The sequence below is a fragment of the Acomys russatus genome, chromosome 26 (assembly GCF_903995435.1).
Source record: "Acomys russatus chromosome 26, mAcoRus1.1, whole genome shotgun sequence".
Classification (NCBI taxonomy): domain Eukaryota; kingdom Metazoa; phylum Chordata; class Mammalia; order Rodentia; family Muridae; genus Acomys; species Acomys russatus.
The window spans coordinates 44,572,150-44,642,219 of record NC_067162.1 but is presented as its reverse complement, the minus strand read 5'-3'; the positions used below and the strand labels follow the sequence as shown (position 1 = coordinate 44,642,219).

At 51.5% G+C, this 70,070-nt stretch overlaps 2 protein-coding genes across 4 annotated transcripts; one reads left to right on the top strand and one right to left on the bottom strand.

The window, feature by feature from the left end:
- The first annotated feature begins 10,921 nt into the window (after positions 1-10,921).
- Positions 10,922-21,294, top strand: Cibar2 (CBY1 interacting BAR domain containing 2). The gene is made up of 8 exons (XM_051168744.1): positions 10,922-11,078; positions 13,652-13,886; positions 15,900-15,968; positions 16,052-16,169; positions 17,296-17,405; positions 18,467-18,580; positions 19,699-19,800; positions 21,021-21,294. Exons 1-8 carry the CDS (start codon positions 11,059-11,061, stop codon positions 21,135-21,137), a joined length of 885 nt encoding a protein of 294 aa, XP_051024701.1. The 5' UTR covers positions 10,922-11,058; the 3' UTR covers positions 21,138-21,294.
- Positions 21,295-25,909: 4,615 nt separating this feature from the next.
- On the bottom strand, positions 25,910-69,173 carry Kiaa0513 (KIAA0513 ortholog). 3 transcript variants are annotated; one of them, XM_051168570.1, is made up of 13 exons: positions 69,000-69,173; positions 40,477-40,815; positions 38,286-38,385; positions 37,367-37,440; positions 36,249-36,319; positions 34,844-35,039; positions 33,954-33,994; positions 33,389-33,467; positions 31,641-31,718; positions 30,596-30,625; positions 27,793-27,873; positions 27,438-27,532; positions 25,910-26,556 (listed from the first exon to the last, which is right to left on the bottom strand). In XM_051168570.1, the coding sequence occupies exons 2-13, from the start codon at positions 40,803-40,805 to the stop codon at positions 26,507-26,509; spliced, it is 1,224 nt and encodes a 407-aa protein (XP_051024527.1). In that variant the 5' UTR covers positions 40,806-40,815; positions 69,000-69,173; the 3' UTR covers positions 25,910-26,506. The 3 variants fall into 3 exon arrangements, with proteins under 3 accessions (XP_051024527.1, XP_051024529.1, XP_051024528.1); XM_051168572.1 differs by having other exon boundaries at positions 40,477-40,937; positions 69,000-69,142; XM_051168571.1 differs by lacking the exon at positions 30,596-30,625.
- Between the last annotated feature and the right edge of the window lie 897 nt (positions 69,174-70,070).

Genomic DNA, 70,070 nt, shown 5'->3' with positions numbered 1-70,070 from the left:
CCTTGTGCACACACGCACAACAACAGCAGCAACACTAAACGGGGGTGCCGAGAATGTCTGGGCTGAAGACCGCTCTTCAGAGGAGCCGAGCTGGGTTCTCAGCACCCTTGCCATGCGCCTCACAACTGCTTGTTGCTGCAGCACCAAAGGATATGACACCCCCTCTGGCCGCTATAGGCACCTGCACTCGCAAGCACATACCCACATGTGCCCGCACATACAAAAACATAATTAAATATAAAAATAAATGTTACAAAATGAAAACTTGGGGCCAGGCCACCATCCCATTTGCTGTTTGTTCTGCCTCCCTCCCTTTTCTCCCCTCCCTCCTGTAGCCTCAGTGTCCCTTTTGTGTGAGAAAGGAAAAGAGCTTGGAAAAAAGGCCAGGACAGTTCTGAAACTCTTCACAGGGCTCCTGGGATCTATGTCTGAGGAAACATATGGGATGGGGTGGGGCCTGGAACCTGCTTAAGTTACTCATCCCTCTGTCAGAAGCCTCTGTAATCAGGGCGGACCTCCCTGAGTGCCTGGTACACAGTAGGTACTCAGTAAATGCTATGTGTGCTGACAAGTCCTCTCACGCCAGCCCCAGCATCTTCCAAAGCTGTCCCTGCAGCTGCAAGGCCAGCTACCCTGGTCAGCAACTGCCCCTTTAAGGAACAGGGCCCTTCACCTTGGGACCATGGAAAGTCCATCAAGTGAGCATTTATTGGTCCCTTCTTTCTCAACCTCCTCAGTTACTACTTAGAAACTGGGCAGGACCTGTGCAGGACCAGGTCAGGAGTACTGACCTGGTCAGTCCAGGGGACAAAGCAGGTATCGTTAAGGCTCTGGAGAGACAACGCCAAGTTCAGCTTCAACCACCTATCAAGGAGATGCATTCAATGATGACGCACATGGCATATCTCAGGGGGTGCTGTTCACACATCTGCACAGGTGTGCTTTTAGTAGCTTTGATCCCAACAATGGCTGTTCAGATGTTGCATCAATATCTTTTTCCCCCTGAGGCTTTGAGGATGGAACCCAGGACATCACATGTGCTAAGCAAGAATCCTACCATCAAACCACACCCTCATGTGTCCTTGTCGGTCACATGGTGGCAAAGGAGCTCCTCACGGCTCCTGGTAGTTTCTATTAAAAATCTGCAGCTGGGATGGGAGAGGTGGCTCAGCAGTTAAGAGCACTTGCTGTGCAACCCTGAGGCCTGGGATTTGGATGCCAGCACTCATGTGACAAGGCAGGTGGCCTACACAAGCCTGTAACCCTAGCTTCAAGTCAGGTGGTGACAGGACTGTTGGGGGCATGCTGGCATCTAGCTTAGCCTAGAAAATGAACACCCTAGCTACATAGGTTCAGGAAGATAGCCACCGCACCCCCCAAAATGAACAGGCAGAGAGGATGACAGAAGAGGTGTTATTAGTCTCTGTGTGTGCGTGGGCACACACGTATACACACACACACACATGCGTGCACACACACACACACACACACCAGGAATACATAAGCACAGACACACATAGGCACGAGCAGGTACACACACACACACACACACACACACACACACACAAGCTGGGACATTCAGATGTGCTGCAATCTTGCTCTGTGATGCAGCACATAGGGAGTGCATCTTGGTGCCTCAGTTTCCCTACTCTAGGAGCAGAATATAGTGCAAGATATCTCACAAGGGAGGTCACACAGTCCTCACCTCCCTGTTCCTGAGACTCTTGGCCCTGAGTGTCTCCCAATTTGGAGGTGCCTAGAGCTATGACCCCATTTCCTGTGTCTGCACCCGCCCCTCCCTTCTGGCTGCCAGAGGGGTCCCTGCCAATCAGGCCCCCGAGACTCGAGAGACCACTCAGAAAGGAAGTCCCCTTCCGCCTCTCCAAGGCTGGACACTGTGGTGTTTCTTTTGGAATTTCTTGGCTCGCATAGGGCAGAATGTTCTAGCCGGCAGCCACAGGCCTTCCTTCTTGGCCAGGGGACTTGACCTGCCACCACCCACCACTGCTGCCTCCCATGCCTCTTGTAAAGAAAACACAGTGTGCCTGGGAACTGAGACCGAAGCTCACCAACACCCCAAGACATCAGGGTGCAGGCCTGATGGCTCGGGGCCTCCTGGTGATGAAAGGCAGGATGGGAGGAGTTGGCTGGTTGGCAAGACCCCGAGTGGCCTGTCCAGAAGAGAAAGCCAGCTCTTCACTCACCCGCTCCACCAGGCCTCTTAGCAGTGGGGTAATTAAATATTCATGCCTTTCTCTCTCTCTCTCCCCAAGAAAGTGATAAGTCAGATTTCTACACCAGGGAGAGTGCCCAGGGCAAGATGTCTGTGCCAAGAACCATGAAGACAAAGCTTTCACTTCAAGCCATGGTACAAACAACCCTCACCTTCCACTGCCACCTTGGGTTCTGCATACTGGACAGACTCACAAGGCTCCAAGACCAATTAGGCTGGATGCTGACGTCAAGTCTAGGGCAGGATTTCTCTCCACCTTGATATTCATGACACTAAAAGATGGAGCAGAGGAACGTCCCAGTGCAGGACAAGGCCCAGGGGCACTGTGGGAACAGGAAGGGGTCCCTGAGGACAGGGCTATAGAGCGTCTGTACCTAGTGCCACAGAACGTGAAGACAGGGAAGACACACATACTGAGTGACTACTGTGCGTGCCTGTGTGCCTCCATCTGCCACAGCAGCAAGAAGAGAGAAGAGGGCACTTACTGAGTACCTACTGTTTACCTCTTCAGAAAATCTTCAGGAAGATGCACTTAGTGAACGCCTATTGTGTGCTGACATGTCCCTGGGTGACCTGGCAGGATGGCCACCCATTCTTCAGCTGGGAAGACTAAGGCTGTAGCAGCAGGAAAGGGTGAGGTCAGAGTGGGGCCTGAACCAATCCCTCAGCTCAGAGTACAGCCACCATTTGGAGTCCTTGCCTGTGTCTGTGCAGATACTGCGCATGAGCTTCCAGAAGAATGCAGAGGCTCCACCTGAGGGCTCCACCAGTGAACAGGTCTCTCCTAGATGGCAGCAAAGTCTTGGAGACCCAGAAGGGAGGTGAGGGGACCCGAGGAGAGAAGCAGTCATGCTTTTTTCTGCCAGCTATAACCACCTGGAGAAGCACACCTGAAACTGTCCGCACGCGTGCGTGCATGCTCCAGCACCTGGCATGTGTGTGTGCACAAGGATGGTGCGCGGTGATGTGGCAACCTCCTGGGCACTGCCCTGGCGTTGGAGCTAGCAGCAGATTTCTCTGGGCCCTGAGAGACTCCATAGCCCTCACAATTCATTATGTGGTACAGCTGAGTTCCAGGCTTCTCCAGATACAGTGTTGGGGGAGGGACACTGTGTACACAAGCCCTTAACACAGTCCAGCCAGCAACAGTGCTTGAGGCAGGGTGCTGCAGCTGCTATTGTGTGGGCCGGTAGGAGCCGGGAGCCAGGCTGCCAGCCTGCACGTTATCTTTTTTAACGGCTGGAGGAAAAGATGGCCAGGGCAGGCAATATAGCCTGGAAGGTGGATCCAGGTTCCTTTGTAGAGCAGTACTTAGCCACCCTGGGCGAAAAGAAATAGCAGAGTGCCGTTAATGAGGGCCTCACTCCAGGCTTTTGTCTCTCTGGCTCAATGTCCCTCCCCTGGCCCCCTGCCTAGACCAGGCATCCCAGCCTGGCACCTGCAGTGTGTGGGAAGGCTCCTCACCTGGCCAGGGGTGAGCCAGTGGGTGGGAAGGGTGGCATTCGACATCCTGAGTCCTGTCCCAGCTAGCCTAAACCCCCGCCCCAAACACACACACACACACATTTTCCCATCTCTCTTTTCCCTCCTGCAATCCAGATTGTGAGTGGAATGTAACCTGAGAGGTGGGGGCTGGGGGGGGGCTGGGGGGGAGTGATGCCAAAGGCTGCAAAGGAGGAGTCCCTTGTGTGAAAGGTGAGCCACGCTGCTTGGAGCTCTCTAGCGGCTGGGGAGCCTGAGACGGATGGGACCAGCTGGGGAAAGCCTAGGCGCCAAGGAGGCCGAGTGGGAGGGGCCGTCCTCACCCTGAGGCCCCATCTGGGCTGTTTGCCACCCAACCTCAGGACAGGCCTCCCAGGGAGATGCTGACCCTATGTAGCTTGCTCTGGGCTTCCACCTGCAGGAGGGGCCTTCTGGCCTCCCACGGATGGCTCTAAGGTCTCTCCGCTCAGCACCTGGCACTGAGGCATCATCAATCACTCATTTGTTTATTTCTTCAAATATACTTCTTTTCTTTCTTTCTTTTTTTGGTTTGGTTTTTGTTTTGTTTTGTTCTTCGAGACAGGGTTTCTCTGTGTAGCCTTGGCTGTCCTGGACTCGCTTTGTAGACCAGGCTGGCCTTGAACTCACAGCGATCCACCTGCCTCTGCCTCCTGAGTGCTGGGATTAAAAGTGTGCGCCACTACCGCCTGGCTCAAATATACTTCTGTCGTAGCTTAGTGGCCACTTACTTCCAGGCGCTGGGGACTGTCAAAGCAGGGTAGCTGATCAGGACAGCAGATATCCCTACCTTCTGGGCAGGTGGGAAAACAACTGTCCCTACACAATGGGATGCAGAGCCTTGGCTACAGCCAGAGCTCATGCCTGGGATAGCATGGGGAAACTCTGTCACATTGTGGGCAAAATGCTCAGCATGTGTCCTGGCACACAGTAGGTGTTCAGTTACTACCACTCACACAGTGAGCAGCCTGCCCAACAGCACCTGCAGGCACTTCCTGGTTCCCTTTCAGGAAAAGCCTTTATGTTCGATATGGATGCGATTAAAAATACATTTTGGGAAAAAAAATACATTTTAAGAGCTAGGCATGGTGCCACATGCCTTTAATCCCAGCACTCAGGGAGACAGAGGCTGGTAGATGTCTGAGTTTTAGGTCAGCCTGGTCTACAAAGTGAGTCCAGGATAGTCAAGGCTACTCAGAGAAACCCAAACAAACAAATACATTTTGGCCTTGGGATGTGGCTCAGTGGGTAGATTTGTTCATCTGGCATGCACAAAGCCCTGGATAGGGCATGGTGGCCAATGCCTGTCATCCCACGACACCCAGCTGCTGGATATAGGAGGATCCAAGGTTAGGGGCTGGAGAGATGGCTCAGCGGTTAAGAGCACTATCTGCTCTTCCAGAGGTCCTGAGTTCAATTCCCAGCAACCACATGGTGGCTCACAACCATCTATAATGTGATCCTATGCCCTCTTCTGGACTGTAGTTGTACATGCAGGCAGAGCACTGTATACATAACAAATAAATAAATATTTTTTTTAAAAGGAAAAAGAAGTTCAAGGTTATCCTTGGCCACACAGAGGGTTTGAGAACAGTCTCAGCACACAGAACCTGTCCTCCCTGCCTTTTTTTTTTTTTTTTTAATTTGTGGCTGGTTGAATCCATAGCCACCAAGTCTGCAGAAACAGAGTGAAGGGGCTGTCAGATCAACAGGCATGAGGAGCTGAGTTCGAATTCTCAGTATCCATGTTAAAATACAGGCATGGCCCTGCATGCTTATAACCACAGCAGTATGGTGCGGGGTGGGGGGTGGGGGGAGAGGGGGAAGACAGGATTACCATAGCTGGCTGGCGAGCCCAGCTTAGCCCCAAAATGATGACTCCCAGGTTCAGCGGGAGATCCTGTCCCAAGAGAACAAGGCTTATAGTATTGGGGAGCAGGACATTCAGTGCCTCCCTCTGGCCTCTGTTGCACATGCGCACAGATACCAAACATACAAATGGAGTGTCCTTTGCAGCTATAGGCTTTGCAGTACCGTGAGCAGCCTGAAGGCAGCTGGGCCTGGGGCACTGGCCTGTGAGCCCAGGGCTTGGGAAGCTGAGGCAGGAGGATTATGGGTTCTAGGCTAGTCTGGGATGTAGGGTATTTGAGACCAGTCCTGGCTACACTCCGATCTGGGAAAGGGAGGCACACAGCTGCCCTGCATGTTGCTGTCCCAGGGCCAAGTGCAGCACTCTGGTGAGCAGCAACACACTGAAAGGTGGATACGGTAGCTTCTCAAAGTGTCATCACGTTAGCCACAGCTGACTGTCACTGCTTTAAGAGCTAAAGATCCCTAGTTACATGTTATCTAGGTACCATACCAAGCCCTCCGTCCTGGGGGCATTTCTAAGCTCTGACAATAGTCACTAGCCTGTGGTCCAGGCACTACCCTCCAAATGGCTGCCCCAGATAAGACTTGGTATGTGTGTGTTGGGGGGGGGGGTGCGTGTTGCAGAGTAGGGTCTGGGGTGATGGCCTGGCTGTAGCCCTGGTCCCAGGTCTCAAGTGTCATTGAGCCTAGCATGGTGAATTGCTGTCCTAGTGGACAAGCCAGCTTGGCCAGTAGGGAAGAGGCAGGGACACAGAGCACTTGCAGTTCAAAGGACAAATGTGTGTAACCCTCTTAGGGATGAGAGATGGCCCTGGGCAGAAAGGCCCGAGGAGGAAGGTCACTCTTTCTTTCCTCTCATACAGGTGGCTTGGACAGTGGCTGCTGGCCTCTGCAGCAGCCGCCTGAGTCAGCAGAGCTTGACTTGGGCACTGTCCCACTTTCCCTGCCCAAGCTGGCTGGACTCTAGCTCCAGCCTAGGGACACAGAGAGGAATCCAAGCAGGCACCATGCAGTGTCATGCGCAGGGCAGGGGTTATACCTAGGCCTATCTGTGTGCCATGCCCTGTTTATTTCTCCGAGGGAAGAAAGGCACTTGACCATTTCACACATGGAGAAACTAAGGCCCAGAGACAGTGCTGGTCACAGTCTCCAGTTGTGAAGAAATAGAGCTAAAATTTAACATTTTTATTACATTTACTTATTGTATATGTGGCTGGGTGTTGACCCCCCCCTTTTTTTTTTTTTGTTTGTTTGTTTTCTGTTTTTGAGACAGGGTTTCTCTGTATAGCCTTGGTTGTCTTGGATTCCCTTTGTAGACCAAACTGGCCTCAAACTCACAGAGATCCACCTGCCTCTTCCTCTGGAGTGCTGGGACTAAAGGTGTGTGCCATCAAGCCCAGCTGACGCTTGTTTTTTAAACTCTATTTTATTTGGGGTATTGACGCCTCTACCTACCTTCCATCAACCCGGGCATGAGAAAGAATGTTAGTGGGGCTGGCTGTTTAGTTCAATTGGGTTCTTTTGGGGCAATACCAATCTCTGTAAACAACAAACGCAGCAAGCAGTCTCCTCCGAGCCGCTGTATTGAAATGTTTCTTTCCATCTGCCACACTGGTCTCTGGTCTGTCCAAACTGCTACACTCCAGAGGCCACCACTACATGCCACACTAGGCCACGCCCCCTCTCTCCTTTCCATGGTGTGTGCTGCATGAGGCAGGCTGTTACCAGCTGGCAAAGACCACATCGCAATGCAAGAGACATTTATCAGCTGGAGACAAACTAAAGCCCAAACTAAAATCCCACATGAAAACAAAAACATATTTACAATAACATAACTGAGTTTACAAAGAAACCCAAACTTCCATTACAGCTGGGTGCCTACCTGCCTCTGAGGATAACTTGTGGGAAGTGGGTCTCTCTTTCCACAATGGTCAGGTCCCCAGAACAGAACTCGGGTCGTGGTGCTTGGCCGCAAGCGCCTTTGCCCACGGAGCCATCGCTTTAGCTCCAGAGCTGGAATTAGGGGCCAGCAGTTTGGCTGTGGGGTCCTCAAGGTGGGAGGGTGGTGAGTGAGGATCTACACTGAAGTAATTAGCCATTCCAAGCTGGGCAGGTGGGAACCGAGCTCTAGGACAGACTCGGGGTTGCCATGTGTCCCGTGGGCCTCAGTCCGGACCTCAGAGATGCTCTGTTGTCCCAGAGCTGTGGCAGCTGGCCTGGCAGTCATCACCAGCTTTCAGGTGCCTTGGGTAGGAGGCTTTCCCTCCTGGTTCTTGGCCTCACAGGGTGTGCTCACTTTGTGTGGTACAAAGTAGGGTTCCTGTTTCACAGCTGGACAGTGACGGAACCCCAGGCTTCTATGTGTCAGGCAAGAGCTGTGCCTATGAGCCACATGCCAGACACAAGACCATATTTATAAATTGCACACAGTTTGTCATTTTATACTTAAAGGTATGATGATCAGGGATTCAAAGTCATCCTTGGCTATATAGTGAGTTCGAGATCAGGCTGGCATACCTGAGACCCTGTCTCAGTAAACCCCAAACCCCACAACCACCACCGTCAACGAGCAGGAGAGAAACACAGGGCCAATCCAAGCTAAGGCAGAGCCTGGCACACTTTCACCCAGCACTTGGAGGTAGAGGCAAGAGGATCTCTGGGTTCAGGGGCAGCCTGGGCTACAGAGGAAGACCCTGTCTAAAACACACACACACCAAGACACTGTGAGCTCAGTAGGACCTCCTATATGGGATGCTCTGTAGGTTCCACCCCTTTCTTGCCTGGCTCCTGGCTGTGCAGAAATGCTCCAACACTGGGCAGCATATAGAGGCATGGCTCTGTCCCTCTGCTGGCAGGGGGCAACCCTATGATTTCATTTTAAGGACATGGTCCCCACCATACTATCAGGGAGTTGCCATGAAGACCTTCTCCCTTTATGGTGCATGAGCCCCTGGAGAAGGACTGAAGCCTGTATGGCAGCATCTTGTCGCCTGGGATCTCCTGCTTTCCCAGACAGAATGTTCTCTGACTGAACACAGTGCTATGCACCTGGTGTTCTCTCACTGGCGTGGCCCAAGTGCCTCGTGATGGCGTGTACACAGTAGGCACTTATTTATACTCCTCCAGTGGCAGATTACACCCAAACATATGGCCTAGGATGGACGGGTACTCAGCATGAAAAAAAAATGCTCAGAAGGATCCAGATGGGAGGCGTATACATCACACAGTCTGGTTTCTCTCATCCTGTGCATTTAAACCCTTCTTAATAAGGAGTTGAACATGACAGCAAGTTGAGCTGACAGAAGACAGGAGGTCACACCACAGGCAAGGTACGCAGACATTAGGAATCCATGGATCACCAAAAGGACGGTGCCGGGTGGGGTGACCACTCATGGTCCACACCTATGGGGCTAGCTCCCAGACCATGGCTCCTGCTCCAGAGCTTCACGGAAACTGCCCATAGGGGCACAGTGACTGCCTAAGTCACACAGCTCACCCGAGGCCAAGGCTCTGGCTGTGGAGAACATGGCCACTGCCAGACGGTAGCTGGGCTCCTTTCTTGGGTGGGGAGTGGCCAGGATGCATGCATGCACTCGTGAGACCAGATGCAAGCTGGGCCTCCTACATGGCTCAAAAGGATGTTTATCTGTAGGGGAAGGGGAGAGAGAAAGGGGGGAAGGGAAAAGAGAAAGGGAGGAAGGGGTGAGAGAGGGGCAGGGGGAGAGGGAGAGGGAAGGAGGGAGGGAGGAAGGGAGAGACAGAAAGAGACAGACAGGGAAAGGACAGACTGCAGGGAACCAGACAAGGACAGAGAGCATGCGCCCTCCAGTGGTCACCATGGATTGTGTAGGTTGGTGACTGGAGACCTAAACTTCCCCCACGGGCCACCAGATGTCTTCATTCTGCTTAGCCCAGGGCAGTTTTTATTTTTCACAATTCATAAGGTCCTCAAGGCTTCCAAGAGAGCCGATGAACGGAACCTCACATACTCTGTTCTCCACACTATGTCACACTTGTGTCTCCAGCCTCCTGTGTCGCACCTCGGCAGTCCCTCCGCCCCAAGCAGGAGGGCCCGACTGCGGTCTCTGTCGCCCTCTTGTGGTTCACACGCTATAGTACAGGGCAGACAAGGGTAAAGCTTATTTACTGGAAGAGCTGGGGTCCCGAGAAAACCGATCCATTAACACAGAGACAGACGGATGAGGGCATGTTCTCGGGCTATCAGAGGCAGGGTTCAGCATTCCTGCGTCCCAGGAACCGGCCATACCCTTGGGACATTGACAAGCCTTCTCACCCAGAGACAGAAAAGCCACGAGCTGTCAATGAATGAGACAGGTGCCCTGCGTGGGAGCTTCCTCTGCGGATCAGCGCTTCCTCTGAATGAGCCCCAGCTCCCACGGCGGAGTGATTCATCCGCTCCTCCAATCTGCAGAGACTCCGTTTTCAACAAAGCTAGGTTCTGAGGCCTAGGGTGGACATTGTGCTTCGGAGAGATACTTTTCAACCAGCAAGCACCCCAGAGTGGAGGGAGTGGAACCAGGCTTGGGATAGTGGGTCAGGAGGCACCGAACATCCCATCTGACACCATCCAAAGAGAAAGCCACAGGACTGGCGCGGCCCCTGTGGGCCGCAAGGGCCATGGCTGCTCCAACCAGCAGACATAGTACTGCAAAGAACACACAGAGATTTGTCTGTGTGTTGTTTGGGGGGAACCTGTGCCACGCCCTCTAGAAGGGGAGCATGACACAGATGCCACTGACACCGGCACCCGTGTGCTCCTAGGGCCAGCGTCCAGGGGAGTCAGCTCCCAGTGTCTGCCCCACTATACCTCTCCATCTCAGGATTAGGGCCTTCACCTCCGACTCTAACAGTGGAAGTTGCATACTCGGGGAGACCCAGGATTGCCTGAGCCGCTAAGCATGGCTCTGAGCTGCCGCCCCCTTGCTCCTTCCATTTACAAGCAAGTCCTCTGCCCACTTCTGTCCCCTCTTTTACCATCTACTTCTCCCCTGGCTCCTAGGCCCCGCCCACGTGGCCTTCTGCCTAGGGACTCACACGTGCAGGGCCCAAGGCGAAGTCCCAGGCAAGCTGCCTTCAGCGACCTCCCTGTCTCCTCCTGGTGAACCCTGGCGCTTTGAATCCCGCTAAGCTCCATATTCAAAGGCATGTGGAGTCTCTCTGTCCCACTTCCCACAGCAGAGTGCAGTTAAGCCCCAAAGCAAGGCTGGCCTCCTCTCGCTGCAGGGGAGGCCCTGGTTGCCCAGCAACCACCTGGGCTCCTCCCAGGGCTTGCCTAGGATGGCCCGTTGCCTGGCAACCAGGCAGCAGAGTCCCTTGAGCCTAGCCAGACCACACAGCTGGGCCCAGCCCTAGTTAGCTTCTCTCTGCCTAGGGGACCCCTGGGGCCCTGCCCTTATTCCCCTAGATCAAGGCAGCAGGTGCCTCGGTCCACAATGAACGTCGTCCTCTCCAGGTGAGCAGTCTGCGCTGCAGGCAAGGTTCTCACGTTCTGCTGCAGCAGCGGGGAGGAGGGCAGGTCCCTGCCATCCATTCTCAAGGAGGAGGGAGGATAGGGCTTGGACCACAGAGGCTTCCAGAACCCAATCTGTCTACCTCGCGTATTGCTGCCTGAAGACCAGGTGAAGCCACTCCACTGGTCTGTCCCCTGCTTCCTGCATGCGCCTCTTAGAAACCCCTTCAACAACTCAGACCCCAGACCTTGCTCTTGGGGGAGTCCTGACCACTGCTCCACCTAGTACCCCCAGGCCCACCGTCTCCTGCCCTCGCTGATTGTCTTTGAGTCTCCCAGCAGCCCAGCTTTGCGATGCTCCTTAAAAGCTGGCTGCCAGCCTCACTCCATGGGGCCTGATTCTCAGATCCTGGGACCTGCATGTCTAACTGTGTATGAACGGTGCTATTCTGGGGTCTGGCCTGATGTACGCCCTTAGGCAGATTTCTTTGTCTCTCTGGGCCTTGGTTTTAAAATGGCAACAGTAAGCTGGGCAGTTGCTTTTAATCCCAGCACTAGGAAAGCAGAGATCTGTGAGTTTGAGGCCAGCCTGGTTTACAGAGTGAGTTCCAGGACAGCCAAGGTCACACAGAGAAACCCTGTGTCAACCCACCCTCCCCTCCCCAAAGGCAACAGCAAACATCTTCTAGAGAAGTGTGAACAGAGCAGATGTGAACTACAAAGTTAAAGCTCCTTAGGAGCGGTGAGACAATGCCCCTCACAGGTTCCACGGGGGTGGGGAGGTGGGGGGGCACCACTAGAGAGGAACTTGGGCTCTAGAGAGCGAGAATCTTGGGCTGGGGGAACAACCTGGGGCAGAAGGATGGGGGGATGCGGTGGGGTGCCTAAAGAGGCAGGTACTGCAGCAGGCTCCCCCACTTTAGGAAAACTGAATCTGCGTGTCGGCACTGAGCACTGGCTGAGGGCAGGTTGCTGAGTGAGGGTGGGGCAGACAAGGATAGGTCATGGGGGAGGGGCGCGGGTCCTGGAAGTTGTGCCAGGGAGGGCAAGAGTGTGCAGGGCAGTGGTCAGTGGTCTGCAAGGTGCTCTATGGAGGATCCCGGGGCCAACCAGAGGAGTAAGGTTTGAGGGAGGGCCCGAAAACCCTGCAAGGAGCTTGCTGGGGACATATGGCACCATGCAGCACCCAGAGCCATCACAGTTGTTCAAAGCAACATGTCCCTGTTGGAGCTTCCCTGGTCCCTAGTGGGAAAGAGAGAGGGTGTGCCAAACAGTCCTCTTAAAAGTTAAGTATAAAATTAATTATGCATTTGTGTGTCTCTAACATGTACGTGGCTGGCTGTGTGTGCCTGTGCACACTCGTGTGGAGGCCAGGGGAGGACATTGGGTGTCCTGCTCTGTCATTCTCTGACTTGAGATCCTCGAGACAGGATCTCTTACTGAACTAGGAACTAGGCTGGTAGCCAGAAAATCAGGCATTCTCCTGTCTCTGTGGCCCCACAATGCTGGAATTACATGCATGTGCATGTGCGGCCATTCTTGACCTTTTTATTCTAAATTGTGTTTGCATGTGTGTGTGTGCATATGTGTGCATGTTGTGCATGTGTGTGTGTGTGTGTGTGTGTGTGTGTGTGTGTGTGTGTTTTGTTTTGCTTCGTTTTTGAACCAGAGTTTCTTTATGAAGTCCTGGCTGTCTTGGAACTCTCTCTGTAGACCAGGCTGGCCTCAAACTTGCAGAGATCTGCCTGCCCCTGTCTTCCCAGTGCTGGAATTAAAGGCATACATGACCATGCCCAGCTCATATTTTTATATTTTCAGTTGCGCATGTGTGTATACAGATGTGGATTTGCGCACAGGACTGCAGGTGCCCATGGAGGCCTGCAGAGGGCATCTGATCCCCTGGAGCTGCAGTTACAGGTGTTTGTGAACTGAGAACTGAATCTGGGTTTTTGGGTGTGAGCCTAGCCTTTAGCGGCTGAGCCATCTCTCCAGCCCGAATCTGTTTTTTTCTACCAGAGGAATAGACATGCTTAACCACTGAGCCGTCTCTTCAGCCTGCCCCCTGCCCTCCCTTATTTAACAAAGGCACTGGGAATCTGAACTCAACTCTTCATGCTTGTGTGGTTGTTGTTGTTGTTTTTAACTACTGAGCTGTTTCTCCAAACCCTCAAACTATCTTTCAGCCTCAAGTAGATTCCCAAAGGGCCATTCATTTTACCCAAAAGCGTCTAAGAAGGGAGAACACATGGATAGCATGGTGGTGGGGGGTATGGGAGTGGAGGGGGCTGGAGAAGCCTCTGCAACTGGTGCAGTGGTGTGCATGAGAGTGTGGGGTGCTGCAGCCCTTCACAGGCCCCAGAGACAGAGACCAGGTTTGGACAAAGGCCCCACCATCCACCTCTGCTCAGCCATGGGGCACAGACGAGTCTGGTCTTCCGCATCAGTGGGCCCAAGACATCACTCAGAACTGTGCAGGGACTAGGTGCTTGGATGGTGCCTGCCGCATTGGAGAGGTGGGTATGGTGGCTCCAGTAATCATGATCGTGTCTGCACTTGGTGTCATCACCCCCATCCAGGGACAGCCAGGTGAGGGCCATGGAGAACACGGTGAGCAATGCTGAGAGGTACTTCGGTCAGTTCTGCTCACTGCTGGCATCTTACACACGCAAGACGGCCCGGCTACGTGACAAGGCTGACCAGCTGGTGAAGCAGCTGATAGACTTTGCCAACACTGAGAACCCTGAGTTGCGGGCTACCATGCGCAACTTCGCCGAGGACCTGGCCAAAGTGCAGGATTACCGGCAGGCGGAGGTGAGCATGGCGGGTCGGGCCTGGAGTGAGAGCTGAAACATTCCCTCCCCTTGTCACACTGGTGACAGAGTAGAGCGCTGAAAGACTTTATTGTGTCAGATGAGGATCATTCAAGTCAAAGGGACCTGGAAACCTATTGGGGGCCCCATGAGGGCCATTCCTGGGTGGGGGAGAGGACGAAGGAGATGGGGGTAGAGGATGTCTCTTCAGAAACTCCTGTGTGACTGTGTATTTGAGTCCACTGTGGTGGAGTGTTACAGAGGGCATGCACACAGCACACAGGCTGTATGGCAGACAGCTCCTGCTACACCCACACATAGCCAGGCAGGTGCAAGCTCTTGGGACAGAGAGTCCCTGAAAGAGGCTGCTGTGCTTCTCCCATGGTGCACGGAGATGTCACGTGGTCACTGGGTGGCTGCCTATGCCCACTGTCCTTTTGGGATAAAAGGGTCACTCTGGAGCATCGTTTGGTCTGGAACTCAAGGCCAACCTTCTGCCTCAGCCTCCTGTGTGCCCAGATTACAGGTATGAGGTGCCCTTTCCTGTTCTAACCCGAGGGAAAAGTGAAGCTCCTGGCTCCATGCTGGGCAGTTGAGTGCCACCCAGCATCCCCACCCAGCTTCAGGGCCTGGCTTCCGTCCTGCCTTCCATTCTGAGGGCTGGCATTGAGCCTAAGAGCCCAGACAGCCACCAAGAAGGACATTCTGTTCTTAAAAGGTTTAGGACATGAAAGGGACAGAGAAAGGAATTGCAACTGAGTTTTCTGAAAGTAAGGAAAGGGTGGGACTGCCCCTTCTGTGGCCCTTTACCATGACACTATCCCTCTCAAGGGTCAGGGGCACTGGAAGGAGTGGCCTGATGGGGCTCCAGCCACTTCTTCTCCTTTGGCAAGACCAGTTCTAAGATGCTAGGAGACATGACAGGAGGACAGACCTCTCTCGCTGCCTTGCCCAGACACTGGGCACACATCCCCCCAGGCCTCCTCCATCAAACCCAGGCCTCCTTTGCTGCTGGTTCAACCCCAAGGCCCAGAACAGTGCCTTATGATCCTTTGGGACACTGGGGGGGGGGGTGTTAGCCTGACATTGTTGAGATCAAACACCTCACACTAGGGAAAGAAGGGGAGGAAGTCATGGCGGCTAGTGTGAGGCAGCTGGTCACATTGCCCCCGCAGTCAGAAAGCAGAGAGTGACGAAGGTGGGTGCTTACCTCACCTTCTCCCTTTTCTTCAGTTCCAGACTCCAGACCGTGGAATGGGGCCACCCACTGTCAGGGCGGCTCTTCTTATCTCAGTTAACCCAACCACCTAGAAACTGCCCCCACAGATATGTCCAGAGTTTATCTTCTAGGTAACTCTAAGTCCTGTCAAGTTGATAATCAGTGTAAACCACTGCAGACTAGAGGAGAGCCTCGCCCTTTCTCTCTCCTTCCTGAGCTGTCAGCTGTTCAGGGAAGCAGGAATCAGAAGGCTGGGACAGTGCTGGAGGTCAGGGGGTCCTGCACTTCTTCCTGTGCCCACTCTCCGGGCCTGCCAGCACTAGGGATCAGAAAGAGCAATCAGCATGGACTCCTACACCAGTCTTTGCTGTCTGCACTCCATCTACTTCTCCAAGCAGCTAGATACTTCGAGGCAGCCTGGGGCCCAAAACTGCACTGGGCCCAGGAGAGAGAAAGGTCTGGTCTTCCCTCTGCCCTTCTGGGACTCTCCACACAAACTGTCCCCAAAACATGTCGGCCCTAAGTTCTGTGCCTCGTGTTGTCCTAGACTCTGCACACGTCCCAGTGACCTGCTGAGATACCCTGGGGGCACAGTCACTGTCTTGGTGCACAGATGGGGACTCCAGCTTGGGGAGACTAAACACATAGTCAGAGCCCTTGAGGACAGAGCCAGGCCCTTGCCAGGCCTGGTGCTTGCTATTCCAGGTGCGGGCCCTGTGTGTATCCCCTGGGAGTAAAGGTGCTCATGAAAGTTGTCTTCTCTTCATTTCTCATGCTGCCACATGTGTCCTGCAGGTTGAGAGGCTGGAGGCCAAGGTCATCAGCCCCCTGAAGCTCTACGGTGCCCAGATAAAGCAGACCCGGGTGAGTGGGCATGCCTCAAGGTGTGCAGGGATAGGGCTGGACCCCACGGGATCCCTAGGAAATGGCCCTCTTTTTCCATGTAGGCAGATATCAAGAAATGTAAACGTGTCCAAGATAATGAGATCAAACAACTGGAAAAGCTGGAGAAATTGAGGCAGAAGTCACCCTCAGATAGACAAATGATTGTATCCTTCCTGCTAAGTAGGGTGGCCATCCCACGCAGTGCGCTGAAGGGCTTGGGGATCCGGATCCACTGGGCAGGGGTTGCCAAGGGGTACCACATGCAGGCCACCTGGGCTTCACCTGAATCCTTAACAGTCCTCCTCAGTCCCAGGTGAGTGTCATGTGTCATATTTCCATCTGGGGCAGGTGGCACCACAGGTATAAAAAAAGACCTCATGGATCAGCAGGTGAGATTTCCTGGGTGAGGCCAGTGTACACGTGGCACAGCATGGCAGGGTGAGGCAAAGGGATGGTGGTTACTGAGGGTCAGGAGATCTGGGCTCTGTCCAGCAAGCCACCCAGTCACAGGGTAGCCACTGCCAGACCCAGCCCTTGCTGCCTAAACAAGCTCTGGGAAGTATGCATGCCAGTCCCAGCAAGATGGCAGGCACAACTGTCTCTAATGCTATGAACTGGGTGCCCATGAACTGGGTGCCCATGAACTGGGTGCCCATGAACTGGGTGCAGGATTTTGGGGGCTTGTCACCTCTGTTCTGCTTTTCACTAGAATGGCCTCATTCACAGTGGTCCCTTCACTGACCTACATTCTACTGAAGGCTGCTTGGGGGACTGGGTTTGTCATGTAAGGAGGAACAGGCCAGTCACCTGCAATTGTCTGTGGGCAGAATCAGTTACCACGACCATGGAGCCCCCATGGAATAAATCTCAGACCTTAAAGTGCCCATCTTGGAATGATAATTATTGTTTTTAGAGGTGCTGGGGATGTGTTTGGGGCGCTTATGACCTCACATATACTAAGCATGGGCTGCACTGTGGAGGGGCTCCATACCCCTTTACTGCCCAATTCTCCCAACTTTGCAAATAGATCTTACTATTATCTCCCGGTTATAGGCAAGGAAATTGAAGTGCAGAGAAGTTACATGACTTGTCTGAGGTCACACAACTGAGCAACAGGTCTGTCCAACCTATAGTCACTCTTTTACCATGGTCCTGCCTGGCCATTTCATCAATGACCAAGTTAGCAAGAGACCTCATGAGGCAGGAGAAACTTTCCAAGGAAGATGGTAGGGACTGAGAACAACCCACGATAGTATCTAGGGGCCAGGACCACCCTGTGACACTTTCTACCTCTTGTGTCCCCGAGGCCAGGCGGAGACCAGTGCACAGAGGGCCTCGGTGGACACTAATCGGTCTACCCACCACCTGGCAGAGACGGTGGATGCCTTTCAGGAACAAAAGCTGAAGGACCTCCGGGTAGGCAGTGGCAGCTTTGCGTGAGTGTGTGCATGCATGAGCGTGTGTGTGAATGCCTGTGTTTGAGATGCACGCATAGTGTGTGACCACACGGCCCTCACGGGCCAGGGCTTCCAGGAGAGTTGATCCAGGCTGCAACTGAGAGGCTGTCTGCTCAGGGAAGGCTGACCTCACCCAGCAGTTCAGTGCTCTGAACACAGCTTCCACCAGGAGGATGCTGAGGGACAGTCTGTCCCCATTGTTCCTTCCTGCACTGGCTCTACTTTCTCACCTGTGTCCACAAGAAGTCCCAGGTGCCCCCCTTGAGGCTCTAAAAAGCCCGTTTAGGAAGTAGCCATGCTGAAGTGCTATGAGGCTGGCAGGGTCCCCTTTTTCTCCACCCCCACCCCCAACACCCCTGTATACTAGGTCAAGCCCCAGGCCTTGCAAGAGGTCTCAAGGAGCTTGCTCTCACAGGCCTAACTGACCATGGATGTCCTTGTCTGTTCCACTCTCCAGTCTTCTCTTGTGCACTCTTTAACTTCTAGAACTTGTCAGACAATTCTGATCTGCAATTCACACCCTTTGGTGGCTCATGTTGTCCTAAGCTCAAAGACCACTTCCTCCCAAGGCAGCAGCAGCGCAGGCCTTCCCATCTCCTGTGCAGCCATCCCCACCCCAGGCTCAAGACCCAAGCTCCTTCCTGCCTCAGACACTCAGCATAGGCTGTGCCCTGCATCAGGCCTCCTGTGTTGGGTTTGCTTCTCTCATTTCTGGGGTGCAGAAGATCAGCTAGACCCCAGACCACCTGGCCTCCAGATGCGGGGCCTGGGATATGTGTTGTACATTTGGGAAATATTTGTGGAATGAATCAATGGGCATATAAATGAATGAAGCTGGGAACTAGTGCAGGCTGTCTAGATAGGAGGCCTTTCAGAAGGTCACTGTTAGTGTAGTGTGAAAAGGCCCCAGCACCTATGGGGTCTTCTTGCCTCTAGGTACAGGGCTATGCCCCAAATATTTTAAAAGGCTTGGGTGTCCATGGTGTGACACTGGTGCTGACCTGAACTTCTCTCCCACAGAAAATCTTCTCTGACTTTGTGACCATCGAGATGGTCTTCCACGCAAAGGCAGTGGAGGTGTATTCTAGTGCTTTCCAGACCCTGGAGAGCTACGACCTGGAGAGAGACCTGCAGGTGGGTCCTTGCCTCCGTGGGCTTGTCTGTGCACCTGGGATTTGTGTCTGGCTTGAGGGCTTGCTCTGATGAGCTATCTACTTCAAACACTTGGTCCAAGTGCCACCCCTGTGGGCAATCTTCTTCTGGTCACCTGGAATGTCACCTGCTCAGCATCACAGGACTTTTAGTACTGAAGTGGACCAGCAGTGACAAAAGCCTTCTGTGGCTGGCACTCAGCTTTTCATGCAAAGCTTTGACTGTCCTCCGCCACACGGATTAGAATCACAGCAAGCTTCGCCTACAGAGTTTGGCCCCAACCCTGCTCCTGTGAGCCAGTCATCCGTGTCTTTTATCTTGTGGCTTTGGGTCACAGTCTGGAGCCTCTCTCTGTGTGTGCAGATGGTGGCAGGAGGTAGCTGTCCTTCCGATGCATGCTCTGTGCAAGGAGAGGCAGTGTGGGGTTTTATGGATGTGGAACTTGGTAACTGAGCCAGGAGCCTATTAAGCCCACAGCCTGGCACCTACCCCAGGTTTCCTGTGGTGGATGGATCCCACCAGCAGCCTGAGACATTGTGAGCACTAAGGCCTTGGGGGGACCAAGAGGAAGTCATTCTGTGTCCTCCTACTAGGATGTTACAGGTGACCCACTAAAGCTGGCACTCAAGAACAGAATGGGAGAAGGAAGATCCATCAGAGGGTTTTTATATAAGCTTTAAAGCCACACAGGAGGCTATAGAAAAACCCCATGTTCTCCAAAGTTTCACTCATCATCATTTCAGTCATGATCCTCCTGCCTCATCCTCAGTGCCAGGGTTACAGGCATGTGGCCCAACTCTCAGCTCTATACTCTTTGAGGGGTTGAGAGTGATTTCAAACCAGTGATCTTCCTTGTGACCGCATTACCTTTTGTCTTTCAGCCTCAGTTTTTCTAACTGTTTGATGGGATTAGAACACTTTCAGGGGACTGCTATGGTGCTGGGGGGGGGGGGGGGGTGAGTGGGGGTAGGGGGATGGTCCATGAAGTAGCAAAGATAGGAAGTACCCAGAGATGCCTCATAGCCTCTTATTTTTGCTTCCTACCTGACTCCTGTGCTTTCAAGCTGGATCCAACCACTCTGATTTTTTTCCCTTGGCAGGACTTCAGAACTAAGATGCGTGGAATTTATGGGCACAGTGAAGCTCGGCCACTCACAGACACCAACCCCTCTCCATCTGTCCCCTGGCCTCTGGCCAGCCAGGTGAGCACTTACATATCATGGGAGTTAATCCGGGGACAAAGTGAAGAAACCAAGGAAGTGGCTGGCTGGCTGACAACTGGAGCAGCGATTGTACTGCTGGAGACAATCGCCAGTGTCCACCTTGCATGTGCTCACCACGCCAGAGGCATGCTGAAGGGAGCACACTGGAGGGAGGGGTCTGGTATGACAGGTCTGACTTGACCTCACCTGGGCCACAGGCAGATTTAGAACTTCTCATAGGTTAGGAATAAGGCACACTCACCAAATGTCATCTGTCCGCTCGGGAAAAGCTTGCTCTCATCAGCCTCAGGCCAACGACCTCAGGGAAACTGGCAGTCTGCAAGGGAGGTATGGCCAGTGCAGGGATGTGGGGCAGGCATGGCCACAGTCTCAGTGAGGGGAGTGATGACTGTGAATGGATGTGCCCACTGTGAGGGGAGGTGGCCAGTGCAAGGAGAGGTGGCCACTGTAGGGGAGGTGGCCACTGTAGGGGAAGTGACCAGTGCAAGGGGAGGTGGCCACTGTAGGGGAAGTGACCAGTGTAAGTAGAAGTGGCCACTGTGAGGAGAGGTGGCCAGTGTAATGGGAGGTGACCACTATAGGGGAAGTGACCAGTATAAGTAGAAGTGGCCACCGTGAGGAGTGGTGACCAGTGCAAGGGGAGGTGGCCAGTGCAAGGGGAAGTGGCCAGTGCAAGGGGAGGTAACCACTGTAGGGGAAGTGACCAGTGTAAGTAGAAGTGGCCACCGTGAGGAGTGGTGACCAGTGCAAGGGGAGGTGGCCAGTGTAAGGGGAGATGGCCACTGTAGGGGAGGTGGCTAGTGCAAGGGGAGGTGGCCACTGTAGGGGAAGTGACCAGTGCAAGGGGAGGTGGCCATTGTAGGGGAAGTGACCAGTGCAAGGGGAAGTGGCCACTGTAGGTGAAGTGACCAGTATAAGTAGAAGTGGCCACTGTGAGGGGAGGTGACCAGTGTAAGAGGAGGTGACCAGCCCAAGAGTCTGTCACTGAGCTTCATGAAGGTCTATTATAAGCGCAGTAAAGAAATTGGGCTTTCTCCAAAGTCCCTCAGCTGGCTGGTAGTTTTGCCTTCTCTTGGCCTCTCCTGCCAAGTAGCTCATGGCCACAGCCACTCCTTATTGTGGCATAGGAGAGCCACCTTCCACTTCACTGCCACGCTAGCTTGGATGTCGTGGCCATGACTTTCCTTTCTGTCATTCAGAGTGTTCAAAGCACCTTGGCACAGCAGAGGAAAGATGAGGAGGAGAGTGAGGGTGACTCTGTGGAAGAGATCTCCCTCGAGGACCTCAGGGGACAGCAGCAAGGACGCTGTGACTAGAAAGAGGATCCCAGTGGCAAGGGTAAGGCCTAGGCTGGCCTGGACCTTGGCGTGTACTGCTTGTGTCCTCGGGTAGAGGTCCCTGAGGTCCCACTTTGCTTTATTGGTGTAGTAGGTTGCACTGCAAACCCAGATTCCCAGTGTCAGTAAAAGATATGTGATACTCAACTGTATCCTTGCCTTGTCTGTTTCCTGCCTTCACCAGGGGACAGGAGTGGCTACACTTGTGTTAATGCTAAGAGCATGGTGGATTAGCTTCTGGGGTCCTCCTGGTCAAGTACCACCAACTGGGAGGCTGCAGCAACAGAAGCATAGATCTCCCTGCCCGGAAGCCACAAGCCACATCAAGTGTCAGAGGGCCAGTCCCTCCTAAGGCTGGGAGGGAGGGGCCGCTCAGACCTCTGTCCAGCCTCTGACAAGTGCAGCCACACTTAACTCCTGTTCCTGTGGCCGTGATGCACCATGTCTGCATTCTACATGGTGCTTTGCACGTGGGCACCAAGGTCTGTGCCTAAATCTCCCCTTCTATAAGATCAGCGCCCCTATACTGTATCTGCCTCCCAATCTCTCTGCAAGGACCATTTGCAGGCTCTTCACCCTAGCTCTTAACTCTTCGGTGCATGAACCTAGCAGATGGGCACTGAACTCAGCCATTACACAGACATGACACAACATGACATACATACATACATATATCCACATATATATCCACACACATATGTATGCCATGGGGTCATGGACACACAGAGACCACAGTGGGGATAGTAGGTAGAGGAGCACGTGTGGAATAAGCCCTTGACACGCTATTCATGGTATCGGAGGGATCTGCTCCCCAGGAAGAATGAGGCTCTCAATGAGCATGCTAGGGTCCTAGACTTGGATCTAGGTACTCATGTGTGAGGGGACATCTCTGTCCTTTGGAACTTGGTTCCACAGCAACTTGGTGAACCATAGGGCATGGTCACCACCTAGGCATTAGGATGCCTCCTAACCCTACCTCCTCTCTGAGCCAAAGCACCTCCCTCTCCTACCTGAGGAGTGGCAGATGTCAGACCCTGAGCCTGGCCCCACATGACAGGTGGTGATCAGGTCCAGGGAGGCCCACATGTCCAAGTAGCAGGGCATACTCTGTCCTCAGGAAAACCTTAACCCAGCCCCTGCTCCAGTCAGCCAAGTCACAGTAAGGGTGGGTATCTATTTCTGCAAGGCCACTGTCGTGACTGTGTATTCCGTGAAGTCCTCACGGATACGTGAAAACAAGCTAATCTGGCTTCTTTTTAAAAGATAATTTATTTCAGTTTCCACCTCCTGACAAGCCAAGATACTATATATATGTGGATATATACACATTTTTTTCCTTCTTCACAGGAAACAGCACTGCCTGAGATCTCCAACCTCACACCTTTCTCAACCTTAATTTTAGAACATGACCTGGCAGGACACAAAGTTGTGTAACTCACATATAAAACACAGCATCACGGCTGCTGGCAACAAATGGGTGTGGAATCCCGAGAAAGAACAGACTGTGCAGGTAGAGTCCCCACAGAAAGCTGCATTGGAAACTGGGTGTAGCCTAGGCAGCCAATGGACCAGGTCCTCAAATACGCTCCATGTGGACACATGCCTGCTGTCTGAGCCCCTAGCATCTGCCAACAGCCAAATGTCCAACTCATCTCTCCTAAGGGTCCCCATCCCAAATGAAGTATCAATCCAAGGCCACTGAGCAGAGCTCTTCTCCCCAGCTGACCCTAAGCTAACACCTCTTACAAAGGATGGTGATGAGCCAATCTTCTTCCCCAGGCAGGGAGGGTCTCTTTCTTCCTTCCCATTAATACACTCCTTATCTAGGAATAAGGATAAGTTAAGGCCAGCATGAGGCCAGGATCAAAGCCATAGGCAGGGGTGCTTTCTAGATAAAGTGCAGTCTCTGGAGTTAGCTCAGGGGAACAGGGCTTGCTGCTGGGCCCATGCCACTTCCTGTCGGAGTCTGGAGTCTGCAGTGAAGCTGGTCCTCCAAATCACCAACTTCCTGAGGAGTCCCATGGACACAGCCTGACTTGGGGTGGTGCTCCCAGCCCTGTGCTCATCTGCTCTTCAGAGCTCAGACCAACTAGCAGAGAGATGTTGGCTTGAGCTGCCCCATCACCCTGCAGCAGGCCATGGACTCCATCGCTAACTGGCTTGGGAGGTGGGAGGATTGGGGGCAGGAGCCTGGAGTCAGAGAACCTCTACCAGGAAGGGGCCTGTCATTTCGCTGAGTCCCTTCCTACTGCCTTCACACAAGGATCCTCCAGCTCTCAAATCTCCTGGAAGTCTGACTGCAGTCTAGAAAATGGAATGAAGCTGTTTGAGCTGAGCCCGCCCAGACCGTTCTTCCCTAAACGGACACCAACTAGTCAGTGTGACCCAGGAAGGTCAAGGCTGGGTGTGAGTCTATAGCCTGGGACTACTAAGGTCACCACAATTAGACCTCGGCTTTTCATACAGTTCCCTGCAGAGAAGCCTGGAGTGGCAGGTGTTTCTAGAATAGCTGTCCCTGAAGCCTCCTGCGTCCATGGACCCTGCAGTGTCCCTGGGCTGCAGAAACAGGGACAGAGCACTCACTGCTTCCTCTCAGATGAAGGGGACAAGGCAGGCTGTGAATCTCTCTTCTGCACTGGGGCACTGGCTCTAAGCCCACCCTGCATCCTCAGGACCACCTTTTACTGGTTGTTTTTACTTGAAACTAGGCCTCACGTGGCCGAGGCTGGCTTTGAAGCCCCTATGCGGCTGAGGATGACCTTGAACCCCTGATTCTCCTGCCTCCACCTCCTGAGTGAGGGATTACAGACACACAATAGGTCCAGCCAGGAAGACCATCCTCCTGTGTGGATGAAGCTTGAAAACTAGCTTTGACCCCAGTCCTCTTGTTGAGATCCTGAGCTCCTCAGTCTCTTTGTTTCTTGGACAAGAGGAAAACCGCGGCCTGCCAGGTTGTACAGTGCAGATCTCCTGATATACTAGAGTGTGTCTCTGCCTACGGCTAAACACTCAGCAGATGCAGCCCCCAGGCTACAGCACTCTGCCTCCAAAGCCCACAATATCCTAAGGAAGCAGAATGTAGCAGAGGGGCAGCTTACCATGGCCTGTTTTCAGAATAAGGGACTTTCTTTTTCCTTTGAGGGCAAACGCTATAATGTGTGTGACAATGTTTCACGTAGCTCCCAAGGTCACATCCTGGAAAGGCTGGATGTGTTGCTAATGGGCCTGCACAGATCTAGGCCACTACCAGCCAAAACCGGAGATACTACTTGGACTTATCCAGGTAATCTGACCTCTTTGTGGTTCATGAGCTCATCAGGGTGGCCAAGGAGTGCTTGCCAGGGAGCCCAGTTCACCCTTGCTTGGTGGGCCTTAGGGGAAAGCTGACAGGAAGACAAAATACCTCAGGGGCAGACTAGTGACACTGGCCAGAGGATCCCAGGCTTGAAACACTCACCAAAGCTAGCTGTCAATGGAGGACATCTGCAGGTAATGGTGGGTCCACCTCTAGGCACCTGCGGCTTTGCTCCCATCAAGGGTTGCCCTGTCCTCAGAGGGTTACCATGTCCTTAGCAGTGCCATGTGGGTCTAACATGGGTCAGAATTTCCTGACTCCATGGAGTGAGAGCTGCAACAATAAGGAGCAAGAGACAGACAAAACAGAAGCCATCCTTCCTTCCTTCCTTAAAGGAAGGTCAGTATGGGACAGTCTCAAAGCTGTTTCTGAAGCCCAGGTGCTGGAACCACGGGCGCTCTTTCCCTGAATGGGAGCAAGGCAGACTGCACAGGTGCTGCTGTACAAGAGGCACCTTGGAGTCATGTCTTACTGCACCTCAACTCACACTAACACAGGACCAGGAGGAGCAAGGAGAGGTTACCGTGCTTGTGCAGCTGAGGAGGGTTCTAGAAAGGATAGCACACATTAGCGGGGGGCGATATCACTTTATGTCATCTTTGTAAAACACAGAAGTGAAGACGGGCACAGTTATGGGGTCCTAACACTAGGGTGGGAGTCCTAGCTTGCCCCAGTAACACAGAGTATGCCATCAGGGGCTGATCTGAAGGTCAGCATTTGCTTGAATTGTTCAGTGACAGAAGCTCAGCTTCCATCACCCCCAACGTCCAGACAATGCTCATCCCACAACTGGACCCGTCCTGCTCTTCTCTGGACATCCTAGGGAGGTACTTCCCACAGGGAAGGCTCACCCACACTAGCTGAGGACACAGCTGTCAGGAGAGAAAATGCTGTGCTCACTGACAGACCTTGACTAAATGTGACCGAAGGGTGAGGGACAGACAAGAATGAGGCGATGAAGGGTGACGGGAGAGCCTGTAGGCCTAGTTCAAAGTCAGTGACCAGAATGGCTGGTACAGAAGGAACCTAGGCTGCAGGGGCAGATGGGGACAGCAGCTCTGGAGCCAGCTGGATGTTGTAGGTCAGACCTGGCCTGGTACACAAGTGCAGAGGAGGCAGATCCCTGTGGGTCTTTCAGAAGGAGAGGGCTGTGGGCTAGAGCTACCAGGCAACCTTACTTCCCTGTGGCCTCCTCGCTCAATCAGATCCATTCTGTGTGCTCCAGCTCCAACCATCACTCTCAGCAAGGGTGACAGCCCAGCGCCGCCATAGAAACCTTTGCCCCATGCTTGCTTCTTGCATTCCCTGACATATACTGCCACTGCCTTGGGAGCTGAAGGAGTTTTCTCTGCTACTGAAGGACAGACCGCTGAGTGGACAGTTCATAGGCTCTGTTGACAGGCCTCTTGAGTCTGAGACGTGGTTGCGGCTGGCAAAATGCTCACACCCCTAAGAAAGTCAAAACCCTTGAGTTCTCTTCAGTTCCTGTGGTTTCCAGTTCTTGTTCATGAGGAGATGGAGAGGGGCAGGTAGCCACGACCTTTCAGGAAGGCTCCACAGTCCCCGCACACAGTGTAGGCTCGCAGGATGACCCACGGCAGGGAGTGTCAGGCTGTTACCCACAGTAGTGGTTCTGCCCTCACCTTATAGCTGTGTGGGTTCCCTCCTGCACCCTTGTGCTCACATGTCCCTGGTTCTCAGCAGGAACTTGGGGACCCTAGCTCATGGCCTCTTCCTCCATCTTCTGTCTCATAAGCCTGGTGCTCAAGGATAGGTTGGGGGAGGTGGTAGACGGTCCCTCGTTTTTAGCTGTGTAACCAAAGGGACACTTTGTACATAGAAGGGAGAGCAGACACAGGCAGGGGGAGACAGGCTTCTGGAGTCTTTTAACTGCTAGATCTAGGGCAGCAAGGAGTGGCTCTGGGTGCTGCTGGTGTCATGCAGGGTCATCACTGGGGTGACAGCTCCTGGGAGAACATCATGTGCTGATCTCCTATTCTGTGGCCATTTGCTCAATGTGGTCACTTAGCAGCTTGTATTGCTCTGGAAGAGAGAACAGGGTTAATTCCAGAAGAGAGGTGTCCAGGAACAACTTGGCTCAGTCTGTGCACTCAGGCCTGGGATGAGGCTTCTGGCTTGAGCCACTCAGCCACAGGGCCATAGACAGTCACTCCTTGGTATATCTCAGAGTGCCATCAGCACACCGTGCATCTCCAGGAGCACACACTTGGAAGTGGTCCCTTGTTCTCAGGAACAGGACTGGTGTCATATGTGGAGTGTGGCCTCTAGCAGCCAACAGAAGGCATGCTGAGCCCTGATGGCCACACGGAGGGGGAGGTAACACTGAAGCTACTCAATGGCTACAAATGCCTTTGTGCCTACATAGCTTCTCTTCCTGGCTGGGGATGAGGACAGGGCCCGGTTACTGGTTCATCAGAACACAGGTCTAAGTAGAAGGTCTTGACCCAAGGGAAGCACCAGTAGCAAATGGTGCACACAGACATGGCTGCAGTGCTGAAATGGCAGCCAGAAGGCTCTCTGCTGAGGCAGACCAAGACCCTGGGAAACCTCAGAATTCCTCTACTCTCTACCACGCTGCCCCAACACCGTGGTTGAAAACATGTGGCACTCTAGAAGGTACCAACTTGTCACTTGTAGTCAGGGTTTCGCTGTGTACAAGTGACATAGAAATAGAGTACAGGGGCCATGTTCACCTCTGACGTGCTACATGCCACCCACCATCCCTCAGCAGAAGTGACTTTCAGCGGCACAGCCAGAGTATACATTCCACGGACTCGGGAAAGAAGGCAAGCCAGGGAAGGAGGCTTCTGTGACAGATGCCCTCCTTCTGGCAGGGTGGGAAGCACCAGTGTGGAGGGCTTGGTGTGACTCCACCTCCCCACAGTACCCCTAACCCAGCTCACCCTCATCCAGGTTGCCAATCACAGCCTGCTTCTTCAGGAAGTCGCTACATAGCTTCTTGTTCAGGCCAAAGGCCAGCATGTTGTGGGTGAACGTGCTGGAGGAAAAACATCCATAGCCATTACCCTCTCACCGGCCCAGGAAAGGGAGTCAAGATAGTGGGCTCTAACACTGGGGGATGGCTGGGGCCTCAGGCGCATCAGGTGAAAATTTCACCCACACTTCCTAACTGGAGATTGCACCCCAGGATCGAGAGGAGGACTGATCACCCAGCCCAGTGCTCCTAAGAAGTCAGGCCCACTACACCGCCCCTCTCCTGGTACGTGGCCCTGGCTGATTTAACAGCTCGGCTCTTACCCCAGCTGCCCGAAGGTGATGTTCTCATTGAACCGCAGGCTGTCATCCCGCTCTTCCTGGGTCATGTGGCACCATTTTTCCCTGTGGGCACAGGAAGGACGCGATGGGCTTCAGAATGGTCTGGGACCCTCCCTCCCCTGCTCTGTGGAGCTGGTAGTCTGCACTGCCTCTTGGATGCATAGGGACCTGCCCTGGCGGGTAGCTTCCACCAGAGCCTGCCACCACCAGAGCCTGCCACCACCAGAGCCTGTCACTTGCCTAGGGGCCTCAAACACCAACATTTATTCTTTGCCTAAGATGAAGAACCAGAAAGCAAATGACATTCTCTTGTCCTGGAGGCCTGGGTGGGCCTTGGCCACTCACAGCCTTCCTAGGACTTGGTCCACCTAATGGGGCAGGAAACGCAGGCTAGGGACCTGCCTGGTGTCATGGGACCAGATGCACAAGGCAGCATCTATAGGAGACACAGGGTTGGGGATCCCAGGAATGTATGACAGCCACACTGTCCCTTACGCACAGTCTCCACCTGCCTCACAAGGGTTCCCCAACATGGCTGTTTTCTGCCCTGTATACCATGGAGGAGACAGTTACACTCTTCCTATAGTCCTCCTGGCACTGGCCTGTAACCACACGGCCATTGTGAAGCCAGCCCAAACTCTAGAGCCCAAGTTGGGTAGTAGGGTGGTGGACAACCTCTAAGAAAGAATTTCTTCTGCTTTCTATTCTAGGCAGGTGGCATAGGATGGGTACCTGGGTGAGGTTGGGATGTTCTTTTGGGCATCCACCTGCCCTGTATAGAGGGAAGGCCCAGGAGTAGGACAGAAAGGTGCCTATGCTAATACCTCTGCCACTAACTACCACAGCAAGACCGTCACATGTCACACATCATCCTGGCTTTCCCCCTTCCTGGCGGGGCTCATGGAGCAGCCACCTCCTCAGAGGGCCCAGAAGCCCCTCCCCCAACCCCAGTGTCTGTGCTCATTACCCATGTGAAGTCAGACCCTGGTACTCAGAGACAGAGACACAGCTTCAGATCGGAGGGTATAGCTCATTTTGTCCCATTTCCTCCAAAGAGAAGTCTCAGGATGGATGAGTCTAACTAAGGTTGCAGTAAGGTTGAGAGAAAGATCAAAGCACAGGGAGAGAAGAAGTAGCATGGAGGAAGGAGAGGTCAGTCAGTCGTGGAAAAGCAGAAGGAAGGAAGGGAGAGAACAAAACGAAGGGACAAAAGCCCAGGCCTGCCTCTTCCTGGCCCAGGCCACTGACCGCCACAGCTCAGCGGGATGGAGTTCACCTGCAGACTCTACACACTCAGGCAGAACACCTATAAAGATCCCAGAATGCACTGGAGACACGGTGCAGCCTTCCAGAACTGGCTCTGAGGCTGTTTAGATACACAAAGCCCAGTACCACCCAGCAACCTGCCATGTACAGGTATCTGTGCACAGTAAACCATTCTCTGAGTTGTTTGGCATAGTAGCCCAGATCCTTCATGCCTGACCTCATGAGGAAGTGACTGTCCTTGCTGTGGAAAGGACTAAAACTAAGATATCACTTGACTTCTGAAAAAAGAGTGAAAGGCCACAAGCAACTTGGCCTGGCGGGTGCCTGCTATCTACTTGTTTCCTGGGAGCTGAGTTCAGGCCCCTGCAGTGCCCTACACATGGAACATTGATCACAAATCTAAGCTCCTGTTGTGTGTGTGTGCGTGTGTGTGCGTGTGTGTGTGTGTGTGTGTGTGTGTGTGTGTGTGTGTGTGTGTGTCCATCCACCACTTGATGGAAACCTGTGGGACTGGGTGATGGAAAAGAATCTGCTGTTAGAAGGGATCATTGAAAAAAAAATGGCTGCTGAACACTGGGGGACCCGAGTGATACCAGATATTCTCCAGTAGGCCTGTGCTGGTGGTCAGTTAGCTGCCTGGGCTCCAGGGAGAGGCTTGTGAGGCCCAGGAAGCTGGTAGTTTCTTCAGCTGGACTAAGAACAGATCAGTGAGCATAAACCAGCTCAGCTGCCTGGGGAGGCTGTGGTGGTGCTTGTCTTTGGGCCCAAGCTGTTCCTAGGAAGCTGGTTTGTCACAGGGTCCTCTGTGGTGGGAATATGGGGCCCTGCTACTGTGAGGGGATGTTAGGCCTGAGTGCTCCTCACAGCTACTGTAAAGCCACAGCAGCGAGAGTCATCAGAGCAGCACAGCTGTGAACCATCGCTGTGAAAGCCGCACACCCAGGCTCCAAGGAAATCCACCTGGGTTCACAGCTCTTTATGGGTGGGCGTGGCTTTTACTCTAAAAACGGGTCACAGGGCCTTCTGGGAAACATGAATCAGACCCATGTAGGCTCAAAGGCAACCTATTTTGCTTCAAGCGACCCCCGCCCCCCAGCCAGCTCTTTTGGTCACCCAGTGGCTGAAGGAGAGGGGGTACCTGTTCTTCTATGTGACCCTAGAACAGTGAGAGTGGAAGGAACTGTAAACTTCAGGAAACTTCTCCACGCCCACCCTCCTCTTCCACAGCAGTGGAACTCCTGTGTCTGACCCAGGTGCAGAGGGGCCCATGGAGAGTGCCATGGCTTTGAAGACAGCAGCCTTTTGCCCATGTGTGCCTCTTGGGGTGGCTCGCAGTGTCCTGGTTTCTGATTGTCTCAGGGTGCTCTGGCCATGGCAAGCTCTATCTGTCTTGGGCCAGGCCCTATCACCAGTCTACCTAGCACAGGGCATGCCTCCCCAAGGGTACCCTCCCCTCCTGGCAGTGGCCTTGGAAGAAACCCCAGAGCTGTAAATGGAGCAAAGTCACGTGGACACACACCTCTTCTCCTCCTGCTCTCCAGCATCCCCTCTGGAGCGGCAGCAGAAACAGGTAAACAAAGGCACATGTCAAAGTCATGCAAGATATGTGGATGGAAAAGAACAAGCAGAGAGGATTATTCTAGGTGGGAGCAGAGAGGACAGAGAGAGACAGGGAACCCAGAACAGATGGGTCCCTAGGAGCTGGGAGAGCTCAGCAAGAAGCCAATGGTGCATGTGGAGCTGCCCAACCTCCAGACAGAGTGGAATTCTCCCCACGGTCTTCTGGAAGTCTAGGGTCTTGCCAACCCCATGCTCCCGCTGCCTCCCCAGGAAACAGTCCCGACAGACAACCACAGGACTTGAGGCAAGCCACCTCATTCCCACTGGCCAGCAGAGGAGCCACGCCCAGAAGATGCTCTGCTCATCTGCTCCCTCCCAAACACAGCCAAAGGCCCAGGGCCTTCCTAATGACAGTCAATCAAAGCTCTCAGATACTGGCTACAAAGTCCCACACTTGGAGGTCCAGTAGGGCCGGCCTGGCTTCCACAGGGTCTGCTGCCTCAAGGCTGACTGGAGTGGGTAGCAACCTGTGCCGGCTCCACCAAAAGAGAGCCTCTGTGGTACTGGGAACAGGCCCTTCCTGCTCTCCAGGCTTTCTGAACAGGGTCCCACAGAGCATCTGAGGTGTAGGACTAGCTTAAGCACCACAGGTGCTTAGGCTTCAGCAAAGGGCTCAGGGGGCGGTTGTACTGCCAGGCTTGATTCTAACAGTGAACAGAGGGGTAGAGTGGAGGCCAGTGGTCTCCTTTGGGCAGAGGTGACATTGGAGGATCAGGCTGTATCATGCCAGAGCCCCAGAACAGGAAGCACCATGCAAGCTGAGCGCCCCACCCCCAAAGCTGTGAGCACTGACCCCTCAGGCAGCTTGCAAGGCTCTGGAACACATGAGTGGAAGAAACCATCGACAGCAGCTCAGCCATTTTGCTGGCTCCCAAGGACTTGGGAGACCAAGCCAAGATTTGGTCCTCTCTCCCAAGTCTGGAGGGGACAGTCTTGGCTCCTACCTGGTGGTGGGGGATCGCTTCCGCCTCTCACAGTGGACGGCATCAAAAAAGGCCGCATTCCAGAACCTCAACGTGTGCCTGTAGGATGAGACATGGTAAAGGTCTACGCAAGTCCTCTCTGCCCTCCACACCAAAAGCAACAGCTTCTCGTTTTGTGAGAAGTGTCTGAGAAGCCTGAGAGATGAATAAAGTGTTGCCCTGGGGACCTAGCAGAGGATGGGATAGTTGAAGAGGTCTTTGGGAAGGTGAAGCAGTCTTGCTCAGTTGCTTAGGCAGCCAGCAGTGCGGCTTCCAAGAGGAAGTGGACAACTGGACCCCTGCTCTGCTGAGCAGCACCAACATGGGAACCCAGCAGCCACATGCCATGGCAGTCATGTGAACATAGCCACAGGGACACAGAATCAGGAACAGCTCTTCCTGTAGAAGATCTGGGGTGGCCTATGGCCTGCACCTGCACGTGAAGGTCCATTGTCACATGGCAGCTTTGACTCCAACGCATAGCGTGTGGGAGAACGGAGGCCATGTGTCCACAAGAGTGGCTTCTGGCCCTATGTCTCACCAGCTCCAGGAACCTGAGGGCTCAGCATGGTCACTGAGGTAACATGGACCCAGTGAGGCCCTCCGCTCTTTGCTACACAGCATTTCCAGTTGCTTCAGGTCCACCTCCCTGTACTGGCCTCTGTCAGCTTCCACCTAGCTCTTTGCCCTGGGGGTTCCCATGGCATATCTCAGCCACACTTTTCGCATGACCCTTGCTGGACTGTGACCTTTGAGAGAGAGGCTACGTAGATGCATTCTGTTCCACGCTAGAGTTGTTCCTCACTGGTGAGTGAATGTGAGGTGGGAGGTTGCCCAGGGCTCCAAGCAACATTAAAGGCTGCTGGAGCTCCTGACCATGGCTGTCTTGGTCTGTCGTGTGCTAACCCTGGTGATGTCAGCACAGTGATATATAAAGAAAAGATATTTAAGTCAAGATTTACGGCAAGAGGGTCCCAACAGCCTTGTACTGGTTCCGACAAGGGCCACTATCATCCCAACATGGCAGAGGAGAGGCAAGGGCATAGGGTTTCACAACATACTCTCAAGACCTGACTCGAAAGTGTGGTAGCTTCTCGAACTCCTTCCTGATGGTGCCCAGGCTGATGACCTTGCTCTAGATTTCACTCTTACAACTCCCCCATCTTCAATTCACCACACTAGGGACCAGAGAGCCAGCATATGAGCCTTTGAGGGACACACTCAAAGTACAGTCCCTAGTTCAGGGGTGTGTGTGTGTGTGTGTGCGTGTGTGTGTGTGTGTGTGTGTGTCTGTCTGCACAAATGGGACCAGATGGCTCATGGTCTTTTGTGTCTGCTTCTCTTGTGAGTGCAATGGCTTGCGGGTCACTGTGTAGTGATCTGTGTGTCCAGAGCCAGCTAGCCTTGTCCTTTTGGGACTATTCTGAACAGCTTGCTGTAAGCTCCTTATAGATTTCCATGTAGGGACATGCATGGCTGGTCACATGGCCACTCTGTTAGTCCCTGGGGAGCTGCCAGGCATTTCCACAATGTCCACGCTGCCATACCTTCCCACTTTTATGCAGAGTCAGATGTCTTCACATCTCTATTAACACTTGCTAGCACCTGCCATCTCACTGTGGCTACCCTGGAGGTGAGGATGGCCACCGCCATTGCTGGAGACACAGGCAGCTAAAGGGCTAGGCAGCAGCTGTGCCGGGTCGGATGGGGCAGAGTGTGGATGGCCTTACCAGATGGGCTGCTGCCTCAGGTGCGTGTAGAGGTAGACCTTCTCCCCCTTCTGTTCATCTTCCGGGCTGATCACAGTCACTGCGGGAGGAAGGAGGTCTGAGGGCAGCCTGGGCTGGGCACCTACAGACATTCAGCAGGCTCTGCTTCTCCCAAAAGTCATCAAGCTACACCGTCCAAATTCCATGAAGCTTTTTGCCAGTGTTAGCTTAGGGCTTCTTCCCAGTGTGGTCCATGAAGTAGCACCCTCCCCTTAACATCTGGCTTAACTCCCCTGGGGTTAAGGATTTAGTTTCTGCATAGTCTGTTTAGAATGGTGGCAAAGCACTTTCATTGGCAACTTGCTTGTTCCTGTTGCTGGCTAATGGTAAGCCAGTGTGTCCTGGGTGGTGTGTCTTCATTACAATGCCAGAGGGGCAGGCCCTGCCCTCTTTCACAGGTACCCATTTGTCCCAGGCACCAACCTCCAGGTTCTACCTTGCATAGCACCCCCCTAGGCTCCACCACACTATAGGCCCCATTTTTAAGGCCCCATCTCCTAGACAGTCCAGAGAGTTGAGTTCTTACCAGTCTTCAGCTGTCTGTCCTTAGGTTTGTTCTCATCTTCCCTGGAGGGAGAGAGACAAAGCAGTGAAAGGGGCCCTTGCCACACTTCCTGAAAGCAGTGCAAGGGGCCCTTGCCACACACACGTCAGGTGCTGACTGTTCTCTGAGTGGCTCCTCTAAAGAGAGGTTGGTTATCAGTGCTACAGTGTCAATGAACGGGTCTGGGGACTGAGGCCTGTGGTACTGAGACTGCAATAGCATCATTGTCTATGAGCCCACTGTGTGACAGGGAGGGACAGGTCGCAGACCCTGGCTATAACCAAGCCTCAGGTAGTGCAGGGCCCTGAATGGTTGCCCTTATGCTGTCGTACCCCCTTCTTTGTGGTGTCTCAGCTTTAGCACCCTTTGTGACTAGTGCACCCATCTCAAGAGCCCTCTGGAGCCCAGCAATGGCAAGCGGATCTCTGTGAGCTCAAGGCCAGCCTGGTTGGTGTACAGACTGAACTCTAGGACATCCAGAGCCACATACAGACCTTGTCTCAAACAAATCAACAATAAGTCCTCTGTCTGCCAGAGCAGTGCCTCCTGGAGGCAGTGGCATCCAAGGTGCCCCTGGTCTCCTTCACATTAATGTGCAAGACAGTGACAGAAAGAAGGAGGGACAGTATTCAGCTTCCCTGTTGGCAAACCACAAAGCCACATGCTCCTGTCAGCCCAAGAAACATGGTTCCTGGACCCCTGCGTGCCAGTGAGCAAACAGCATGTGGAAGCCATGGGAAGCGCTGGGACTTCAGAGTCATGCTGGGCCAGCAACTGTGCTACAAGAACAGCTGCAGGGACAAGATTAGGCAAGCCACCTGCCTCTCCCAAAATCCATCTGCCCATAAGCTCAGGCCTGTGCCCACACTCACTCATTCTTCCTGACCAGTGGTCCTTTCAGCTTGGTCTCCAGCCCCCCAAAGAAGCCCTTCATGTTCTCCGTGTTCTTCAGCAGCCGCTCAGCAATGTCCTTCTTCTCTGCCAGCCAGCTGTTAGCTGACTTCAGGTAGGAGTCAATGCTGCCGGCTGGCTTCTCCCTGGGCTCTGTCGGGAGCAGCTGCGGCTTGCCTTGAAGGAGGGGAGAATGGCAGTGAGAAGTGGTTTACAGTATGGACAGGAGAGGGAGAGTGCCTGAAGGTGGTCTCCCGCTCCCCAGGGACTGCGGGCAGGAGAGGAGGTGCTGCCCTTAGTTTCATCAACAGGATCTTAGCAAGCTCTTCAGACAAGAGAAGGCCAGGCCTCCCTGGGGTGGTCAATAAACACAGACCATACAGAGAAGAGGACATGGACTATGAGGAGGGTGGAGGTGGCCTGAAGGAGCAGCCGTCTGGAAAGAAGGTAAGAGAAGTGTACACTGAGAGCCACACAGCGGTCTGAGAGACTGGCAACAGGAGAGAAGAGGCAGAGACTCAGCTCTATCTCAAAGGCAACGTGTGAATGGGCCTCCATCAGGTAAATGTGGGAGAGAAGAGACAGAGGGGAGTGAGGCACCCCAGAATCCCTTCCTTAGGGCAGCGAGTGGGAAGAACCCCACAAAGGTAACCCCGATGGGCCAAGTGTGAGGGTCTTTGCATAGACTGACTAGGTGGGAGGAATGAACTTTTCCATTTGGCTTGGTGGTGGCCGTAAGCACGCGGCTTCGCACTAAGGGCTAGGCTGGTCTAGAGCAGTCAGGCCATTTGGGGCTGCTTAGGGGCAGGAGACCTGGAGCACACACGGAGGGAAGGGTCTCCACCCTAAGAGTGGAGCGATAGTGAGCAAGGAGGATGTGAGGGCCTACTCAATTATCCATGCCCAGGTCTCCATAGGGAGATTCCCAGCACTCTCCTTGAGGAGCTGAACTGGGCTCCTCTGGCAGGCTGCAGGGCTCCTGCACACAGGGCCTTTCAACACCTTGAGCCAAAAGAGACTTCCTGGCTATGTATCTTTGCTTAGTCATCCTGGCCACCCCAGACTCTCCCCAGGATATTCCCTAGGTTGCTCGGCAGGGTGGCCCACTTTGAAGCCTGCTTTGGTGGAGCAGAGACCCCCAAATGTAGCAGTTCTGCCTCCTATCATTTCCTTGGCTGCACAGACAGCCAAGCCCCACCCCAAGTGCAGCCCACGATTCCTCCCACATCTAGAGTCTCATGCCTGCTTGTCGTCTCCTCAACATCAGCTCCTTCTCTCTGGAAGGCCCCGTAGCACCTGCTGCTCATAAAGGAAGCTTCCCTTCATGCTGTGTTACCAGCACACAACTCCAGTCCCAGCGTGGGTGCTCTGTTCAGGCTTACTCACCCAGGTGGTAGTAGGTGAAGCACATGGTCATGAGGTTCTTGGCAGGCCCGAAGTCATCCATCTGGTGGCACCTGGGATGGGAACAAGATTGGCTGGCTAGAGCGCCACTAACTGACTCCCAGAGGTTCCCCTGCCTCTGCTCCCTGAGTGCTGGGGTTAAAGGTGTGTGTCTACATTGCCCTGCACCCCGCAAATTAATGAAGCAGGATCAGAGTGCTTCAGAAGCCTCAGTACCAAGATGCTACCACAGCAGTAACAGGGACACTCAAGCATGCAGTCAGGAGAGCCACTATAGGTGCATGGCCAGGCTCTAAGTGTGGGAAGGTGTTTGTGGCCCTCAGCCTGGTCTCTTTCACATTAAGATCATATCAAGGCCCAGGACATTCACCCTAGTGTACCCCAGCAGGGCCAGGACTAGAAGTCACCTCAAGCCTTGGCCCTAAACCATTGATACAGATCATTTGGCTACTGTCCCTATTTCTTAGGGGTCACCAGGATATTCAGTGCTACTTCTCACATATGAACTCAGAGGTTGGTACCCTCAGATTTCCTATAGGGCTGTTAGGACATGAACCACCGGATAGCCCCAGGGCTTAGACTCAGGGATTGGGTGGGGACCCCTGGCCACCACTGTCCCTATGCTCCTAGTCTATAGGTAGCACTCATGAGCCACAAGCAAATAAGCACTCATGCCTTTCATGTCTCTTATTGAAAATCAACAAACTATTGCATATAAGAAAGTGATGTACTGAGTGACATTCTAGAAATGCAAAGGACCGTTCTTACTGTATTGCAGCATGCTAAAGATCACAGCCAAATATTAATGGAATATTCACACAGCTATTTGACTCAGCAAACAAAAGGAGAGGAAGAAGCTTTTGAAAAGAGGAGAGTTTACTGGTCCACCTACAGATGCTACACTGTGAACGAGAAGGACAAACCTCATCTCCCATCAGGGCAGGAAGCAGCCCACCACTCTGCTCCCGGAAGATGCCGGTCACCAATTCTAGCCCAGAGTGGGCGGCAGCTTGTGTGGCCATTACTCACAGCTGGCTCATTGAGGGTGGGAAAGGTAGAAAGGACAGCTTCAGAAGACTTCGGTGGAGGACATCACTTACTCAAACAGCACCACCGCGAAGGACTGCACCAGGCGGTAGAAGGTCGGCTCGGATACACACTTGGACTTGCAGCGCTGGGCAGAAAGAACCAGGTACATCAGGGACTCGGTGACGTGCGGCAGCTCAGGAAGGCTGGGGGCTTGTCACTCTGCTTGTCTCCATGCAGCCTGAGTGGGCCCTAATGGCCACTTTCCCTCTGCCAGGACTCAGGGCAGGACACCGGCACTCCCCAGACCCTTTGCACTGCAGCCCAGAAGATGCCCTCCTGCATCATCCTCACAGGATTTCATAAAGAAACTCGACAGCAGGGCGTGGTGGCGCACGCCTTTAAACCCAGCACTTGGGAGACAAAGGCAGGCAGATCACTGTGAGTTTGAGGCTAGCCTGGTCTACAAAATGAGTCTAGGACAGCCAAGGCTACACAGAGAGACCCTGTCTCGAAAACCCATAGGGAGAATATAGAGTGACAAAACCCCAAATGGCAACACTGGCTATTCCTGTCATCGTCCGCCCCCACTATTTCTAATTTCTCTATGAAGAATACATTCCTATAATGGAAATATGCAAGATGGGATTCTTCCCTGCGCTTTCTCAATACCTTTGGTTTTACCTGCCTTTCACAATCTTGGCTATGCTGTCTTTTGTACGGTTTGAATACTACTGGTGATTTAATAAAAAATATGCATGAACAGAGCCCACATGCTTGCCTCCAAAAAGCCAATTTTGCCGGGGGTGGGGACAGGCTTCCATAGCTTGCCATAGTCCCTGCTCCTTCCCAAGCAGGGCTTTCAGTCAGAGGTAGAACGTTCTACCCTGCCCCAGCTGTCTTTGGCCTCATTCTTCTGGCAGTGTCCTCCATTTTCTTCACCACAGTGGCACTGACCAGGCTGTTGGTCCTTTTTGCCCACCTTGCACTCACCTGTGCGCTCACAAACCGTGCGAACCACTCACGGCCTTTCCCATCTTCGCCGCTGCAGTATTCCCCAAACTTTGCTTTCTCTTCCTGGTCCAAGTCCTCTCTAGGAGAAGGGCAGAGAAAAAACAAGGGTTTAGTTCCTAGAACAGAAGCTCCAGGAGAGAGTGGGGAGAAGGACAGAGGAGCGCTGTTCCCAGGTCTTGTCACTTTCCAGGGAACAGTGTCTTGCTCTTATTTTTGAAGCCAGGAGCCTGGCTTCAAGGCCCAGATGTGGCTGGAGCAGCAAGTGGGAATTCCATCCACCTCTCTACTAGCAGGCCTCCTGCTCCAGGCATCTGAGCCCTGGTGAGGGCACGGGCCCCAAGAGCCCTTAGTTCTCTGCAAATAGCCAAACATTTTCCTCAAACTTAAAGATGAAAATGAAGCAGAGGGCTGGAAATTGGCCAGCTTATGTAATTCGTACTTATGGGTTTGTTACCAGATAATAATATTATTATTAATTATATATAAAATATTATATATAAACATTAATGTATTATACAGTCTTGCTCTGTCATATATTAATATATAACATGATATACATTATAATATAAGTCCTGATTTCTAAAATATTATAAATATACAAAATATCATGATACTATATATATCACATAATAGTCTCTATGCTAGCTTTGTCTCAAACTTGCTATATGACCAAGGATGATCTTGATCTCTTATTCCTTCTGCTCCCACCTCCCAAGTGCTGGGGTTGTAACTATATGCCATCATGCTTGGTCTATGCATTGCTTGGGATTAAATCAGGGCTTCATACACACTGGGCAAGCACTCTGCCAGATGAGCCACAGTGAGAGCCCAACAGGTAAACATCTGTATTGCTTTTAGCACACTGTAAACCAGGCTCCTTGAGACTATAGCTGTGGGCAGGCTGCCCCAACAAGAATAGGTTTGAGAGAATCCAGGTGCACACCCAAAGGAGCAACAGTGCCTGAAGCCCTGCATTTCCAACAGCTCAGATGCTGATGTGGCTGGTCCATAAAGAAGCTAAGTTCTGGCGAGCTGCTGTAGCTACTAACAGATCAGTGGCTATATACCCTGGACCCTTAGAGTCTGGCCTGGAAGTGTGTCACTGTGGGGGCTGCCTTTGAGCTCTTGTGTGCTCAAGCTATGCCCAGTATGGCTCAGTGTCTCTTCCCTCTGCTGCCTACAGATCAAGATATAGAGCTCTTAGCTCCTCCTCAGCACCATGTCTACCTGCATGCCACCATGTTTTCCACCATGATGGTAATGGACTAAACCTCTGAACTGTAAGCCAGCCCCAGTTAAATGTTCTTCCTTATAAGAGTTGCCAGGGTCACAGTGTCTCTTCACAGCAACAGAAATTCTAAGAAAGCTATTGAGCTAAATATCCAACCTCCTAGGAGTGGGAACTCTTTAAAACCTCCCAATGTGACTCTATAGGCAGCCTAAGACAGCCAAGAGCCACTGTAGACTATAGTAGGAAGCAGATCCCCTCGATTCTGACAGCAGGCTAGTGTCCTTAAAAGGCCTACTCTGCATCTCAAAGAAGGCTTAACCTTCATCCCAAAGAGGGTCCACCCTCCTTCCTACAAAGGGTCTACCCTCCATCCCACAGAGGGCCTACCCTCCATCCCACAGAGAGTCTATTCTCCATCCCACAGAGGGCCTACCCTCCATCCCACAGAGGGCCTACCCTCCATCCCACAGAGGGCCTACCCTCCATCCCACAGAGGGCCTACCCTCCATCCCACAGAGAGCCTACCCTCCATCCCACAGAGGGCCTACCCTCCATCCCACAGAGGGCCTACCCTCCATCCCACAGAGGGCCTACCCTCCATCCCACAGAGGGTCTACCCTCCATCCCACAGAGGGCCTACCCTCCATCCCACAGAGGGCCTACCCTCCATCCCACAGAGGGCCTACCCTCCATCCCACAGAGGGCCTACCCTCCATCCCACAGAGGGCCTACCCTCCATCCCACAGAGGGCCTACCCTCCATCCCACAGAGAGCCTACCCTCCATCCCACAGAGAGCCTACCCTCCATCCCACAGAGAGCCTACCCTCCATCCCACAGAGAGCCTACCCTCCATCCCACAGAGAGCCTACCCTCCATCCCACAGAGGGCCTACCCTCCATCCCACAGAGGGCCTACCCTCCATCCCACAGAGAGCCTACCCTCCAGAGAAAATCTTCTCTACATAGTTGCGCATGAACTCTCGAAGTGCCAGGGTCTCCTCATCTGGGGCTGAATCAGCACTCTGATTGGAGGAGAAGGACTCATTCGAAGAAGAGCGGCGGTCTTGGTCCCAGGATGGGTGTGACAGTGACTCGCCCATGTCATTCTCACTGTCTGCGGACTCGGTGGTCTCACTCTCAGATGCACCATCGTCCAGGGAGCCATCTGGGTCCTGGAGTGTTGATGCTGCTGCTTCCAGGGGAGGGGAGGTAGGTGGTTCAGTCCCAAAGTCAATCAGGGAACCCACAGGGACTTCTGGGGCCTCCATGGTGGCTGGACTGCCAAACCAGATGGACACAGCCTTAGGAGCAGCTTCCTGAAGCTGTAAGCACGCAAACGTGTATTGAGAGCTTCTGGCCACCAAGGCTGATTCTCCAGCAGTTCAGAGGCCCTGTGGCATCTGGAATGGAAACAGACATAAACACTGTCACTATGAGAAGGCCAGTCCCCCAAGGATAGTCCTCACTTGAGGAAAGCATGAGTCACTTTTCCGGCACAGATGATAATCTCTGTACCTACAGAATCTGGGACGCCATCAGCCAATGTCTATTTCCTATGTCCATGTAGCTGCTACACGACAGCATGACATGGGCACTTGCTAACTGATGGCACCCAGGAACATCAGCATCAGGATCCCTCTCAGCTAAGCAGCACACTATATCTCCATGTGCTCCAGCCAACCAAAGCAGAGCCATCACCAGAGCCCAAGGACATCTGTTTTCACTGGCAGCAAACATCAACACAAAACATTGACCAGGCACAATGCTCCCACTGGCTCACTGTCCTCAAAAGCGGTGGAAGTGGCACCCTGCTAAGCAGCCAACCCTCCATTCCCAGAGCCCCTCTCTCCAAAGTCCTCCTTCCAGACTCAGAGCCTGCCCAAGCTTCTTGCTGCTTCTCAGTCTCTGTGGTTCCCTCTGTTCTTCCCTGCCCCTCCATGCTGCGGCCACCTGGATACCAATGAGAAGTCACTTCCCGTGATCTGATCATGAAGCCTGCAGTTCTTCCTCCAACTCTTCCTCCTCCTTTGTCCCTCTTTTCCTTCCCCCTCTCCCTCCCTTCCTGCAGAATCCTATTCACCCTCAAGGCCAAGCTCACGTGACCATCTTTCTGAGAGGCTCCACTCCACAGCAATTCAAAATCAATTATGGTCCCTGCTGACATGGCACCAGCATTTCTTCTAGACTCATGTATGAGACAGTGCAGACTCTCACTGAGCATCTGGTGCATGGATGAGCACACCTCACCAGGAACATGCTCATAGAGCTGAGAGCATGGGATGCAGGTCACAAGGAACAGAGCTGTGATGCAAATCTCAGCATGCACACCTGGTTTCTGGTACTGGCTCACAATGTATTCACCATTCTGGAAGTCATTCCTACCAGTACTGAGGGGTAGCAGCCAAATGGCAAAGGCCTGGGACAGCCACACGTATGGGTAGAGGGAGCATCCTCATCCTGCCTCAGGCCTATCAGACAAGAGACCTAGGAGATGACTGCAGGAGAGGGCTGCCATCTGTACTGCTGAGATGACTGCATCTTCTGAGGGGAAATGCAGTCCAAACCCACACAGGCTGACTCCTGAGAGCTCAGCACTCACAGGTTGATCATAGATTCCCTCCAAACACCCAGCCCAAGATATTTTTAGATTATCTGAGTCAGAAAGATGAAACAGCTGGCCCTGGCCACCATCCTCATGCACACATGCACAGGGGCAGTGGTACACGTGCAATAGGAGCCCATAAGGCCTTCCTCAGTGCAGAAGATACTGACATGCCTTGGTTCTGACATCTCTTGTGGGCCAGAACAGTAGCAAGGGCTCCCAAGGTCAGAGGGCAGTGAATGGCAGCTCTGAGAATGGGATAAAAGGGGGCATTAGGATCCCCTCTCCCAGTAACATCTGCTACCTGTGGCCCTGCTTTCTGGGAAGATCTCCCTATGTGAGACAGCAAGACAGGATTAGGTATTGAAGGGCCACATGGAAGCACATTACTACTCTCCAAGGAACAGAAAGCCACACACATGGTCACATGTTTGTGGCTACCCATGAAAAACATACAAGGCAAGCACCTGCTATGACTAGGGAAGGAACACTTAATCCTACCACATTACAGGTCATTCTGTTCTAACCAAAACCTTGATTCTCGCCAATACACAAACCACTCAGTCAAACACACAAGAGGAAGCACAACCATTGAACTCTTGGACAAGTCTCAGTCCATCCTAATCACCACACAGAAATATGCAGTTTCTATGTGTGGCAGCTCACGCCTGTAATCCCAGGTAGTGACAGAAAGACCCAGAGGGCAAGGCCATGCTCGGCTCCGGAGTGCTAGTAAAACAGACGTTCTTCAGCTCCCTGGCAATAAGGGAAGTTGCAACTTCAGAAGTTTTATGTCTGTCAAGAATTTGAATGCTTGGAATTTACTCTAAGCAAAGAATTCAGAGCATCAACATCGGTTACAAGGCAAAAACTATCACTACAATAGCGTCTGTGATTCTGACAGACAGGCATCTACACATAGCGAGTGGAGAAGTAATAACATGGACATCATAGCAGTCATGTGACTGAGGCAGTGAGGGCAGTATTGATAGCTACAGGAAATGTCCTCCTCTGCACCATCCGTGCCGGTATACTGGGAACACTGGAGACATGCACAGCACTGGTTACAGGGTGGCACTGAGTCCAGGACCCCTCCTCCTCCCATTATCATACCAGTGACCTATGAGCCAAAGAAGAAGCCAGTTTAAGAGAAGAGCTACATGGGCTGGCAAGGTGAGTAAGTCACCCTTTTCAAGAAGCCCAGAGCTACTTCTGCCTCTATGGGTTTGGGATGATGTCTTAGTCACTGTTCTGTAGCTGTGAAGACACACCATGACCACAGCAACTCTTACAAAGGAAAACATTTAATTGAGGCTTGCTTACAGCCTCAGAGGTTTAGTCCATTATCAGTATGGCAGGAATTGTGGCAGTGTACAAGCAGACGTGGTGCTGGAGAGGAGCTAAGGGTTCTACATCTAGATCTACAGGCAACAGGAAAAGGGAGAGACACTGACCGGGCCTTTTAGGCTTTCAAATGTTTGAGCATTTGAAACCTCCAAGCCCACCTCCAGGGACATCCTCCAGCAAGGCTATAACTCCTAATCCTTTCAAATAGCGCCATACCCAGTGAGCCTATGGTGGTCCTTTTCATTCAAACCACCATAGATGGTGACAAGTCTCAGGCCAGGGACAAAGGGAGAGGAAGCAAAGGGGGCCAGATGCTGGTCCTTGGCCTTGTGCATGGCAGCATGTTCAGGGGTTTTATGTAACCAACCCTACAAATACAGTTAGGACACTCTGGTGAGGTGGCCAAGCCTCCTACAGTGCTGAGATGCCATGTGAGGTGGTGTGTGTCATAAAGGCCTGGGCATCAGCTCCCAGTCCCCTCCTCAGGAAGGACACACAGCTATAGGCTTCCAGGTGAGACTGGTTACTGTAGCTCTCACACTAAGCTCAAGAGAGGATCTGGAATGGCCTGAGGACATAGAACTGACGGTCTCTGCTTGGAGTCAGCCGGGGGCTTCCATTTCAGAAGCACAGGTCCAGCAGTGCCAGAGTTCCTAGAGTTTTCAAGGCATGCTGAAATCTACTATGTGAAATCTTCTAATTTTTCAATGGTGGCAATAAAATTAAATTCATTTCAAAGCACTCTGTGGGCCCTAAACCTGTGGATCACCTCAGTCTATTGGAAGAGGCTCCAAGAGGCCCTGGTGGTGCTCAATCTAAGCCACTGGGGCTCCACAGTGCATATACCCTCAGGCTTCTGGAAAAGCTACCCACCTCCCTGCACTTTCTGGTTCATGTTCAAGGTCCTGTAAAATAACTGTGACTTCCACACTCGGCTGAGATTCCTTCATGCCGCAAAGCTCACAGATAGTCGACTGTGAATCAGACACTGTGCGAGGAGCTGGAGGCACCGCCAAGAGCAAGAGCTGGAGCGTCTGCTCATGTGTGCTCATGAAGTCCAAGAGCCAGGCAGAGGAAAACAGAGCAACACACTAAGACACCATGATTCGGAGAGACATCTCAGTTGGTAAATGCTTGCCACACAAACACAAGGACCACATTTGATCTCCGAAACCCATGTTAGCACAAGAAACAAGCCACGTGCAACAGTGAGCACCTGCAATCTCAACACTGAGGAGCTGAAACAGGAGAAACCCTGCAGCTCACCAGTCAGCCAGCCAGCCTGGCCCAATCTGCAAACTCCAGGCTCAGTGAGAGATCCAGCTAAAAAAATAAATAAATAAAGCACAGGAGGAACAGGAAGATACAAGTGAGACAAGTGAGGGGATAACAATCGGGATGTAATCTGGAAAATTATTTAAATTTTATAAAATGCAAAAAAAGGGCACAGGATGTATAAGATGATGGCATCACTGCTTCTTCACTGTAAAGGGGAAGGTTCTTACTGTGAATATGAGAGAGACAGAGAGAGACAGAGACACAGAGACAGAGAGAGACAGAGACAGAGAGACAGAGAACAGCCAGAGGCATCTAGAGGAGTCCAGAATAGAGATAAAGTAGTAGACTAAACATGGCCTGCCAACTGGACCTGGCCATGGGGGAAGCAGGAGGTGAGAAAGAGGGAGAGGGGAGAGGAGTGGGGAGAGTGAGAGATGACGACCAACAGAGAGGGAAGGCATAGCTAAAATAGTAGGGTCATAAGAATGAGCAGGTGAGCCAGGTGTGGTGGCACATGCCTTTAATCCCAGCACTCGGGAGGCAGAGGCAGGATTGCTGTGAGTTCGAGGCCAGCCTGGTCCTCTGCCTCCTCACAGAGATCCACCTGCCTCTGCCTCCCAAGTGCTGGGATTAAAGGCATGCGCCATCGCCACCACCACCTGGCTTGTCTCTTGTCTTAAAATTGACAGAACTGGGAGTAGGAAGGGTGTGGCAAAGCTGCATTGTGGTCCTGGGTTCTGAAGGTAGCCTGATATCATCACCAGGGCCTTTAGAAATAAGGGATGTCAGAGTCAGAAAAGGAGATGATGGCACTAGGCTGCTGGGTCTGATGATAAAGGCCAGAAAGCCAAGGAGTTCAGGCAGATGCCGTGGGAAGCTGGAGAAGCAGGAAAACATATTTCTCCTGCAGCCCTAAGAAGATAAGTTGCCAGCACCTTGACTATCTCCCAATAAGCTGAGAACTTTTGACATTCACAGTAGTAAAACAGTAATTGAGAGTGTTTAAAGCCACTAAGTACATAGTCATTTGTTCTGGTAGCAATAAGGAAGGAAATGTTCTTAGGACATAAATACTTATCAGGTGTAGACATCTGGGTATTTCTTGTAGCCTCAGGGTGCCAGAAAAAAGCTACTGAGACCTGAAGGCAGTGTGGAGGTTGAGGCCATCACAAATCCCTTTCTGACTTGCTCTGGGATGTAGCAGGCTTCTTTATGGCCTGTTAAGGCTGCTTCCTCTTAATGCCGCTTAAGCTCTGGAGACTCTGAAGACTTCCAGTCTCTTCCTCATACGTGCTACAGTGGGAGTGGGAGGCAGGAAGGCAATCTGCCCTCTCCCTCTGCATGTTCCTTCTGGCCTGGTAGTGTCCCTGTCATTTGTCCTTTTTCAACACTAGAAGACAACTGAGTCCAGCTAGTGGCTGTTTCTCTCATGAAAGCTGCAAACAGGCCAACAGCCTGGTCTGAACAGTGTTCTCTGGTGCCCTGAATGGTGCTTTGTTGGAAATGACCACCAGCATAGTCAGTTCTGGGTGGGAGTGTGGGAGTCAGCAGAGCAGCCTCCTGTGATAAAAACCCAAGAGCATCCAAATCTCACTTCCTTCATGGGTGCTTAATCTAGGCACCCTGTGTGATGTTTCATATTGTCAGCTTCACAGGACTTAGAATTACCCATGAGGTAAGCCTCTAGATTAGGCCAGCCTCAGGCAAGATGTGAGAGATTTTCTTGACTAGGTTAAAAGAAATGAGAGCAACAACCTAGTGGGTGGCACCATTCCTTGGGCTGAGGGCCCAGTCTAAATAAAAAACAAGCAAGCTGAGCACCAGCATCATTTTGTCTGTTAGGTGCTTCAAGTTCCTGTTGCCTTGTTTCCCCACTGTGAAGGACCGTAACCTGGACTGTGAACTACATTAAATCTTTTCCCCCGTGTGTGTGTGTGTGTGTGTGTGTGTGTGTGTGTGTGTGTGTGTGTGTTTGTCAGCTATTTCAATCACCAGCACAAGCACAATGGTCACAGGGCTCAGGGGACACACACACACACACACACAGCCTGCTGCCAAAAGTGCTTTCTGTGACTCCTTCCATGTTTTCTGAACACACACTCCTACAGCCACCTCTTGCATCCTTCCTAACCTAACAAGAACTCCAGAAGACTGACACAGTCCCAGCACAGCCCAGGTTTCCTGTATCCCAACTAGGTGGCCACTGCTGGAAAAGTTAAAAACAAAAAGCCACCTACCCTGAGACCAAAAGAGGACCCTCAACTCTGCGAAGCTGGTTAGTCCAGCTCCAAAGCTCCTTCCCAGCCAATCTGCTCCTCCCTGAGGGTAAGTGACTGTGCAACCAGGAAGGGACCTATGGCTAGTTGAGGTGGGAAGTAGTAGCTGGCTGGGCTAGCAAACAGAAATTGTTCCAATGAATGTAAGTATGTCAAGTCATAAAGAGTATTATCAATGTCCTTTTAGACAGCTGGGTGCACCAGTTTATAGAGTTATACCAGCTAATATGGCTTCACGGCAGTTTACAGACTTGTGGAATCGCACACACCCATTGTTGTACTTAGGTGATGGGATGAGTCGAGTATTTTGGTGGCCAAACCAAAGGTGACACAGGCACTGCAATCACTTTCTCCAAGCACCTGCTGAGCCTTGCTCCCTTCCCTGTGAAAAGACACTGATTGTACCAATGACAAAGTATCTAACAAGGCAGAGACCAAGTGTTCTTTTAAATGAGTCTAGAAAGCAGCAGGCTCCCAATCCTGTGCCTTTGCAATGGGGATCTGCCTGGCTGGAGATTGCTGCTAGGCGAAGACATGTGTGGCATTTTGTAGGCCTCCCATCAGGTGCCAGATGTCTCATGCTGGAGTTCTCAAAGGGTTTCCAGTGCCAGCTCAGTAAGGTGGTAGCCAAAACAGGATCAGTGCTGCAGTTGCTAAGGAGGGAGCCGCTATGGGACTGTGAAAGTGGAAGTTTGGCTATGTCCCCAGACATCAACTCACCGTACACATCTGCAGGGGACATTCCTGTGTGGAGAAGGGCAGAGGAAGCAACTCCTAGCATCTCTACCTCAGCCCCAGCCTCCAAAGGCACACTGCTGGTAAATGGGGACAATCCAATGGTCTACATAATGGGACAGCAGGGCAAAGAGGCTGTCACCATGAAGATGCTTGGGGAAGGGTGGCTGAGGAGAGGCCAGGAGCACACCATGACAAGAGATTTCAGGGGAGACCATGAATAGCATCAATAGGCTGGGTCACTTTGTGGTAAGGGGAGACAGAGGGAGCAACATCTAGGCTGTGACATTGCCCACAGGTAGGCCTGATCAGGGTTACCAAGTTCTGCCACCGCAGAGTGGCCATGTGAGCAACTATGTCGTGGTCTTAGTCTACACTGAAAACTAGAGACTGTGTTGACGAGTGCTAAGAAGTAACCTTGTGAGAGGGAATTACAACATGCTATGTAGTGAGGAAGACAATTTTGGGTCTTCATTCGGGGTCCTGGATCTGAACTGAAGACTGACATGCCACCCACCACAGCACAGCCATGGTCCCTGAGTATAAGGCTGGAGGTGAAACATGGCTTTAGCTCTGGGGAGGATCTAGAAACAGGTGAGGGATATGAACATGAAGCATGTACAGGGCCACCTAGAGTGTGGGACTAACATACGAGCTACAGCTATTGTAGGGGATGGGGAGCAGGCAGGTCTAGGGTACAGAGCAGTTGGAGATGTTCTCAGGGGCCAGTTAAGGTTGGTATAGAGCTGTGGCCACAGCTAGCCAGGAGGCCAGAGCTGACCCCTGATGGGTCACATGCAGGGTGCCTCTTTGTCTCAGGCAAGGGGAGGAGAGGCACAAGGTGGAGAGGACCTGTGTGGGGTTCAGACAGAATCTAGGAAGAAGTCACACCAACGATGGTCAGGGAGCACAAAGGTGGAGGAGCGGCAAGGGCTGGGAAAGGCAGCTGATGGTGTGAGTGCGGTCCACACAGACCAGGGCCCACTATTGTGGAAACAGCACACTGCGTTTAGAACATAGGCAACAAACTCATGATAGGACAAAACAAAGTGGCCTGGCTGTGACTAAGTAATTCATTCTCATAAAAAGACCTCTGAAATAGATGTGTCTTTTACCGTTTCCATCACCACAGACCTGTCATGATGTGGCTGTCACTGTGTGGTGACAAGGATGGCAAGAATTTGCTTATTTATTAAGCAAAAATAAATAAAACATATAAACCCTAGCCACAATGCCGAGAGTGTCCTTGCAAAGTGAACCTATCCATGTGGTTAGCTACAAGGGTGGAACAGCTGGGGCCTGTGCCTTCCCATGAAGAAATACCACACTGAAAGGTACTCAAAGGTGATGACATACTTACTGTGAATCCGTGTGTGGGTACAATAAACACACAAGCTAGGATGATCTTGAGATGCACTGACAGGTGTCTGATCAAAATCCAGGTAACAGTGTGCTGACAAGAATGCTGAGGACACTCTGCGGTTCTGCCCCTTGGAAGTAGCCATGGTACTGGCTCCTGGCTATCTACATACATTGCTAATCTCAACCCCAAGTCCAGAGCAACCCTAGGGCCATCTATTTATACAGAATAGTAGATTTGTAAAGGCATTTTTTTTCAAGACAGGGTTTCTCAGTGTAGCCTTGGCTATCCTGGACTCACTTTGTAGACCAGGTTGGCCTTGAACTCATAGCGATCCACCTGCCTGTGCCTCCCAAGTGCTTGGATTAGAGGTGTGAGCCACCATGCCTGGCTTTTGCAAAGGCATTTAAAAATACTTATTTATTTATTATGTATACAGTGCTCTGGCTGCATGTACACCTGCAGGCCAGAAGAAAGCATCAAGATCATATTATAGATGGTTGTGAGCCACCATGTGGCTGTTGGGAATTAAACTCAGGATCTCTGGAGGAGCAGTCAGTGCTCTTAACTTCTGAGCCATCTCTCCAGCCCCTTGCAAAGGCATTTTAATTTGATACATTTGCAAACTTTTAAAAAGATGAAAGGAAGCCAGGTGTGGTAGCACACACCTTTAATCCCAGCACTTGGGAGGCCTAGGCAGCCGGATCGCTGTGAGTTTGAGGCCAGCCTGGTCTACAAAGTGAGTCCAGGACAGCCAAGGCTGCACAGAGAGATCCTGTCTCGAAGGGGAAAAAAAGATGAAGGAAAAAAAAAAAAAAAAAAAGGAGCCCGGCATGGTGGCACTCGCCTTTAATCCCAGAACTCAGGAGGCAGAGGCAGGTGGACCTCTGTGAGTTCAAGGCCAGCCTGGTCTACAAAGTGAGTCCAGGACAGCCAAGACTACACAGAGAGACCCTGTCCCAAAAAACTAAAAAAAAAAAAAAAAGAAAGAAAGAAAAAAAAAAAAAAAAGAAAGAAAGAAAGAAAGAAAGAAAGAAAGGAGAGCTGGTTCAGAAGTTAAGAGCACTGACTGCTCTTCCAGAGGTCCTGAGTTCAATTCCCAGCACCCACATGGTAGCTCACAACCATCTATAATGAGATCTGGTACCCTCTTCTGGCCTGATGGCTCACATGCAGGCAGAATACTGCATAAATAAATAAATCTTAAAAAAAAAAAAAAAGATGAAAGAAGAAAACAGAGTTGCTGCCATCCAAAGGCAAAAAGCACGCTGAGTGGCAGCCACTGGTCTGGATCATGTCACAGGAACATTGGAGAGGAAGCAGATTTCATGGTTGGGGACAACTATTTGGAGATGGGACCACGGCCTTCCATCTGTGAGGAGTTGAGTAGAAATGACCAGACTACTCTTTATGGGCCAACAAGGTAAGGCCCATTGACCAGTATGGCCTTCTTGGGTCTTCTTGTGGGGAAAGCCAAGTGGAAGGTTTTAACAGGAAGAGGGTCCTGTTTCTATTTGAGATGTTTCTCTGTGAAACTCAGCCTAGCTTTTCTCTGCTGTAATCCTCATCATGTAACATGCAAAGGAGTGCCAAATTTATCATCTCAGGGAAGAAGGAGATGGCTAACATACTTCCAAGGCCGTGGGAAAAAGAGAGAACTGACTGTTGGCCCCAAATCTAGGGGGAGAAAATGATAGGAGACATTCTCCATCAACAGCAACTAGCAGCACTGTCCATACCGAAATGAGCCAGGCTTTGTGACACAGGTTGGGAGCATGGCATGGTGTGGCAGAGACAGGCTCCTTCTTCCTTCTTCCTTGAATGGCTACCACAGAAAGTTCCAGAACAAACACCACCACCACCCCAGCCAATACCCAGCATGCTCTAGGAGTCTAGCAGCACAAGTGGCCATGAAGGGAGGATGGGAATTGTGATTACAAGCAACAGCCCCTCCAAGTCTGAGCCCTGGGCTTCTGTGTGCCATTCAAAACTCAGAGGTGATGGTTCCCTTACCTCAGGCAAATCCACTGCTTTCCGTGGCCTTCACCATTCCCCAGCTCCGCTGTGGAACTCCACTGGAACCACATGCTCCAGTTCAATGCCAGTCCCTGTCCTTCTTCTGTGAACAGCAACATGCTTTTGTTTTTCTGAGACAGGCTCTTTCACTGTGTATCTCTAGGTGGCCTAGAGATTTCTATGTAGACCAGGCTGGCCTTGAACTCAGATCTGCCTGTCTCTGTCTTCTTAGAGCAGGGATGAAAGGTGTGTACCACCATGTCTGGAGAGCTGCCGTTCATTCTTTCTCTTCTTCTTCTTCTTCTTCTTCTTCTTCTTCTTCTTCTTCTTCTTCTTCTTCTTCTTCTTCTTCTTCTTCTTCTTCTTCTTCTTTTAGTTTTTTGAGACAAGGTTTCTGTATGTTATCTTGGCTGCCCTGGACTCACTTTGTGGACCAGGCTGGCTTTGAACTTATAATGATCCACCTGCCGCTGCCTCCCAAGTGCTGGGATTACAGGAGTGCACCACCACACCAGCTCAACATCTACAGTTCTTTAACAGGACAAACCAACAATTGAGAAAGCTGAATGCAATTTGGACAGGCTGGCTTGACTCTCCATCCTTTTGGGTAATTTGGCAAAATAGATGAACAGTAGGGAGATGGGCTCCCACAAGACATGAAAGTGTAGCTTCCCAGAAAGCCCACTGGAGGTCATGATGGAAACAGATGATGGTTCATTCTCTTTAGGCTCAGTGCTGTCTGCTAGGCCAGGAGAGTGTCAAGCAAAGCTGTGCACTTGTAGAGGACATCTGTGACCCGTGGGAGGAAAGATCAAGCTAACCGTCCTGGAGGCAGGAAGCCCTGGCAGGCTGCCCGAAGTCCTGTGCAGAAAGGCCACTAGTGTCCATCTCCGCCTACTCAGGACACCTGTCATCTCTGTCAAAGCTGCCCACACAGCTCTCCAGGGGCAAAGGCAGAGATGCTGTCAATATTCAGAAGCAACCTCAGGAGAGTCTGAACCTTCCTCACTTTCAATACTCTACACACCGACCTTCAAAGCTGTCTTCCTCTTCTAGTTTGCCTCTCTCTCTGGCTAAACCCCCAGCTAGCTGGAAACCTGCTCCTCACATGCAGAAATCTCAGGCTGACAGTATTCTATGGGTCACTGGTGTCCTCTGACCCCTTCATGTCATCACACCTGCCTGCTCAGTCTATCGTAGGGCAATAACCTAAGCACACAGCAAAGATGGGAAAATAGCCAAAGTGTGTGATGAACACATTATGTAAATTTTATTGCGTTAATTCTGGCACTTCATTGAAATATGAGCGCAGTACTGACAGCAGCAGGGCATCAGGGGAAATATTTATGCTAAATGAAAACAGACTGAAACTGAAAGGATAAGACTATCACAGCCCTTGGGAAGCCTCGCTGCCTTCACAGGTTGCTGTAGGGATCAAATGAGTGATGGAGGAGGCCTGCCCAAGAGCTAGAAGCACTCAGTGACTTGTTAATACCAGGTGTCTGAGGAGACTCAGCATGAAAACCCACAGTGAGGAGAACCCTGACAGCCATGGTCAGCGTGTGCAGGTGGGTATTCATTGATGGGGACTGAACATGATTCTTCAGAGGGTCTTTTAACCCAGCGAGAATCAGTCTTGCAACTAAAGCTTTTTTTTCCCCCTCTTTGAGACAGGTTAATCTTAATTCACTATGCAGCCCCAGGATGATACTGAACTTTTGATCTCACTGTCTCCAGTTCCGGTGTGCTGGGATTACAGGTGTGTTCCACCAGGCCTGGTTTATGTGGCGGTGGGAGCTGAACTCAGAGCTTTGAACATGCTAGGCAAACACCCTATCAACTGAGCTACATTCCCAGCCCTTGGTGTTTGGTTGTTTCTTGGTTGTCTGTTTTTGTTTTAAGTCAGGATTTCACTCTGTAGTCAAGGTGGGCCTGCAACTCACTAGTAGCTCAGCTGGCCTCAAATTGATCATTCTCTTACTTCGCAGAGAACATAAATATATATCCTCACACCCAACTTTAGCTTTGCCTTTTGAAATATTTATATATATATATATATATATATATATATATATATATATAGAGAGAGAGAGAGAGAGAGAGAGAGAGAGAGAGAGAGAGAGGAGAGAGAGAGAGTACACAAGCATGTACAAACACACTGAGAACTTTTATTGTTGTTGTGACAGGATCTCACTCTGCAGCCTAGATTGGCCTGGAAACTACCTGCCTTCTCTTCTCCAGTGCTGGCTTAGAGAATGCTCCACCATGGATAGCTAGATATTAACTTCCTTATGAAGCTGGGTTGGCCTTTGGTGCAGGAGGCTACATACAGGTGACCATCCAGATGCAAACACCCTGTTCAAGACCTCACTCTCAGAAGCCTTTCCTGACATCCTCACCTAAGATTGTCTAGTACAGGTGGCCTAGGGCCGATCTGAGATTCTTCAAGCTTGGGGAGACGTGCATTTTCCACGTGTGCCTTATATACATAGCCATCCCAAAGGTCATTTTACACAGTATTTTTGTGTGCCTTGTGTTTGTCTCGAACCCTCGCATGCTGTGACATCATATTGGTGATGAGGGTTTCAGACTTTGAAGGACTGGGGATTTTAGAGTTTCAGATTATGGGACCTCAGCCTACCCTCCAGGTGGAGAGGAGGCTCGTTTAGTGTCACACACTAGCTCAGCCCAGAAGGCTGCTCACTCTGTGAAGACAAAACCAGCTGTCTTGGCAAAGGAGCTGCAGCGCTGCCCTTACCCTTGGCCAATCACCCACCCTTCTCCTCTTTCCCCACACAAACCACACAGTTCCTGGCCAGATAAGCAGTAACTTCCTCTTTTCTTTATTCAATCCAGGTTCTCTGTTCCATGCCTTGCAGGCTAGGGCTTCTAGGCTCCCCGTACTTCTGGGCCAGTGCCTGGTTACCTGCCTCACCCCAAACGTGGCTTTGATACCTGAAGAGAATGCGGACCGATGCCTCTGAAAATCTAATTCTGGCCGATGGGTAAAAGAAGAAATCACTATGTGACACACCACCAGAGTGGCAGGAGGCTGTCATTCCTGCCCTTACTGTCCTCAGCCTGGACTACATATAGCCCAATACCTGGAAAAAACCCGGGGGCAGAGGGCTGCTCATGTAGTCCTGGCTCAGGGGGAAGGAACAAGGTGCTCACTTTCCAGACAGGAAGCCACATTCCCAAGGTTCCCCTGTTGCTTTGTCTCTATTCTCTGTTCTTCAGTGGCCCAGTCCCCAAGCCATTCCTCAGCAGCAGGAGGCCTGTGTACAGGTACCTCCACCCCGAGGGAGGGAAACCCCTATTCAGTCAAAAAACTCTGAATGGGTGGAAACTCCACTGTTTTTCCTCTAGGTCCACTTGGACACGGAAGTACACACAAAGACAGGAAAAGCACAACAAAGCGTGGTAAGGCTTGACTGTGGGGCTGGAGGAGGGCAGAGAGTAGGTCCTGGCAAGAGGAAAACACAGACTCCTCCCTTTATCTATGGTATCCTTGTTGCCCTCAGTCAACTGTAGTCTGAAAAATTAAATAGATATTCTCAGAAATAAAAATTCCTGTGTTAAATCATGTGTTGTCCTGAGTAGTGTGATGGGACCCTTCTGACATACTGTTCCATCCTGCCTATCCATATTGTATACACTACACACTCAGTATCACGTGATAACTACATTGGTTATCAGATTTGCTGCGTTAGTACCCAGTGCTTATGTTTTGGTAGCTTTTTATTTTATTCAATAATGACCTCAAAGTAAAAAAATATACGTCCTAGTCATACATTACAGTGTGCTAAGTAACTGCTCAACATATAGCTTTTGTTGTTAATCTCCCGGTGTGCCTAACTTATAAATTAAGCTTTACTGTAGGTTTGGTACCACTAGGGTTTCAGACATCTATGGGAACGAGATTAGCCAGAGAAGATCAGAACAGCTGGGCAAAGACATGGGAAACACAGCCCAAATCAAACCCTGCAGAAGCTAATACCTGCCGAAGTCAAGATATCAGTACTCCCTGAGAGACTTAAACATGACTCAGAGTCTTATAACTCGACATGTGGAACATCCAGGGTTAATCCAAAATTACCCAGCACACAAAGACCCAGCAAAGGTCTCATGAGAGAGACGGATGCTCAGATCACCTAAAGGGCACCACTACTGGAATCAGCCGACAGAGCTTTCTGAATGGCTGTTATTAAACTATTCTAAGAAGCAAAACAGGGTGGTCCTGAAGGAATAAATTTTAAGGTCTCAGGGGAGAAGAAGATAAAGAGGGAAATCAAACAGAAATTGTAGAACGGAAAATTAAAAACTCACTGGAGAGGCTTAGCAGCAGAACAGGATGGCAGAGCAGAGTCAGAGAACAAGGAAAGGTCAGCAAGCATCTGAGCCCAGCAAGAGAGAAAAGACTAGGAAATAAGCTGAGCCTGCAGACAAAGGACAGTAGCAAGGGGTCTAATAAGTGTGTGCTGGAAAGGAAGACAGCACTAATCAGAGAAGAAGCCAAAACCAACCAAGATGCTGACAAAGGCAAAGCCCAGAGATCCAAAAGGCTGACTAATGCTAGAGAGTCCATATCATACTCCCTCACACTCACATCAAACACACACCAGACATGCAACACACAATCCAACAGTCAGAGAGGACATCCCAAGGAGCAGGAAGTACATATGGTAGCACATGCGTGTTATCAGAGCACTTGGGAGGCACAGGCAGGGAGATCAGAAGCTCAAGGTCATCCTCATCCCATGCTGAGTTTGAGGACATGAGACACCCTGTTTCCAAAAATACAAAGACAGGAGAAGAAATACCCCTGGGATGCAGTGAGCAGTCTTTAAAGAAAGCCATTTCCTTCTCACCACAGCTGGGCTCAGGCCATCAAGTCACTCATCGCTCTGGATGAATGCTGGCCTTGGGAATCAGGCTGCTCATATCCTGTGCCAGGCTTCTCCTTTGCAGAATTATATCTGCAACCTCGCAGAGGGGTGTGTGTGTGTGTGTGTGTGTGCTTGTGTGCTCGTGTGTGCACACATTTGTCTATATGTGCACTACATATGTACAGGTGCCTGTGGAGGGCAGAAGAGAGCACCAGATCTCTTAGAACCAGAGTTACAGGTGGGTGTGAGCCACCAAACATGGGTGCTGGGAACCGAACCTCAGTCCTCAAAGCGACAAGTGCTCTTAACCACTGAGCATCGCTACAGCCACAAGAATTAATGGTTTTACCTCGCCTGTTTTGTTCACAGCCTTACCCGAGAGGCATGATGGAGGCGCCACCCCACACACCAGAGCATTTATATAAGTCACTAGGATTCCCTCTGCATGGCAAACCTGGTGTCTTGCAGCGCTAAACACAGTGACCACAGAGCCCAGCCAGCTCTCCTCTCTTGGGTGTGCACTGTTCTGGGGGGAGCGGTACATCCACAGATCTGCTTGGTAGTGTAGAGAGCTAGAGCTAAGAGCTACAGTCAACAAGGCTCCAGCAGCAAGCGGCCAGGTGACTCACCCAGCATGCCCTCCCTCTAGACTACAGGCAGAGTGAAGGGAGTCTCCTTGACAGCTCACCTGACTCTATCTGTGAGACATTTTTCAAAAAACAGAGAGGTGCTCTTGCTGGGTAGAGATGGGAGGAGCGTTGCCATAAGGGGTTTAGGGTGATAGAAACAGCTTCCTACTTGAATTTGGTAGTGACTGCATGAATCTGTGTGTGTGTGTGTGTGTGTGTGTGTGTGTGTGTGTGTGTGTGTGTGTGTGTTTGTTTAAATTTTATTTTATATATACAAATGCTCTGTCTCCAGGTCAGAAGAGGGCATCAGATCACATTATAGGAGGTTGTGAACCACCCTGTGGTTGCTGGGAATTGAACTCAGGACCTCTAGAAGAGCAGATGGTGCTCTTAACCACTGAGACATTCTTCAGCCCGAATTTGTGTGTTTTAAAATACACTCCAAAATGTCTGTTTTACTGCATGATTGCTATAAGGAAGAGAATCAGCAATGCAGCTGAGTGCCCAGGTTGAGCAGTTCCCCTTCCCTGGGAAAATGGCTGGAGTGTGGAGCAGAAGAATATTTACCTGGCATCACAAAATAAACTTAGGGAGAAAAGAGAAAAAAAAAAAAGAGACCCCAGACTCAGCAGCTGGCTGCACCCTCCCACCACATGCCCAGCATGGGACCTGGCCTTGGTACTCAGACCTAGCTCTTCCCCAGGTTTCTACTGTCCTGAGCTACCTCACCTACATCCCTCCCTGACAGGAAGCTCTGAAGCTGGTCCTTTGAGAGTATGCATCAGTCTCTGTCATTGGCAGGCCCACATAGGACAAAGATGGTCCTTCCTATAGTCTCACTTGCTCACGGCAATGCTGAAGTTCACTGAAGGTCTCAAAGCTGGAGGGGGGCTGGAAACAAGAAAGGTCAATTCCAAGTTCCCTGCTAGAGGGGGTGGAGGTGGGAGTGGGGGTTGGATTAGGAGGGAAGGGAGGAGAGCTGAGGCTTCCCATCCTCTGGCAGTGAAGAAGAGCACATTCACGCTCAAAACCACACTAAGGTTGAACTGAATGGGGCAGGTAACGCCCGGGAGGGTGGCTGCCTGTGAAAGGTGGCACTGCACAAGAAGAAGGACACCAAGTGAGAGGAGAAGGGGCAAAACTCACAGGGGCACAAGGACAAGTTCTACCAGGCTTCTTGGGGAAGCTCTAATGACTCAGGGCTAACAAGAATAACACCTCCCTCACTTGACAGGCAGGTGCACCACTGCCAGAACCGTAACTAGCTTGGTTCTGAGATGCTGCGCTGCACACGGCACACCCCTGCTGGGCACTCTTTAGGCTATGCCCACTCTGACTGTCTTCTCCTTCAGCATCAGTGGCTCAACCATGAGTCCAGGGCAGCACAGAAAGTCCACACCAAGTGTGGGGTCAGGGGCAGTGAGGCCCAGGGCTCCTGTGGCACAGAAAGCCAGATAAGTCCCAGCATCACAGACTGCTGACAGGATGAGCAGGGGAAATGCCCCCAGGATGCATGTTACTCTCTCAGGGTGAGAGAACAGATGCTTCCAGAGCTTCTGGGACAACGGGAGCCTCAGTTCTTGTCAAGAGTAATAATGCACGTTGCAGGCTTCCTACAGGAGCTCCTGAGAGCAGCTCCATTTCCAGTCAGCTCCCAGAACACCACGGCCTACCCTGGTTGACACAGAAGGTCACCTTGACTTCCTGCAGGCATCCACCCATCCTCTTCCTTCCCTATAAATCAACACCACTGACTGGCCAAGAGCCAGAGTCACAGACATCGATAAGCAACACGTTCGTTGCCTCTGCCTCGCCCACTGAGGAAACGAGTGAGAGAATGTTTGTGCCTGTCCACTGCATTTCACCTGTTCAAACACCTCCATGGGAGTGGGGCAGGGCAACCCAAAGAAAAGGGCAGGAGTCGCCAGGCAGCTCACCGGAGCTGCACCTTCATCTTTCTGGGAAGGTGCCTCTGGCAGAGGAAGAGCTGCGCTGACACAACCCTCTCCACACTGGGGAGTACTGAGTACTAGTGGAAGGTCAGGCTCAGCAGGGCTCAGGAACAGACCACACCTGGCCTTCCTGCCCCTATGACCTCACTTTACACCCGCTGTTCCTGGAGTGATTCAATGCCTCTTGCTGCAGAATGCTGGATTCAGACAACTTTAAGGGGATTTAGCAGACCTGAGCATGGCAAACACTGCAGACAGGTTTTGTTCTATTACCCTTTTTCCTCTCTCTTGCTACAAACTGATACATTCCTAGAGCTAGCCCCCAAGGTCTATTCCCTTATTTAGCTACTGAGTCATTCCTGAGACAAAACGCCGAGGTTCAGTAGTGAAAATGTATGATTTGGCTAATGTGTCTAACAAGAATTTACCAACTCACACTAGTACAGACTCCCCCTTTCCCCCTTAAAACCCCCTTCTGAGGAACACCTCTTGCTTTCCTTGCTCTTGCTGCAGCTGCTGCTGCCGCTGCCTTTGCAGCAACCCCTCCCCCTTCCCACTCCTCTGGGGTAGTAAATCTCCTTTGTGCAAAGAATTTGCTGCCTGAGTATGTCCTGTACCAACGCTGGGAGGCCAACCTCTTTTTCACAACTTCCTAAAGTGCCATACCAGATCCTTCAGACAACTTGATACAAGAGACTAAATAAGCCTCACGGGTCAGATCTGCAAAATACAGTGAGCCGACTCTCCACACTCCTCTGACCAGAGTCATTCCAGTGGCCAGAAAGGAAACACACGGGGGGGGGGGGGGGGGCGCACCAGAGTCACAAAACAGAGAGAAGAAGACACAATGTAAGACAGAAATGGAAAGGCTAATACTGAGACAGAGAAGTGGACACAGGGAGAGAGAGAAAGAGAGAGAGAGAGAGAGAGAGAGAGAGAGAGAGAGAGAGAGAGAGAGAGAGAGAATATGAACAAGAATTGGAGACAGTGAGTAAGCACCTCACTGTGCACCAGTAATTGGTATCTGAGATATTATTGAATTTTGGATTTTGGAGGGAGACAAAGTCTCACTATGTGTCTTGAACTCAAGGGCTCAAGTGTTCCTAATGTCTCAGTCTCCTTAGTATCTGAAACTACATAAGTGCACCAGCACTTTAATTTCAAAGACTTTATGCCACTCAGTGTAGTTTTGATAAAACTACATTTGAATGCAAGAGTGGAGTGAAAGAGACCCTGATGTATCTTCTCCAGGACTGTGTGACGTGGGCACTCCTCTGCATGCTATGTACCCCTATCATCAATTGCCCCAGAGTCAAAGCTAGCTACATCCAGTGCTACTTGGGCTCCTGGCAGGACAGCCCAGCTGGGCTTTTCCAGCAGTGGCAAGAACTTCTAGGTTATTAAAACTAATGGCAACTAACACTGTGCTGTCACAACCCTCCAGGCACTGAGCCACACAGGCCAGGTGCATTGCTACAAGAGTCTGTGGGTGCAGAAGCCTAAAGTGTTAGAAAGCTACATAAATATCTGGGGTCAAAGAGCTACCGCAGAAGTCCCGATAGAGCTGGCAGAGCCTGGCTGCACAGCCTTGCTATGCTAGATTGTGGATACGGCTACAGCTAGAATGGACTTTGTGTTCCTCCAAGGGCCCATCCTGTTACAGGCTTGGTCCACAGGCTGGCAATATGGAAGGGGCTGGCAATGGTCTAGAGGCAGATATAATGAGAGGTACTTACGTCATCCGACCCTGTTCATCCTGTCCTGATTAGGCTAGAGACCTCTCTCTTTTCATAGGCTCTGCCATGGTATGTTCCTCTCACTGGAGGCTGAACCAACAATGTGGCCCAGCCTTAAGCCTGTGAGCTAAACAAACTGTTCTCTCTACCCATTTGCCTCTGGTATTGCACTTCAGTAATGAAAACTGATGAATATAGATAAGGACCCTTCAAATAGCACAGTACTTAGGTGGGCTGGCAGCCCCTGGCTGTGGAACACTAACAGAAGAGACTGTTTCTGTCTGTTCTGCTTGGTACAGAGTGCTCCAATTCTATGTCTGCGCCTGGATGCCACTTTCCCCTCCTTCCCATGGAGGATACAGATGGGAGGATACAGGGTGTTGCTCTGAAGAGTTAAGGTAATTTGTTTGACAACCATTGATTAGATCCTTGCTGGCCCCAGAGATGTGAAGATAAATAGGGTATGGCCTCACATCCCAATTAAAAGTTAGAGATATACCAGAAATGTCTTAGCATCCTGACAAATGCCACAATTCTGGGTGCAGATGCTAATGGCAGCACCGGAATGATAGCTTGGTTTTGCCTGAGGAATCTAAAGAGCTTTGTTTTCCTGGTGCTGAGGAGATGGATCAGTGGGTAAAGTGCTGGCCCCACAAGCAGGAAGACTCAGTTCAAAGCAGGAAGACCCTAGAACTCATGCAAAGCCATGAGAGGTACGGTGCAATTACAACCCCAGTGTTCCTACAGCGAGATGAGAGCTCATGGGCCAGATTACCCAGCATGTGCATTGGCTAACAGCAACCCAGTCTCAAACAGAATAGAAGGTGAAGATTGACACATAATCCTATCCTCTGACCTCCACATGTGCACCATGGCACAGCACTCACACATCAACATGGATATGAACACACGGGGGTGGGGGGGAGTAATCTGGGTTAGATCAGATCTGGTAGGAACCTGAGCATGTCAGATACAAGAAGATATTTAAGACCACAAAAGCAGATGTAGTAAAGCAACAAGAGTGAGGATTGAGGTGGACTGGTGTCCCCCACATAGCCAATGCAGGCTTACTCAGACTTAGATGGAGGTGCAGAATTTGCAAGTGCCACTGGCTGGCAAGTGATAAAGAAGGGTCCTGCCACCCCAACACTCAGGGCATCTAAACAATGGAAGGACCACTCTGTGTGCAAAGATGCAATGCCTCTACTGCCTGTGGCAGAAATCTAGCTCAGTTTACAGGGGCCCTTCTCTTCTCTCAGCGCAACTGCTCTCAGCGGAGGCTGCTCCCATTTGCTCTGTCCTCCCAGGGAAAATGACATTAGGTTGAGAGACTCCAACCTGGGACAAAAGGGGATGAAAAGATGGGGTCTCCATGGGGGTGGCAGGTTCCTAGTCAAGGACTTTGCTGATGTTACCAGGTGTGATGGAGTAGGCACCATGGATTACAGCAGAGCAGGGCACCTCTCCACAACATAGGCTACAAGACTGAGGCTTATATCCTAGGAGTGATTGGTTAGGGCTGATTTCCATTCTGCTCGTGGAGCAGACTACATGTTGGCAGAAGAAAATTAGGACTACCAAGCAGAGGCACTGACCCCAGCCCTACAGCTCTGGGCCCTCAGAGCTGGAAGCCCCAGGGTTATAGGCTTGCATCACTATGCCCAGCTATAAGTTGTAAGCATACATGATCTCAGAGTAGAAGCAGCATTAGGCTGTGTTATTAGCCAGCTTTCCATTCCCTTTGGACTACCCCAAACTAAAATACCAGGGGAGGACATCTCTGATTCAATGCTGTTTGGATTTCATTTAAGTCTTTTCTCCATTCTTAATATTTATAGTTTAACCAGGATGGGGCTCCTGTTCTTCCAGAGCCATCATCCCTTTCTCAGGCTCTCCGGCTCTGCACCCCAGTTTCAGCTCACCCCTCCCAGCTCAAGCATGTTGGCTCAACATCAGGCACTGGTGCCTGCCTACTTTGGTATTTTCCATCTGCACTGTATCTGCTCTTTCCAGTGTCCCATTTCCCCCAAGCTCAGTGGCCAATTTGCAGCTGTGACTCATCTGCTCTGAATCATGCCTGCCTAAGATGCAAAAGCCAGAGAAATATCTCTAGCATACCTGGCTGGGTAGGAGGTCTATGGCGCTCACAGCACAATGCTCTGAATGGAGGCAGTAGCTAAGAAAGACAACCCTTGCACCAGTCTTTGCTGGGCATTTTCCTGCCCTGAAATGGGTCTTAGCTACCAAATTCTGGCTTTAGAGATGGGGAAAAGCTTCTGCAAGGAGCCCACATAGCCATGATCCACAGCAGCTTTTACTCCTGATGATCATCCCTCCACAATGCAGCCGGCAGCCTCATGTACATTCTCTTAGTATCCCTTTCTTTTTCCAAAGCTAATGACTCTTACAGACACTATCATACTCTGTGTACATGGACATGTGTGTGGGTGCATGTGTGAAGAGGCCAGCCAGAAAGGGGTCCTAGTACAGGGGACTATGACAGAAATGCAACAGAGACCCTAACCAGGATTCCTGGGACAGAAAGAAAGCATCCATGGATAAACTCATGCAATTCAAACAAAGTCTGAGCCAGGCTGGTGCCATCTTCCACCTGCCTGTGATCCAAGCACTGGGGAGGCTAAGGCAGGAGGATGTGGGTTCAAACCAGCCAGAGCTACATAGCTGTTATTCCCATCCCTAAATTAAAGTCTACAGCCAAGTCAGCAAGAGTGCTAAGGGCACCCTCACAGCACAGGCATATCTGCAAGTTGGCAGGTGGAGCTGGAGGACAGAGGGACAGAAGGCACCATACTTTCTCAGAGAAAAATAATGGATGAATGGGAGCAAAGACTGGTCCATGTTCCAAAAGGATTGAGCTAGAAACATTTGCCACAAAGGGCCACCTACTGTAGAATAGGCAGAATCCTGGCAAGGATGCAAAATGGTGGCTCCTGGGTTTGGGATTGGACAAAGAGTAATTGCTGTCACTATCGACTTGCTTTTTTGGGGGGCGATGGAAATGGTCTAAAATTAGACTATGACGATGTTCTTACGACTTAGTAGAGCTACTAAAAATAACTGAATCGTGAAATGGGTAGATTCTGTAATGTGGAGGAAATGGAGGAAAGAGAAAAGAAAGTGGGGAGGGAGGAAGCTGTTTAAAGTTTATGCAAGGGGAGGGGGGGAGGCAGAAGACACATGAGTGGCCTCTTAGGTCCAAAGCAAGAGCAGAGAGCAGAACAGCTCCACAAAAGGAATTGGGCAGTAAGATGGAAGCCAGGTTCAGAGAGGCCAGGGTTTTCAAGCCACCTGCATGCAGCCTTCCACCCTCAGCACTTTTGCATCCTTGAAGTGCTGGGAAGTGCTGAGGCCAGGCAGGAGAGTGAGTGAGGGGAGTGAAGGCTCACCTGGCCAGGCCACACAGCTGTTGAGATAGTGCTCTTGGTAGGGAGGGGACCCATAGGCTTAGAGACTAAATGTCAGGGCTGGCAGAGCAACAGGAATGCTTAGGCATAAAAGGCAGAGGGGCAGTGTTGTCTCTAGCACCTGTCAGAGGCATACTAATGGGGGGGAAGGGGTGTCTCACAGGTCACTTGGACTTAGCCCAGGAAAGCAACCAGAATAGACCCAAAGCCAGGGAACCTGGATTTGCAAATTCCATGTCTCCTCTACGCCTAGGTTCTCAGCTGTAAATTGGGATATTACCAATGGCTATCTTAGACTGCTTTTGTGGAGACTGAGGGACAGCTCCCATGAAGCTGGGCACAATTCTTGTCATGGCAAGGTATACCCTATAACAACCACCAGCTAGAATAAGGCTCTGAACAATTTCATGCCCTTAGAACATACAAGCAGCTGACCCTGCCCCCAGGGTCCCTTGTCCTCACTTCTGTCAGCTCTAACCTAGCTAACGAGGCTGAAGAAACAGGACACTGAAAACTACCCCTCCAGAGATGCACTTTCCTCACATTTGTCTCAATGTGCTACCACCGAGTCATCCCTTCTAGCACTTTCCTTCCCAATATAGAACTCCTGGCAGTGGTATTGTCATCAGCTCTGAACACATGGGAATAAGTCAGTCCACTGGGCACAGAAGAGGCAGGAGGAAAGAAGGCTGGAAGGAGAGACAACAGCTCTGTGGTGACTGGGAATGACAACATGAAAAAAGAACATCAGGTCTCAGGAAGGAGCCCCAAGATGCTGGCAGTAATGGTGCCTTGTGGAGTTGGGAAAGGACAGCAGAGTGACCAAAGCAACTCCTCGATAACATCTTCTTCTGTCATTTGAATTTGATACCAGCCACACCAATTACCTAATCAAAAAAAAAAAAAAAAATACTAGCAACCTGGACATTTTGGCATGGATTTGTGATCCCAGCACTTTAGAAGGCCGAGGGAGGATTGTGAACTATAGGCTAGCCTGGGCTACACAGAAAGATCCCATCTCAAAGCAAAATAACACAGAATGAGGATTTAGAGAGCTAGGAAGGGAGGGCAAAGTTCTTGCCCCATGAACCTCAAACCATCCTGGCAGGAGCTCCTGAAGGGCTCATACTTAGTCAAGGGTTTAGTTCAGAGACTGCACGCCCCACCTTTGGGAACCATACAGGGAGGGCACAGCTTTCCTGATGACAGCACCATCTCCAGAGATGTGAGGCCCACAGTGAACAGAACAGTGGTTCAATATCTTCGCCTTACTGCTAGACACTGACAAGCTATTTCTACTCCATTGGACAGAATCCAGAAAAAAGCCAAGGAGGGAAATCCTGTCCCAGAGCCTGCCATGAAGCACACAGAACACCCTTGAAGATGGAAGGATCATGGACACTTTCCAAGAAAGCATGTAAATCACTGTCATTGTCCCTAAACACCAGCAAGCACCTTCCACCAATTCTCCCTGTTAAAATGTCACTACATTTGGGCGGGGGAGGGTGTTGTTTGTTTTTTCATTTATTTGCTTGTTAGTTTTTTGATATAGGGTCTTACTCTATAGCCATGACTGACTTCAAACTTACTATGAAACTGGTTTCAAGTTTCCTTCAATCGTCCTGCCTCAGCCTCGCACCCCCAAGTGCTAGGATTCCATGTGAGTACTACTACACCCAACTAAAGGCCACTAGATCTTGTAATTGGAAGATGTTAAATTGTATTAATGTGCCCTCCCCCGATGTCAACTGACGTTCTATGCCCAGAATCTGTGAGTGTGAATTTATTTGGAAAAGCATAGCTGTAGATGTGATTTGTTGAGACCACAATGGGATACAATGGATATAAAATTCAGTCTAACTGGTGCCCCTATTGGAAAAAAAAAAAAAAAAAAAAGACCCAAAGACAAAGAGAGAAGACAACTATGTGACCAAAGATACGGAGGCTAGAGTGCTTCAGCTATAAGGGCAAGGTATCTGTGCTCACCACCAGCGTAGCTGAAAGACACATGGAGTCTGAGTCCCTGAAAAAGGAACCAGCCCTGTTCGTGCCTCAACTTTGGGCTTCTGATCTACAAACCTCTGAGAGAATATATTCGTCTTGTTTAGAGATACTCAGTTTGTGTCGCTTTTTTTATAGCTAGCTCCTCCAGGAGACTGACACAGCTCATCACTTGACTTCTCTTGCCATCCACCCAAGCCTGAACTCTCCTGCCCAGTGGTCAGCTGCCAGCCTGCTATTCCAGTAAGAGAAAGCCAAAAGCCAATTCGGTATCTACCTTGGTAGCACCTCCTCCCATCTTGCAAGGCTCTGACTGACATAAACAGTCCTACTGCAAGTATGCATTGAGCACGTACTATAGGCCAGCCACTGTTCTGGGCCTGTTGACGCAGCAGGACACAATGAACAGATAACAAAAAAACATTCTCAAAGAAACAAGGTCATTTCTAATACAGATAAAGAATAGTACAATGTGCTGAAGAGGGGTGGGCTGGGGACCAGAGAGAAAATCAGTTAACATGTGACCTCAATGTCAGGGAGGTAGAAATCTAGAAGGAAGAACAACCAGTGCACATGCCCATCGAACTAGGAATGCTTAAGGAGGGACCTCTGGGAGTGAGCGGGGTAGCTGCTGACACTGGAGAAACAGGTGAGGTCAGCCTAAGAGAAGAAGTCTGAACTTCATCCTGAGAGACCACGGCATTTTTCAAACAAGCCTTTCTAACTGTACTCTTTGTCCTTTGCTCTTTGGCATCTTACCAATAACAGACCTGAATGTTCTGTAATTCTGATGTCCCTATAATCAAGATGTTCCTGGCTTGCCAGCCCTAATTCCTGTACCTCTGTAGAGTACTCTGCATGGCTTCCTCTGACCTTCATTAAACATGCTATCCAGTAAGGAACACAATCCCCTCTCAGGTCAGATCTTGGCTTTCTGTCTGGCCTGAACCATTGACCTGCTGAGACAGACAGACACAAGGCAACCCCCTGCTGCGGTCCTGTGGTGCTGCCCGGATTTAGAGAATGGGATAAAAAGCTTGTTCCTCCCTAACAGGAACAGCTGTGTATGCTAAAAATAGGGGGGAAATGCCACAAAACCTCAAACAATGCCACGTACAGAAGCTAGGTGAAACCAATCAGAGCCAACAGCAGCTCCCATGGATTTCACAATGCTTCTTTTCCAGATGGGAGATGAGGAAAAATCATTGGGGCAGGTCTCCCTAGACCTGCCATGCTGTCTTGCATCACAGCTGAGGACATCTGGCCTGTTTGGAAACACGAGGCACTTGAGCAAAGATGCTCTGCAATGCACTTCCTACTGGCTTTCTCAAAGCCTAGAAACAAATCTGAGTTGCCACAGAGGGTGTAGGAAGAGGTAACATTATGGTGATGTTAAGGCAAGGAGGGCAGAGAAGGATGCTCCACCCAGCGCCCCCAGCCCAGCAGAAGGCATAATCTACCCAGACCCATCTCACGCCCTCCTGGCTGATGCAATACTATACCCAGCACTTGTAGCAACAAAGTTATTGTGGAGCTTTCTTTGCCTCCAACAGAAAAGTGGTCCTGGACAAGTGAGTCTTGGTTTCCTCATCTGTGACACGGTAGGATGCCACCCGCCACTCCCAAACAAAGAGCTCCTGTTGAAAGCACTTTGTAAGCTAGCAAAGGAACAGGACACTGTGACAGTGAAAGCCATTCTCCTATTGCTGCTCCCTCCTGAAGTGGGCTGTCATTCAGCTTTTGAGTCCTCTCTTTAGACTGGGTCTTTTTATAGAGCCTAGGATGGCCTTGAACTCATGCTAACTCTTGCCTCAGCTTTTGGAGTTCTAAGATTACGAGCCTATGCCACTGCATTTGGCTTTTGATACTTTATTGGTTTTTTTTTTTTTAAGGAGTTTTTTTTTTTTTAATTTTGTGGATGCATATGAGTGTAGGTGCTTGAGGAGGCAAGAAGAGAGTGTCATATTCCATGGAGCTAGGGTTACAAGTGAATTTGAGTCACCTAAGGTGGGTGCTGGGAACTAAATTCTGGTCCTCTGAAAGAGCAGAACATACTCTTAAATGCTGAACCTTCTCTCCATGCCCTTGACATTTCTTTTAACCTGATTATTTTCCTTTTGTGAAAAGAATGCAGAGGATGGAGAAAAGAAAAGAAAGCCAAATGTTCACACAACTTGCCCTCTCCATAGCTCCGCGGTGGTGGTGGTGGTGTGTCCTAAAAGAAGCTCCCCCAGCACCATTTACGGTTACTCTAAAACAACTTACCTTTGAAGAAACAAACATTGCTGTGAAGATAGAACTGCAGTTAGCATCTGTGGAGATACCTCACTTCAATTTCTTTAAGGCTTGTGATACGCTCATCTCACTGCTTGTACTTATGACAATCGCAAGAAATAGGAATCCACACCGCCCGAACACAGACCATCCAAAAGACAACCCATTGCAAGAAACTTCTGGGATGCAGCAGAGACTGAGGTAGCCCACCATCACCAGCCAAGAAATCATCAGTGTTTGAGGGGAAAGGAAAAGCTCAGGTGTCAACTTTTTCTGGGAACCTATAGGAGCGAGCAGCTTATCTGCCATCTTGGTCCTCAAAGCCCTGAATATCCCGACTTCTGACCACAGTGTGGCAAAGAGGGAAGGGTGAGTCTCTCGGTCCTGTCCTGGGGCTCACGCTATGTGTCTGTCGTGCTCTCGGGATTAAGGAGGAGGCAGATCGAATGGAATGAATCAGAACCTCAGCATCGGGTTCCAGGCTGGATCGCAGCCTGGCGAGGGCAGCCCGGCCTGCCAGCTGCCAGCTCAGCTCTACCTCTGACTCACCACCCGGACAGCTCCACGTCGGGGGCCCAGCCCGTGCCAGCGCACCTGTGCCGGGCAGCGCCGCGCTCCCGCTCACTCTGCAGGATGCACTCGCGTGCGGCACTTGACAGCCCGAGCCACCTTCCTCCTCCCCTTGTCACCTTCCCACGTCCCATCAACCCGCAACTCGGGAGAGCGCAGACCAGCGCAAGACTGGGTTCAGGCTTCTCAAATCCTAGAAGCGACCTCGGGGTCCCAGCCTTCCCCGGCAGCCCCGCGCCGTCTCAGCCTCTGACTAGCTCGCGGCCCACGGCGGCCTGCACTGAGTCCGGAGGAGTGACAGCTCTGCCCGCCGCCCGGGCCGTCCAGCCGACCCGCCCACGCCGCCAGCGACCCCTCCTCACGCTTCCTCACCTGTCCCCACGCGGCCACTCCGCCCAGGCCCTCGCGAACGCAGCAGCCCCGCAGCCCGAGGCCCTCTCACCGCGGCTGCCCGCGGGACCGGCCAAGGGGCGGACGCCGTCGGGTTCACAGCTGCCGCGAATGCCCCGCGCGCGACGAGTCTTGCCGGGTCCTTCTGAGGCGCGGCGGAACGAGCTGTCAGTCAGCTGGAATAGCCCCGCCCCTTTCATCACCACGTGACGCTAGAGCAGCCGGGTCCTTCTGAGGCCTCCCGGAGAGTGCTGTCAGTCAACGGGAACGCCCCGCCTAACCCCCCCCCCACGTGATGCGCAAGTTCTTCGCAGCCGTGGAGCGGGGCGCCCCGCCTCCGGGGTACCACGTGACTCGCCTGCAGTCAGGTCCTCAGAGGCGCACGAGCGAGCTGTCATTTTAGGAGCGCTCCCCCTCTTTTCGGCTCCTGGACGCAAGCGCAGAAGCACCCCTTCGTCCCTGCGCCGCCTGATGACCATGCGGGCTAGCTCCGAAACAGAGTTCGCGTCCCTGCAGAAGGATGACCAGGGCGCGGCTTTTTTTCGCCCCCCCCCCCCCCCGCTCCCCGCACAAGAGTGATTGGGGAGAGGGAAAAGCTCCTCAGGGGTCACTTCCTGGACCTGACTAAGGTAGCAGAGTCCCAGCTAAGATCCTGAGAACCGACACGCCTTTGAAGGCGCGAGTGGCAGGCTGCGTCCCGTTTGTCTTTTGAAAGGCGTGTCTTAAAAGGCCAGCAGATTTGGCTCTTTTTCACAAATAGCAGTGAACACGACGTTCAGCCATTCAGCTTCTTCCACATCTCTTCAGTAAAGAAACACAGAGAGGCTGGGGGTGGAGCACAGTGGCGGATCGCTGACCCTGCGTGGCCAAGGCCCTGGCTCCCATGCTCAGCTCCAGAGAGAAGGGAAATTTTAAAGAAAACGAAGGGCAATTTTGAGGGTTAGGCGGAAGGGGTGTCGGGGATGGGACAGGACGGGACTGAGGCTCTACCACTCAGGAAAATGATATAGATAGCGACAACGAAGCGCCTGCCCTTTGCTGCCAACAGATCAG

Excerpts from the sequence above, each read along its gene's own strand:
- Cibar2 (XM_051168744.1), top strand. The coding sequence starts at position 11,059 with ATGAACGTCGTCCTCTCCAG. Across the intron at positions 11,079-13,651 it reads ATGAACGTCGTCCTCTCCAG|GGACAGCCAGGTGAGGGCCA; the intron begins GTGAGCAGTCTG and ends ACCCCCATCCAG. Across the intron at positions 18,581-19,698 it reads ACCTGGAGAGAGACCTGCAG|GACTTCAGAACTAAGATGCG; the intron begins GTGGGTCCTTGC and ends TTCCCTTGGCAG.
- Kiaa0513 (XM_051168570.1), bottom strand. The coding sequence starts at position 40,805 with ATGGAGGCCCCAGAAGTCCCTGTGGGTTCCCTGATTGACTTTGGGACT. Across the intron at positions 36,320-37,366 it reads TTCGCGGTGGTGCTGTTTGA|GTGCCACCAGATGGATGACT; the intron begins GTAAGTGATGTC and ends TTCCCATCCCAG. Across the intron at positions 33,468-33,953 it reads GGACAGACAGCTGAAGACTG|TGACTGTGATCAGCCCGGAA; the intron begins GTAAGAACTCAA and ends TTCCTCCCGCAG.